Genomic DNA, 72,089 nt, shown 5'->3' on the forward strand with positions numbered 1-72,089 from the left:
GCTTGTTTTTGTTTTCAACATTGGCCATTTTGAACTTAGATTATGATGTTTAATAAGTGTCTACGTCTAAGTTTTTTTCCTAAAACAATGTTAATTAGTGAGACTGTAATTTCAGTGTATATAAGCTCCTGACCTGCAAGCTTTTATGCAGGTGTAGTATTAGCAGCTGTTTTTCGCTTTCTGAATAATATGCAGCAAACTTTCAGCTAAATGCGATTGGTTACATTACATGTCACAGTGTTCATTTTGCTGTATCGACGGTAGTACACAGAATACCCTTGAAAAGAACAATTGGCGTCTACTTAGCAGTAAGGATATAATATACTGTGTATTTTCGACAAGAAACTATAGTTACCAATACAACCTGTGTTGACAATCCTAATAGTATTTACTAAATTTCTTAGGAATCATTGATGTTCCAAAATTATAGGGGTAAGCTGGTCACTTTTGTTGTTGATGAGTTATTGAGTAATGAGTTTATTGGTTAACAACTTCTGTTATACTACAATAAGTTTACGATCACTTTTTTGGGGGATAAATTCTAATAAGGATCAATGAAAGTTGATGAATTAAACTACCTTGACTGTTTCAATAGGAAATTGGACTATGATTGATTTCTAGGCAATAATTGGATACATATGAAGAGTCAATTTATAGACATGGTAAGTGGAGTTTTCAGTTCAAAACACAATTAAAACAAAGCTATTTTAAAATGGTAGTGATTTATAGACAAAGCCCTTGAATTCAGATCACAGTTCAGTTACAGCAAAGTAGTAGTTTAATTGCAGAACATTAGCTTAGGCAACTTACAATGCTTAAAATTGAATAATTGAATTCAGAGTGTAATATTAAATAATTAAGTCGAGTTCATCATTATCTATCGCAGTTACTCTCGATATTAATTTTTGTTAAGATGTATGTTAACATATACAAAATGCTATTTGTGGCATTAAAGGTACATCTAACTGGTTCGTTTAAAGTAATACTTGAGGTATGATATTAGGTCAAACAAAGCTATATAGTTGGGTAGTCACTGTTATTGTTTTTGTAGTTAGCAGAGGCGATAGCATAGTATGGCCAACGCCAATTGGTGATGTTATTTGATATTAGTAAGCCCTTTAAAATTGTTACGTTAAGAGAGACTTGCTATAGGGAAGATGTTATTATCCATATGGAATTAGTGCTTTTAAGGTTGTATTGACTATTTCAGATGTTTGCCTACCGATGTCGTATCCATGTCTTTCTTCGAATGCATTGCTAGAAGACTGAGTTTCCATTTTTTAAAAGGGGATTGTGTTTAGCGCCATTTACATTCTATTTAAATACTGTGATAATTCAACTCTAACCTTCAGAAACGTTTCATGTGCGCTCAATTGTTTGGGACAGATCGTTTAAGGTGTCTTGATTATGTTGTGTTCATCTAAGGTTAATATCATTTAGAGCTAGGTCACTTGGGTTTGAATTATTACAGTTATCTACATTGTTCTGACTCGTATTTGGATTGAGATAAAATATAACGAGCATTTCCAGTAGGTGATTTATGTCGATCAACCGCAGCCAAGCTAGGTATTAAACCGCCATTTTATTGAATTATAAGCTAACAAATGTATCGAAATGTCAGTGTATTTACTAGCCAGTAACAATATCTCTACTGCCTACCTTCTGCATTGTATTTTGTCAAGTTAAAACAACAGCTCTAAACATTTGCTTATGGGAGAACTTTTATATTTGGGATCTCAGATATATAAGCCTCCATGTATTTTATGGATAGCAGGTCAAAGGGACTTAGTTGTTATTATTATTAGGGAAAATGCACGTGGTGCCCTTGCAGTTTCAATTTTTGCCCGAAATACTCAATTTTATGTTCCGGAAATCTTTAAGAGGCTATAATTCGTGTCTACGAGTTCATAAAATGATTTTTTTTTATTTTTTTTCAAATTGATTATCTTTTCGAGAATTACGATTTGAAAAAAAATAAAAAAAAATATCGTAGTTGGATCCCGTGGCTAGGAGTTTTTGTACGTCACAGTTATTTTTACCGAACGAACTTTGAGTGACCATATCTCTTGCTCACGAATTCGAAATTGACAATTTTTTTTTTCAAGTCGTAGTCCTCGAAAAGATAATCAATTTAGAAAAAAAAAAAGTCACTTTCTGAGCTTGAAAACACGAGCTATAGTCTCTTAAAGTTATCTAAATAAAAAAAAGGGTATTTCGGGCAAAACATCAAAGTAAAAGGGCACCACGTGCATTTTCCCTTATTATTATTATTGTTATTATCATTAATATTATGTTTCTTATTATTATTCATATTACTATTATTATGATTATTATTATTACTATTATTGTTGTTATTATTATTATTATTATTATTATTGCTTTTACTATAATTATTATTGTTATTTCTATTATTATTGTTATTATTCGTAACATTATTATAGAGTATAAATGTTAACAATAGTCTTTCTAAATACTATGGTAATCATAATATTTTTTTTTTTTTTTCAAAATTAGTCTAACATTCAACAAAGTCTAACGAATTACAACAAAGAAAATAACTCACGCTTTCGGACATCTAAGAAAGAACTATTAACCTAAATAAAAATACGCGACTAATATTAATCAGACCACAAAAACGAAATCAGAAAAACAAAATATGTATTAGGCAACACGGGACTAATAGAAGAACAATGAATCAGTAATCTAAATTATACAATATTCAATGGCCACGAAATAAGATTGAATAAATATTAAGGATTGAGATTAAGAGGGAATAGTAACAGACAACCAAACCAACATATATAATGAATCTGGCTGGAAGTTGGAAAGATAAGGTATGAACATTGAAGTACACAGAATTGGGTGAAAAAGTGATTGCCTAGATTTCAAGCCTAAGGGTATATATACCATTCAGATTAAACTCAATCAAAAGGCAAAAAAACAAAAAGAAAACAACTAGGGAAAAAAAAAGAGGAGGAAATGGGAGATCAATTTGTATACCCATACACGTGCATCCTTGCTAATGTGTCAGGGAAAATGGAGGGGGATCGATATGTACCAAGAAATTTAGAAGCATTACCAAAAATTCTCAACGGCCATGGGTATACTATAGAAGGATTAACCATTATCAATTGCACAAAGGCAGAACATTTCAGTGGTATAGTTCGGATTGAATTCGGAAGTGAAGATGACTCATGCAGACTAGCATTCAAATTGCAAGAGAAATTTGAATCAGTAGGACGTGGCAAACAAGATTTCTTTGCCGAATACAAACCAAGACACGGACCATATCTATGGGTGGCAACAAAAAGGGATGAATACTACTTTCCCTGCACACCAATGTGTAAGAAGGTCCCTTACATATTGCGACAACAAGGAAGGCAACTCGCTGATAAGGACCAAGTTTGCATCTACAATTGCATTAATCTGAAACTTTAAGATATTAATTTATACTATTATTGTCATCACTTTAAAGCAGTGCAATTCGTGGCCTTATATATATCGTTCATCAATTAGTGGTTGTTTAACTGTGGTTTAAATATGATAGCTAAAGTGCGAGTTAATGACCTGTTATATTTATATTTCACATTCCAGATTTACTTCGTATTAGATTAGATGCGCGTAGTAGTGCACGTGTATGGTAGTTCTACTTAAATATTTTGTCTTTTAAAAGGCACTTGTGCTGCCCCTTTACGCCTGAATGTTGGGACATACATCCATATTGCTGTTTTTGAAGCCCGCGTATACTTAACATATTATTCGTAACGCCCTTAACCCATCCTTAAATTATTTGGAACTGTTTCTCGTGATTGTTAGAGTTGTACGAAACTCACATACCCTTAGGTTAGGTTTATTGATTTTCAGGGAATAGTGTTGAATTGTTGTAAGTATATTTTCACAATTGGCGCATCATACTTGCTTGCTCTACATTGATTCTATTGCTCTACATTGATTCTATTGTACATTGTGAGTGTATAAAAATACACGGTCAAAACTATTTAAAAAGTATATGAGAATATACTAATTAAGTATCCTTCACTTTAATTAGCAATCTATGTATATAAAACACACACAAAAACAAAAAACAACAACAAAAAAAAAAAAGAAAAAGAAAAAGGCAACTAAGTAGGTGATTAGATTTAAAATGGAATTATATTAGTCATTTACAAAAGAAAAGTGATGCAATTTACAAAGTTTTAATTTATGCCAACATCCTAAACTTTCCATAGCTTCCAATTTGCAACTTTTTTATGGTTTTTTTAATATTCTGAAATTATTATCTTATAATTAGAAAATGATTAGAAGAAGTTTATTATTGCAACTAATTTGCTAAAACTGGTTTTACATTGTCTCGTGATTAACTCAAGCGCCAATTGAAATAGTTAGCAGTCATCTTCAATTTACTTACAGATGATTTTACACCACAGACTGGTTGATGTGCCAACCATAACCTTATACTCTCACCAACGTGCGATGAAATGTTGAAACGCCTACTTTCTTATGCAGTACTGTTTAGTCTCCGACTTTTAGATAGATATGTACTATGTATTTTTTGTGCGAGCCTTGAATACGTCATTATCAATCGCTACTCTGGTATGAATGCCGATATTAAGTATGTGTATGTGTAATTGTTATCTTGGAAAATTAAGTTTTGGATGTGACAAGAAATCGAACTATTTTAAAATTATTTTTTTCTACATTTATTGTTCAGTCAACATGATTATCCAACTTCACTAACACTTTAAGTTTATCCCAGTACTGTTAAATATCTGATTTCTTTGTTTTTTAAATTTTTTTATTAAAAAAATCAAAGCTACGAAAAAAAAGAAAAAACAGAAAAACAAAAACTTTTCCGGAGATAGCGTGTTATAACAAGGTTGGGTTTTGCATAGTGCTTAGACCATGCCCAAGCAAGGTCAATTGGTAGGTCATGACCTTGCTTGGTCATGTTAATTACATACTTAAGCAAGTATCATTGGTGACCTTTGGTGGTTAATTTGTGACATTTTGCATCAAAAGGTCAATTTGTGACCATTGTTGAGCAAATTGACAACCTTAGTGACCTTCTAGGTGAACAATTTTTATTGGTTTGACAATAAAAAATTAATAAATAAAAGTATATAATATGATATTGGAGTGTGATTCGGAATGTTGTGAAGTGGAAAATGATTGGGTTAATGACTTAGGTTGCGACCTTCTGCTTGTAAAGATGAAAATAGGTCAAGGTTAATAAGGTGGGATTAAGAGTAAAATCGGGACGTAACCTAATTAGCGCGATCATTACTTGGGGATGGTCTTAGAAAATTAGTTGATCGAAGCAACGAATTTACAAGAACTAATACTCTGTACATTCCTATCAGAAGTTTTGCAACTTGAGCTGTCCCACAAAAGCAAAGTTATCCGAAATCAGCTTGCTTGTGTCACCAAATCAACCAAACAAAGAAAAGTCTTACAACAACCCCACACAACGACATCAGACAATCATACACAAAGAGATACAATAGCCATTACCTATCAGACTATCACTAGACCACTTAACAGTGCACATGGAAAACACAAATCCCAGAATTGTGCAAAACAAATTGTGGACTGCAATAAGTAATTAAGATCACCATGAATTAAGGGTGGAAATTGTACAACAGACATGACGCCATGCTAACAAATCTTTGGCCACCAACAGCCAGTTACTACAATAAGCTTACATTCTAACTAACTCTTTCCATAAGAAATACAACTATATGTTTCAATTCATTCACAAATAGTCTCGCTAAAGACAGGCCGGACCAAGTGATGGGTAATGCCACTCACAAAATGAATAGGATGAACCAGGTGGGGGCACCTCCATGTGCTCCCCTCTCTCATCTATTTGGGTCATTTGTGAGAGAACATGGTATCTATCGCTCCAAAGCGACGGATACGTGCCGTCATAACTGAGGTCTTGTGATTCATTACTAAGAACACTTAGATTGTATATATAATTACATACATTAACACATATAGGATCCTTGTAATTACTATGAACTCTAAATTAAAAGATAAAATACAAAGCTCTTAATGCCACAATTCATTTAAAACACACACAAAAAAAAATAATAGGTTAATCATACAACAACCCAAAAAAAACATAAAAAAAGAACGATAAAAAGAAACACACAAAACGGTAAATGTCATTGCCCTAAATTGATTCGGTCTGCTCAATTGCAACGAGGCCGGCGTTAAACAAAGCAATTCGAGCACTTATTCCTTTATGAAGCGCTTGTTAGTGATCCATAATGATCAAAAGCTCGAGTTTCATATATTAAGGTCTAAAAAGGAAAACAGCAACCCCAAACCCCAAAAAAAAAAGCAACACAAAAAAAAAAACGAGGAAATAAAATTGTAAAACACGCACACATACGCGCCCAAAAGGGAAGTAAACAGATAGTAACTCAACATTAAGTAGATACTTTGTTACTACTAGCCATGCATTTTGCTTAAACCCAAACCTAACTGATCTAAAAGTATTTCTTAAACATGGATTGACCGAATAAAGTAATTGTTATAAACTGATTAACTTGAGAGTTGCACCCGTACTTGGTTAGATTTACTTAGAAACGACTAATGTGTTCTTGTGTTATCTCTATATATATAGAGAGCGGGTAAGAGAGAGGGACAAAGAGATGTGTGTATACTTGTTAAAGTACTAGAACCTTAGTGAAAAAAAAAAACACCAAGGGAAAATTATGAGTGAAACTAACCCAACAGAGAGTGCATTGGGTAATGCATCAGAATATACACCACCATCTCCCTCAGGCTTAACAAAGGTAATTTCTGTACGTGTTATTACATCTAAATTTCTAACGTTTGTACGTATTCATTAGTAGCAGCTGCATTCTATAGGTTAACCTCGAATGTTCTTTTTTTGCACTCCTCTAGACCTATATGGTTATGTTATGATGTTCAGTTTCCCTGCCTGTTTTTGTAATAATGTGCATCTTTACTACTGAGCGATAACATTATGCGTAAGGTTACTGTATGTGGCTTGCTATTCATAGTGCAGGCCAAATGAAATAAACTATATGAAATGACCAAGGCAAACAAGGAATAATGTGCTTTGATGTGGGGAACTTTGGACATTCAAATTTAGTTTGAGAGAAATTTGCAGTTTTGTTAGCATACATGAAATGATTTGTTATGTACGATAATTTTATAGGTATGTGTATGAGAGTTCAACTGATCAATCAAATTATTAATTTATAGTTTATGAGAATCAATTTAAGTGGCAAAGATAGACAACACGATTAAAGACGCCTAGAAATATATTCATTTTAAGTTTGAAATAATAGATTCTAACTGTTTAAATTTAAGTAGTATACTACTATACTTTTAAAATAGTTCTGGCTTTAATTTAGAAACATAGTAATTGCTGTGTTTGGTAGTGTGTCAAGTGCATTGAAACGTGCAAAACCCAGCTGATGGGTTGTGTTGTAAAATAACTCGCATATAGGAAAAATGTTTTAAAAATATATGCGTAAACCCTACATCTAAACTCTTCAATTTGGAGCTACTTGTTTAACTTGGACCCCATTACCAGTGACATGCTTGCAATAACCTTAGTTCCACTCATCACATGCTTTGGGTAAGTTACTTCAAGAAACAGCCTACATATTCCTTTTCCCAATAGATAGAACAGCTGCTATTTTAACAACATTGGCAACAACCCTTATTAAGAAAAGATATAATCAAATTACAGGGTTTAGGTACTGCATCTACACAAGTAGTAATACCTTTCCAACCCTTGATTGAACAAATAGCCGAATGTCTAAGCTTCTCAAGTCCCGAGTATCGGTATGTTAATGGGACCAGTAATAGTGTCTACCTTTCACTCCGCACAGAGAGTGCGCCAGTAGCTTTAATTTACACTGGTGCTCCAGCATTAACTCCTGAAGAATCCTGTGAGCATGCAGCAATGCAAGCTGTTCGTGATATCATGACCAAGTACAATGTTACGGTTAGGGATTTTACCCATGCCAAGAGAGAACTGATGCAAAGAATGGGTGGGCTGTATAGATTGAAAAAGCTAGAGTTAGAAGAACTTATAAAAGGCCATAGAAACCCCCCACTAAATGAAGAGCCCCTGGAGGCCAAATCAGGAACCCCCAAGATTGCAACTCTTGATTACGTTTCCCTATTGGAGCTTCTAACCAAAAAATTCCCAATCCACTGCACGACACTGCATACTCTCAGGCATGCGAAAGAAAGGTATACTGCATTTATAACTGTGTCCGTTCCAGGAATGGTAACTGGAAAGAAGGACTTTGTGAGTGAATGCTTCAACTTTCCTGAGGTCGCAAAATACGACGTAGCTAAGAAGGCAATTGAGTACATCGTGCCAATTTTAAACCTTGAGATTATAGATGCAAACTACGATACTCCTGACACCAATCGTATTGCCCTCGACTCAGCCCTAGAGCGAGAAACTTATCTTGCTACGAAAGCGCGGCTCACAGGCGTAGAAGAGGAATTTGAACCATCATGCTTGTTTCTTGAGGAAGGGGCCACAACTCCACGTTCTGCTGACTTTCAGATCCCTCATCCGAAAGGCCCTCCGCCTAAAAAACTGAAGTTGTGTCAGACTTGCACGCATAAGGCACATGTGCGCCCTGCACGAGCTAAGCCCCCTCGCTATTTTAGAGTTTCAAAAAATGTGGAGGCAATGTTTGACCGTTTCAAAAAGGCATAAGTACACGGTCTACTAGGAATCTCGCTAATAATAAAGACCAAAAATGTTTGGTTGAAGTTCCATTTTGGCACCAAGTGTTTAATGTGCAGGTTAACAATCGCACAAGCCTTGAAATTTCGAAATCCTGCTAAATAGGATTATTTTGTAACCTTTTGACACTAAGACAGTGTTTATGTATATATGTTGTACTTATGTTCCCATATGCTTGTACTGTATTTAGGATGAACGGTTATGTTCCCTACTACTTCTTATTTGTAAATTTATATTTGCATTTCTTATCCAAAAAATAATGCATTCGTCAACACTCTTTGATCAATCGACTGGAACATCCTTTCAGCATATATTTACAAACTGAAACTGGTTACCACCCATTTTATCGGAGCCCCTACTCCTACTTAAACAAAACGTCTATAAATAAACTTATGACTGCATAATACAAATAGGAGATACACCCACATTTAATTGTTGAATTAACACATATATATCGTATATAAAGTGACCAACTGAGTGAATGAAGATTGTAATCCTGAACTGCATATTTAGCACGAATTCTAATATATTACGTGTTGTGCTTTAAATAGGTGATATGTATATCTACATGAAAGGGAAGATACCCTCTTTCAAAGTAGTAAAGCCCTAAATACTTGAATGCCGTTGTTACAGTCCCGTTTTATCGAAGTCCGTGCTTTGAACTATCCCCCAATCTAAACCAGTTTACCAACAAACTCCCTCTGTTTTACGGTTTTGTTTGGAAATGTGATTCGAGTCAACCCCCCCTAACACTTTCATTCGCAAACTTACATTTTCTAACTTATGTCGTTACAGACTCAAATATGTAGGTCGTCACAGAGCCGTGGCACAAAGACAACCTGTGCCATGGCTATAACGCCTCCTGCACCAATTAGCCGTTCAAAACGGGCCAGAGCGACATTCGTAAATGGCGACCATTCAGGAACAAGGTACAATTTACAGCATACAATCTTTTATGGGTGGAACTTAATAAACAATATATTTTACTCTATGCAATGTCCAATGCAACAGTTTAGATGGAACGCCTCTACAATCGCAGCCAAAGAGGCAGAGGAGGACCCGAGCCCGCCGACAAACAGGTGAATAACGTTTCCATACTGCTGTTCATGTTACTGGTGTATCGTTATAAGATAGTGTTAAACTAACTCCTTTCAAGCTACTATTCGCACGAGACTTACTGCGCGCCCACGTTGCACACCCCTTGCCTACGGACAGTTGAAACTTCCACAAAGTCGAGTTTGCACTAAATGCAATGCCCTAAAGATTGCATATGAATCCCCATTATTCTTCTTTGTCTTTGATGGAACAATCCACTTGCCTACAAATGCATTCCCTCCCCGCCTTAGCACGGCTGTACACTTCGCCCGACGAGGATGCGGTTCATTTCCGGGCATACGCAAGAATGTATAACAACTTATTTGCCTTTAGCTCATTTGGTGGAGATTATATAGCATCCACTCAGAAAGGTATTTATGTCTTTCAACTTCATGGCCAGATATATCATAACGTACCTAAATTGCTTCCCGATAATTGTAAACCCAAATATTTGCAGCTATATTTCTATGATGGTCAACATGAAGCGTAAAATCGCATTGGATGCTTCCCAGAAGTCAGGGGGGATATCGTTAACACCCTTATACAAATTACAACTGACAATCCCTATGCACGTTTCTTTCGATCCCTAAGAGAACTACCCATTAATGAAAATACCCAAATAAGAATTCACAGAAATCCTGTCCTAGACCAACGAGTGTATAATGCACCCACGTCTGATGAGGTTGCTGTTATTTGGACAGATAACTCATCGTCTAGCGAATCTAGCACTCCACATATAATTGTGACTGCGAAGAATAACCAATCCCATAGAATAATGCATTACTATGGGTGCTACGATCCTTTGCAGTACCCATTAATTTTCCCATACGGAGAGTGTGGGTGGGTGCAAGGGCTTCAAAAGCTAAACTCAAATGCAGCCCAGAGAGGGGCCAATGTTCATAGCAGGATATCTTCTGAACTTAGCCAGACCGTCGAGTGCCTGTTAGAAGATGAATCGAACCGTATGTGACCTTACCAGTAAAACTTACTTACATGTTAATAGATTTACAAAAAGTAGTAATAAGAGTGGCATCTGCATTAGCTAATTGTTTATACATGTCAACGACAGGTGCCGTACAAATATATGGGCCAAAGTCGAAGTTCGTTTCATGCCGCCGGTATTATTGTTACAAATTGCGAATCCGTCCAGGAATATGTTACTTAGAACAGACGGTGTTTTCAAAGATGACGTGGTTGACATGTATGTTAAGATCGAAAATACAAGGCTTGATTATTTTCGGAACAATCAAGAAACGATAAGGGCTGAGTTATACCAAGGAATTCTTGATACTGTTGGGGCAGGCGAGCATCGCGCGGCGAACATTGGCAAGCGAGTTATTTTGCCACCGACTTTCTTGGGAGGACCCCGGGACATGAAAAAAAGATATCTGAACTCAATGGCTCTTATTCATAGGTTTGGAAAACCAGATCTGTTTGTCACCATGACGTGCAATGCTAACTGGCCTGAGATAAAAGATCAACTAGCTTCAGGAGAGGAGGCTCAGAATAGACCGGACTTGGTAGCTAGAGTCTTCCGTGCTAAGCTTCTAGCGCTGAAGAAACAAATTGTAGAAAAGCAAATCTTTGGCGAAGTGGCTGCGTACGTATATGTAGTTGAATTCCAAAAAAGGGGTCTCCCTCATGTGCACTTCCTTATCATTTTGAAAGATGGGTATAAGTTTAAATGCCCACCGATTTTGACAAATTTGTTTCTGCTGAAATACCGTCTATGGCAAACCCATCCCTTCGTAAGTCTGTGCTTAAGCACATGATGCACGGTCCTTGTGGCAATCTTAATCCTGCATGTTCGTGTATGAAACATCCCAACACACTAGGGCGCTGCAAATTTAATTACCCAAAGCCCTACACACCTGATACTATAATTAATGGTTCTGGGTATCTGGACTATAGGAGACGCAACACAGGCGACGTGGTTGTTATACGGAAGCACAATATGGACAACAGATGGGTTATCCCTTATAACCCATACTTATTGTCACTGTTCGACTGTCATCTGAATGTTGAAGTATGTTCAACAATGCACGCAGTGAAATATTTATATAAGTATATATACAAAGGCCATGACAGGGTATCCTTTAGTTTAGCTGAAGGTGAAGAACCTCAAGCAGTAGATGAAATTTCGCAATACCAAACAGGCCGGTGGGTATCTCCATGTGAAGCAGCTTGGCGAATATTTGGCTTTGATCTATTTGAGACACAACCACCGGTGATGCCCCTGCAGGTGCACCTTCCAAACATGCAGACAATACGTCTTAGGCCAACGGATAATTTAGGCTGATCTCATTCTTGATGAAAAAAAGAGCCGCACGCCTCTAACGAGTTTTTCAGACAAGTGCAACCGAAGGATGCCCCAAATTGTTGTATGGTGAATTCACAGAGCACTACCGTTGGGATACGGGGTCTAGAACTTGGGAAAAGAGGAAGAACAAAGTTATTGCAATTGGCAGACTGGTTTTTGTAGCACCAGCCGAAGGTGAGAGGTTTTTCCTAAGGCTGTTGTTACTACACATCCGAGGTCCCACCTCATTTGAGTATCTGAAAACGGTGGATGGATACGTGTGTGCAACATTCCAAGAGGCGGCCTTGCGACACAGGTTGGTTGAAGAAGAGGATGCTGCCGAATTATGTATGGCAGAAGCGTGTGCAATGCAGATGCCTATTGTACTTCGTCGCCTTTTCTCAACATTACTAATTTTCGCCCAGCCAAAGGACCCGTCCTTGTTATGGAGTACACACTACGAATCGTTGTCAGATGATTTTCGATTTCAATTTCCTGACGACCCACTGAAAATTAGTCAGCTAACAGCACGTGCAGTCGAGAGGTATTTAGAAGCTATGGGAAAGACAATGGCAGAGTTTGGGCTGGATCATCTAGATACCTGCACTGATGACGACGCTCGACGCAATAGAGATATAGTTGATGCCCTAGATGCAGCAATACCTGAAGACTGCAGATTGTGTAAATCTCTGTTAAATCTAGCTCAAAAAAGACGCATTTACAACAATTATGGGACACATACAGTCGTCGAAACCAGGGGCATTCTTTATAGACGGACCGGGGGGCACCGGTAAAACTTTCTTATACAAAGCATTGTACGCTGAGGTGCGCATGATGGGAGAAATTGTCTTGCCTACGGCGTCTTTAGGAATAGCTGCAGCTAACATACCCGGCGGGCGAACAACGCATTCGCAGTTCAAAATACCCTTGGAATGTGACATATCTCTGGCATGTGACGTCCCCAAACAAAGTAGCCTAGCTGCATTGATCTGTTTAGCAAGTTTGATAATTTGGGATGAGGCTTCAATGTCAAAACGCCAGAATATTGAGTCTCTAGACCATCTTCTTCGAGACTTGTGTGACCCAAACCAGCTTTTTGGAGGAAAGGTGGTTGTATTCGGAGGTGACTTTCGGCAACACTTCCTATTCTACCTCGAAAATCCCAGCATGAAGTCGTAGAAGCGAGTTTGTTCAGCTCACACCTCTGGCCAAGGCTTATTAAATTTAGCCTGACTGAAAACCTACGTGCTAAAGATGATCCGGAATTTGCAAAGTTTTTACTTGCACTTGGCAATGGCGAGTTACAAACGAAAGAATGTGAGAACATAGAACTTCCGGATGGTATTGTCAGAGTTCTGGACCAGTCAAGTCCAAATCCAATTGCTGATTTTGCGGCACTTGCATTTCCAGAATTAGCATTTGGGACCTTTGATCCTAACCTATTTACAGATCGAGCTATTTTAACACCCTTAAACGACGATGTTGATGCCATTAATGACGCTCTAATTGACCAGTTCCCAGGACAATCTGTAACATACACAAGTCACGATTCAATGTTAGATGACACCTGTGCAGCCTATCCTGCTGAGTTCATCAACAAATTGAATCCGGGGGGAATAAGTCCTCACAAACTTATACTTAAAGAAAATTGCCCTGTTATTCTGATTCGGAACCTCCAACCATCATTTGACTTATGCAATGGCACACGACTAATATGTAAGAAGTTTTTACCAAACACAATTGAATGTGTAATTATGACTGGGCAAAACAGGGGAGACACCGTGCTGATACCACGGATCAAACTCCGCCCAGCTCCTTCAGCTAACTATCCTTTTCAATTCCAGAGGAACTAGTTTCCATTGAAGCTCAGCTTTGCAATGACAGTCAACAAGTGTCAAGGTCAAACTTTAAGTCAGTTCTTTGTGTACCTACCTCGCCCGTGTTTCTCTCATGGACAGCTATATGTGGCACTATCCGAGCACGACGAAAGCAAAACACGTTACGATTAAATCGCAAAGACCGGCCCGAAACGATTCCCGCTACCTTCGTCAGAAACGTCGTATCATATGAAGCTCTAACCCTTGCAGGAATTGTACCACTTACTACCATTTAAAGGTAAACTACTGCTACTGACTTACTACCTGAACATTACATCTCTTGACGGATTATTGTTAGGAATTTAATCACAGCTAATATTAACGAATTTTACTTGTATTGTACAATAGGCTTTGAATAGACAAGTAGTGCTGATTCTGTACACCTGGAGCTACAAACTTCCTGAACATTATCTACGACTTACTATGCACAGCACTGCCATGTGAAAAAAGGCGCTACCTTAGCTTTGATTGGACCAGCGCTATTTGGTGATGACATCCCAGCTCAAGTGTTCAGTTGCCAGATATGCCAGCTGCTATAAACTATAGTCCAATGGACGATGAATTAGCTTTTAGAAATATGTATGCCTAACCAACAACTTAAAATCACGATTAGGCTGACCACTAAATAGAAGTTAGATTCCATAGAATGTTTATGTGAACAAAGAACTTCTCCTCTATGTAAACCAGATATTAGGCATAATATTAAGGGTGATATTTTATGAAGATGTAGATTTTAATGATTCAATTCCCAAAAAAAAATACTCCCTCCAATTTCGTTTATTATTCCCCTTTCCCTTTCCATCCATTTTTCTTATTATTCCCTCTCTCCTTTTTGGGACAACTTTGTATGGCGCAAAATCAGTTTAATGCGGGATAATGTGTATTGTATACTCCAAATTGATTCACTCATTTCTCATACCAAAAAAGAAAGGGGAACAATAAATGAAATTGGAGGGAGCATTTATAATCAAACCTCCTAAAAGGGTATTTTAATCCTAAACAGATGGTGCATCAAAAAAGTTAAACGTAATTGTGCATCTATATGTGTACAACTACTTACTAATCATACTCACAATATCTAATGTATTAATGCCATTATAACCTATATATTGCCATTCAAACATAGAATTACTAATATCCATCCTACCACAATAAGACATAGAACTGCAATATCTTCTAAAAAAAAATAATAATTCAATTAAAAAAAACTACACGCAAAAAAAAATGCGGAAACTGGACAAATCAATATACAGTAAAACAACTTTGTACATATTAAAACGAGGCAACACACACAAAAAATCCAAAAAAAAAGAAAAAAGATTTTAAAAAACTAACAAACCAACAACAAAATAGGTGTGTCTACAAAAAAAAAAAAAAAAAAAAAAAAAACAAAACCACGAAAAAAAAACAAAAGAGATATGCCTTGTTAATTGTTAATCATATACTAAAATTAATAAACTACTTAGTCTAAATACAATATTATCCGGAAATGACCGTTTACACTACAATCAACTATTCCTACTAATTGACAATTCCACCCAAATAACCCACCTTACCACAATAAATAATTGATTTAAAAAGTACAATAGCTCTACATACCACATATATACAACTAGCCTCACTAAAATTCTTCCCTTAATATACTCCAACACTCCATAGGTCATAGGCATAAAGCTAATGTCTGTAACACAGTCCAACAATTTGTCCCTCTGTCAGTAAAACAATATACTAAAAGTATAAACCACACCACTCCTCAATACTGATCTTGATAAAAACAAGTTAAGCAAAGCTTTCAAAACAAGACTCATTGGAAGAATTAACTGTGATCTTACGATCTTCCTTCGACAGGAAACAATTCTAATTACCAACTGTAAAGAGGTAATTTCTTTAAGACTGCTTTTGCTTGCAATTATGTGTATTAGAAAGTAACTGTTTCAACTTTCAGCTTCTGTAATAACATGCATGATTATAATGGCAACTTTACAATGATTAGATTTGTAATATGTTGTAGTTATGCTATAGAATGTCCTGCATCAATGGCGTTAATGCTATTTATATACAAACATTTAGCCTTTTTAAATTTTAGGGCTTCTAAATTCTAATGGTGTTAGAGGTCAAATCAGGTTACCCTTGTTGCTCTGTTTAATACCTTCCAGTGTACAATTGTCAATCTGCTTAACAAAGCTTTCTTTCAAACCAACAGCAGTGAGATACAAGTAAACGAGTTGTCAGACAATATAGTATAGGGCAAATCTAAATATAAGCCAGTCGCAGTTGAAATATAAACTTATCAGAAGTAAAAGACAATTCCGCTGTCAACACATTCATTACATTTACAGTGTACATACTATATTGTTCTGTGTTTTACGTGCTATTAGAATCTATGAAACTTCCAGATAAAATTGTGCCTTCATATAACTAGAACTTGAGCATTGTTGTTATATTTCAATTTGCAATCATATCCTTTAAATAACAGTGCTGTTCTTCAAAAATTCCCAGCAATTGTGCATCTAATTTACCTGAACACTTGCTTACATTCTCGCAATGTTGCTTTATATACAGTGCACCGTCTATCATGACTGAAGGCAGGGTATATTTAGATGAACTGAACAGCAATAGCATAAATTACAGGGTCAAGGTTAAGGTTTTGCAAAAAAGGGAAAGCCCAAAGATCTGCAAAGGATGTCCTCTATCAGACGGTGGTACTGCAAGATGATAAGGCAAATAACGTGTCTATTATATTGTGTATATCTTGCATACCAAGTTTATAGGAATGACACTGTGTGTTATTAATTACCAGTCATCAATTTGTTATTTGTGTACTTAAGTCGTCTATATAGCTTTGTTGGATTTTGTCTACACTGAGTTGGTTATGTAAAACTTTTAATCTCAGCTTACTTTACATTTAGTGAGTACTTTCATGCAGATGTCACTGCGTTTCAGATGCTGTATTTACAGAAACACAAATAATAGCCATCGCTCTTTTTCGTTTTGCCGGCGTCAACTATGAAAACTACTTGCCGTATTTCAAAAAACAGCCTTTTTTTAACAAAAAAAAACAAAAAAAAAAAAACAAATATCTTACTGAGTTTGAGATATCTCTGTACAGGGACATAAAATGCGGGGGATTCTATTTGGGGATCAAGTTGCAGCTCTTGAAGAAGCGATTATGTGCAACGGAGTATATGAAATTGCAAATGCCCCAATCAGGCCAATGCAGGACCAATATAGGCGAGATCCTGCTGAAGTTCCATACACAATGGATTTTGGGAAGCAGACACTAATCCGCCCGCTTGCAACTACACCTGAGGCCTTACTGCCAGAATACCAGAATGTTTCCCAAGTACCAAAAACAACAACACCTTACGACATCTTTGGTAAAAAACGAATGTGCAGAATGACTTCACTTACTTACATAATGTTTCTGTTTAGTAACCCTAACAAAAATGATGCTACCAGACGTTGCTGGAATCCTGTTGTATGTCGAACCAGTTGCGCGCAAAGTTCCCTCCAAGCAAGGCCGCAAAAGCACTGTTAGGGAGATGGTTATTACTGACCACAGGTAACGCTTGTTGCATTTTTTAAAACATACTGGACATACCGACCTCCCGACTAACTAACACTACCACTTATGGCCCAGTTCTGAACAACCAATTGTAGTCTCAGCTTGGAATGATCTTTCAGAAGACGAATGTGATAAGCTGACTTCCATAGTCGATAAATTACCTGTAATTGGCTTCACAGCTTTACGGGTTTCCAGCTATAAAGGTATAACCTATAACAGTGTCATAAGGCTTATCATGTTCCAATATATCTGCTGTATTAATCTAAGAATCATGCAGGCTTCTCATTAACATGCACCACGTCAACCATAATCAATACAGATCCTACAGGTCCTAAAATTACTGCCCAGATAGAATGGTATGATCTCTTCGGCTCTAAACCTAAAACATTATTTGCCAACTTCATTTTCAGTGCTTAGTTAAACACCACTGACTTACTAATCACAGTTATCTTCTGTAGGGGGGGCCGGAACAGAAACTCCCTGAAAGATTTACAGTCAAAAATTTACCAGCTCAGAGACCCGGACACACCTACACCTCTAATTACGTTGGGTAATCTCACTAAAAAAAAGGTATAAACAATGGCTTGCAAGTGGTCATCTTAAGAAAACAATATGTTATATGTCCACACTTAATATTAAGTTGCCCTTACGTCCACTGTCTTACATTCGATGTCTAATGTGTAATTCGCAACAGGCAAGCAAGACGCTTTAGGACGAGAAGTACAAATTGAACGTCACAGTGCCAAAACCAGACCTGCAGAAAATTAATGCGTACTTAGGCTGTTCAAACTGTGGTAAACGTACTGACTATGCATCTGGAGAATCTTTCAAATGTGAAACATGCACTAAAGATGGAGTTCTGTCAGAGCCAAGGTAGACTACACGCACATTTCCTGTAAATGACACACTCAAAGTGCCTAATGATCAAACTCTTCTATATTAGTAACTTATACAATTTAAACGCAGGATTACATTCAATTGTGAAGTCTCGACGAATCGGACGAGATAGAAATAACAAAGATTCACAACGATGCGATTGCAATGTTCCAGATGTCAGCTGCAGATATATTCCATATGAAACATACGGTACGTTATCGCATTTAAATAGCGTCTGCACTTATAACACTACAGAGCAGTATCCGACATTCATACCAGCTGACCTCTAAACGTGAATAGCAGACAAATGAACAACACCATTTAGGACCCAAACATTACAACTTTAGCTATGTCTTCTCAAACAAACCTGTAACAAACATTTTGAATATCAAAAAAATACCATGTGTCATTGTGGTAGAGCGACTAAATCAGATAAACAAGTAGGTTTGGTTCAGCCAGACATCAATTAACATCAAAACGTCATAAAACATAAATGCTGACTTAAAAAAACATTACAGATTCAATTCAAGAAAATGTCCTATTTGTAATCTCTAAGTTGAGCTATTGTCCTCTCTTTCAGAATGACAGTATAACCTTCACGAAAGCTTGTGAACCTTTAAAGAATGGGCCCTTGGTAATTGAAGTTTCACCAAAGATTGCGCTATCAAGAAACAATATTTTGCAATGGGCTCTTCGTAAAATTGTTGCAGTTCCATCGCAACACAGAGATGCGTCAGAACAATCAGAAGCTAACACGGACGATCAAAACAGAGATCACAGTTCAAATACTGTACCGATCATGGTCAGTTCAGATCAGCCAGCGTCAGTAGCCAGAAAATTACAATTTGAAGAAACAGGACAGCCCTCTACAAAACTAACCCTGGTTGATATTGCAGTGACTTCCGACTATCCTGCATTACGAAAGCTTCCTGCGTCAGTCGTTACAAGTCCTGAAAACATCCAGTTGCAGTCTGAAGCTCCTACTGAAACTGCCGATAATGAAATTACTCATCCACCTGTCTCTACTAATACGACTAAAGCGCTTTCCATGCCCACAACCCCATTGCTGAAACCACCCAAAGCTGAAAAAACTGCTTCATGCACTCCAGAAACCCCAGCACAGAGCACTCCAAAGCGCCACACTACCAAGCAGGGTTCTGGATCGCCTACCAAGAAAAGGAAAAACACCAGCAGCTCAGCTGCAACCCAGTAGTCCCAGATTCTAACACTTCTAAGCTGTACGTCTGCAGCATATATGTAAATAGTAACTAAGACTGCCTTCTCTACTTATAAAGCCTTGACAGTGCACCTCCTATCCATTTCTAGAAAACGGAATGGTTGTGTAGAGGCTATAGGGCGCCTCTAACATTTTGGGAACACTTTTGCATACATAGCATTGTGTTCCGACCAAAAGCATTCCGATTTTTGCTTTTGGGGTTAAATGTATTATTTTGGACCTATGCTTCCAAAAAATGTCCAAAAAAAAATAATTATTGTGTTTAAGTAACTAATTAACGATCCAGTCCAAGTTTCTTTTATGAATTAATCATGTTTATTGTTCCACTTAAATAATCATCTATGCCTAATAATTACAAGATGAAATTTCATAGATAAGCCCTATGAAAGTAATGGTTCCATTTAACGTGTAATTTACTCTCTAAACGTCTGCCAACAAAAACATTTGACATAACTTTCTAAATTGGTCTGCCCTTTCACTGGTATACATCCATACGCTTTACAAACAGACAGAAGAAAGTTAGCATTGTAGCCGGACAAGAAAAACAAAAAAAAAGTAAGAAAACAGTATCAATGGCACCAAAAAGAATTAAAACATTTGACACTGCACAAACCAGATGATTCGATTGACAGTTGCACCTACATCTAACCAGTCAGTTGGAGACAAACTATATATCTTACCTTCAAAACACAATCCCCTGAATTAAGCAAAAGAAATGTACAACTCAAAAGATAATATTCTCCACAATATCTAAAGAGTGTATGATTAGACCTTATAGAACATGCATACATACAACATAGATAATTCATTAAACAGTATTAATAAAAGATTAAACATATTACATAGAACGATATTACAGTGTTATACAACAACAAAAGAAAAAACAATAATATAGATTCTAATCTCGTTTACTAAACATAAAAGCTCAAATATTGTTCTCAGCTCACCACATACTACACACCCACACCCCCACCAAAAAAAATAACATAAAAGCACTATCATAAAATTCAAAGATCTAACCACATATTGTAGAGGCAGTCTTAGACATCTTGCTCCAGCTTATCCAAGGTACATACATTTTTTTCCCTGTTATTCTTCAAACCAAATCGATAAGGCTAGCAGTCAGTCACAAACAAACTTTTACGTAGTTTACTGCAGAAATACTGAATCTAAAATCCATCTAAACTTATCCACTTTTTTTACCAGACATAGCTGAATAGTAGCTATATTATATGTGCTATATATTGTATCTGTACATCAAAAGATTCATACCAGTATTACTGCTCCAATTCTGAAAAAAAGCAGATCATTATGAGACCTTTGAGGAAACACATTAGGGAACTCTCTGGCACAACTGGTCCGTACACTATTAAAGCACGGGTCATTGATATAACAAATGTGCGTTCAGCAACACCTGGAAGCCCCTTAGAGTACCAAGAAATCACCTTCCAAGATGACGAGGTACATTTCAGATAATTTAAAAAGATTTCCTGATTAACAAAACTATCCTTGATTGCTAAACTATAACAACATTATATATCAGACACCTGCTGTCTTGAGGTACCCAGACAAATGGCATTGTTTGCTAAAAGTCGCAAAATCAAATTAAGATATTGCCTGAATTATATTTTTTTGTTGTTGTTTTGGTGAACTTCATCCTCTTAAAACTTATACTGTTATGCCGTACGCTGAACAGAATTGTGTATAATTGTTGGTCCTTTACATTTTCCCTGTGCATGACCAATTGTCCCTAGATTTACCTAATCAGAAGCAAAGGTCCTAAAATCAAAGCTTTCATGTTACGCATACTCATATGTACTTTAACTTAACCACATCCAACTACAGTAATAGGAAACGTTCCTGTCCGTGCAGGGTACTATTATGAAGACCTACCTCTTCAATGAATCCTTAGAAGCATTTGAGGATATTATGCAAGAAGGCAACGAATACGACATTGCTAACGCTAGGGTCGAACCAATACGTACAGACACTTCAGGAAGTTCGGGAAATCAAATTTATGAAATTGATTTCAACATCGACACGATTATCCAACGTGTGCCCGAACTAGAAGTTCCTGATATGCCTAATTACGTGTTAATTGGAACTATCCCTAGGATAGTATCACTCGATGTTCGCTACGGTAAGTTACAGTGCCATTAAATATACAAACCAGTTTCAACTAATAATACACATACAATAATAAGTGAAAGAAAAAAAGATACACAAGATAAAAAATAATAAATACATACGCCCAATCCGCCATTTAACTATATCTACAATCCCAGATGTCTTAGGAGTTCTTATATATGTGGACCGACGTTGCAACAATATTAACTACAACTGTAGAACCTCAGATGCTTGTGAGGTTGTAATTGTTGATCACAGGTAAACTTTTAATTGTTGACACCAAACTATGTATACAAAAGCCTATACAAAGTCAAAACTTTACAAACGTCTCTTCCTGCATGTAGTCATCAGCAGGTGATGATGATAACAGCTTGGACAGACTTAGCCATACAAGAATGTGCAGCATTACACTCTGTTGCAGCAACCTTTCCAGTAGTTGGCTTTACAGCTCTGATGCCCTCATACCAGAAAGGTTCAATCTGAAACTTGACACGTAAGTATATAGCAACAAAGAATATTGAAACTTACTTACAACAAATTATGATCTCATATATTGCAGGCTTCTCACTCATAACAACGCATGCATCGTTCATTATCTTAAATCCACAAGTAGAAAAAGCCGACTCACTTAAGACTTGGTAAGCGCGCATTGAATGATTTGGATGACTATATGATATATTTTCTTGCTATATATATACATCTATTTACATTAATACAGGGCTAAGGAAAACGAAAACATGCTTAATGCAAAGAGACAACAGATCTTCGAGTGCCGCCATCCAACGCTCACACGCAAGATAACAACATTTGAAAATCTTCTCCAAAAGAATGTAAGTTCCATAAAAATGTTACCTACATATTACACCGAAACACACTATTAAATGCAACAACCATACTTTATGACATCAACACTCATCACCAACCCAATGAGTGTGCACAAGATATCAATACCGTTGTCAAAGGTATTTATTTTACGAATCATTAGCATTTCTCTCACAAACGCGAATATATAGAAAGTATTGATTAAGAATTGGTACAAATTACAGGCTTACAACACTTTACAAGAGGAATCCTACTGGTTGCACGTTAAGCTGAACAATTTTAGCAAATACGATGTACACCTGTACCTTGGTTGTAGCTTTTGCGGCACAAGCGGCGGTCAATCTAAGGGCTCTGTATATACATGTGCTTCATGTTTAACAGCAAATGTCATCTCAATTCCACGGTAATAATTCAACAATGTAGATTACCCCCCCCCTACACACACAAACAACCAAGTAACAACACTACAAACAAAACTATTATGGCTTATTGACTATACTCTGGTTTGCATATACAGAATGAGAACGACATTTGAAGCAGCAGAAGCGTCTGGAAAATACACTCTAACAGCATCCACTACCAATTCAGAAAAGCTTGTACAAATGGAGGCATCGAACTTGTATGACATGACTGTGCAGGTAACAACATTACTATACATAGTACCTTGTATGTTTGCTGTCTACCAAGACCAACTACAAGCCCATAATAAGTTGATTATATTATAAGAAACCTCATACCTCACTTTTAAAAAAAATTGAACGGCTTACAATTTATGCACGCGTTTTGTGATCTGCAGGAACGGGGAAACTACCTTGAGTACATCGAAGACAAAATTCTGAAAACCCATCTGTATGTACAGGTCATCCCCACAACAGCTCTTTCTAGAACACAGAAACTAGAGTGGGTGCTACAACAAGTTTGTCTAAACTAAAAAAGCAAGACGTTTCAAAGCTGCCTTGGCAAATTTTGGCGCACTTTTGGAACCGTTTCTTTTAGGATTAACAACGGGCGTCTAATATTAAGGTTGCACTTTATAAACTGTAAAGACTTAAAACTAATTAGCTTTTGGCAATTACAGTTTTTTACAAATCAATAGCTCCTAGAGGCGCAGTGTCTAATATGTATAAATAACTAATCTTTCTAAAAATAGTAAGATGTTTCCTTCTTAGAAGCTAACTACACTAACGATATACCTTAAAAAACGAAAGAACGTTCACACGAATTGGGGCTCCGCGCCCGGTAGGGCGCGGCGCAACAACTAGTAATAATAAAAGTTAGTAGGAAGTTGATGTGACAGAGTTTTTAAGACGTTGAAGAGTCTTACCAATAATCATTCCCAAATGTGCGCATTTCAAGAGTTCGATGAATCGAATACCATAAAATCCAAGTCGCTACTCCCTGGTCCGCTCGTCGACCAAAATTATAGCTCAAATTGAATACAAGCTTAAGTAAACTTCTCGAATTTAAAATTGACTTAATGAAACAAAATTGCTAACTTGAAATGAAATCCCAAATTTGAAAACGTCAACCCAAAGAGAAGCAAGTGCTTGGAAAATCCAATAATTTTTTGACAGCTGGAAAGAAAGAGTTTTACATTGCGGCGGTATGGCTAACTAAACCATACCAATAAACAACAACATAAAACACTAAAGAACTAACAGAAACATAACCTAAAACAACAAGGTAAATGCATTGGCTCGCAGCATCGTGATGCTGGCAAACGATGGATGTCTGATCACGGATATCAATCTCAACATCCCTAGCAAACTTTTTTGGGCAAGCATCGCTGCCCCAGGGAAAGTACTCATCTCTTCTTGTCATGATAGATGAAGCTTCGGAGAAATACCTGCAACAAGACCCAGGAACGAGTCTCGGAGATTCATCTCCTAGGCTGTGATAAACTTTCTCGGGAAACCAACGAGCCCCCATAAAAACAACTCCACCTTTACGCGTCTTGATCGAACAAGCTTCAGAAAAATACCTGCAACAAGACCCCCTAAAGCGTCTTGGAGATTCATCTCCTAGGCTGTAGTAAACGTCATCTGGGTTCCAGCGAGCCCCGTGACCCAGCGAGAAAGAACAAAGTGCACTTACGCCACAAGGACGTAGAAAGAAAAGGCGGATAACAGACCATGAAAATCTGTCTCCAGAGGAGAGTAAACTCCTACACTTTGGAACATAACCCCCGCTGCCGAGACACTCGTACCCAAGGAAAGCGAGTAAATAGGTGAGAACTAAAGGAGGAAACCACTTAACCTTCCCCTTCACCAAATCCATCTCCGGAAATCTCAGAGAAAATGGCTCAACACAAAACCAATGCACTCTACCAATCATCCTACTTGACCCGTGGATAAGAGGACAGGACACCCCAAACCACCAGTAATTTATTATATGAAAAAACAGAATGAGAACAAACAGAAAAAGAGCTAATCCAGGTTTAAGCATGCGCGAGAAAAACGATCCCACCGCATCCGACCCGACCCAACAACACAACCAAACACCCAACCTCACCAAACCCCACACAATCTCCATCAAAACTCCCCAAACAAGACCTCATACACAAAAGAGACGGAAACGACAGACCCAAACAAGGCCGATGAAGCGGAAACGGATGACACCAAAAACACCAACAGCAACCCCGACACCAATCAAGACTCCCCAGAACCATTGGCCTACATGAAACTAGATCAACCATGAGAAACACAACGACACCAACCGACATACCGGGGAAAGGAACAACGAGTGGCGGAAAGGGACACCAACAAATCCCAAACCATACCACCACGACACGAAACCCAAACAAGATGAGCTATGCTCATCGACACCAACCGACATAAAACAAGGATGATTGATTTCTACCAGGGGTGGGGGGAAGGGGCGAGGGGACGGGGAACACCCCTGGGTTGCATGTATAGCATTCAATGACAGGACAGAGACCGAAGGAGCGGGAAGAGCAGAAGAAACAAACCAGGAAACCACCCGAAGACACCATCGGCCGACCACCAGAGGCTATCGTTCACCGTCAAGAAGAACCAAAAACGAGGTCGAACGGAGGGAGCGAAAACGGAAAAGAGATGCGATGATTCGCCGGAGATAGGCCTTGGGACGACCCCATCTCCGGCGAAGGGATAAGGGAGGCGGGGAAGGTTATGCGTGATCAGAGGAGGCGGCGGAGCAAAATAGGGTTTGTTTTTTGGTTGTTTTGGGAAAGTAAGAGAGAGGAAGTTAGAGAGAGAGAGTTGGTTAGGAAGACAATTATGAAAATCCAATAATTAGATCAAGAAAGAGTACAATTTGAAATATGCATTCGTTTGGTTTTCTTCGCATAAATAAATTACATAATAAAATAATAGTACAATAAATTACACACACATTTATCTATTTCCAAATAAAGGTGATACAAGTAATTTAACAGAGGAACATGAACATGTCTAGGCAGCACAACTCAACAATTCTTCAATGTGAGCAATGTGTTGACATGATGGTAAGCAGCGATATCTTTCCCGTTTAACGGAACCGGCACAATAAGTTCCTCCCTCATATTGTAATAAAACAAGTTTGCTGAGGAGGGACTACTAAGAAACCAAAGCTTTTCATCATTTGTATAAACAATAGGTGTCACTGATGGTAAACCTGTGGATTGCAAGTAATTTTTAATTTGATTAAGGATGGCGCGAGCGTCAATGTCTACGATTTTGGTCCATTTACTAGATTTGAGGTCAGTTAACTCGTACAACCTCCACAAATTACCCCCTTTATAGGTTATGACCACACCAAGGCCTGTTTGTAAACATATAATCCAATAATAATTAAGAATACCCCTTTTGGTTGTAGGGGCCAGAATAAAGCGTTGGAATAATTCGGTGTCGACATCGAGGGCAACACCATAAGCATAAGGATAACTAATACCACTCCAATAAACAAATCCTCCAACACTTCTAGGACTATGGAATGGTATCTGTACAGGGTTCAATGCACACCATAGGGAAAACTTGTCTATGCCAGCTGGTACCTCAAGTTTTCGCCAATTTTGGTCAACGCCCACAGTATAAACCCAAACCTGTGGCGGTGTCTGACTCTGCTTAAGATGTTTAATGTAAGGATGAGTCGCAATCACAACTTTGTAACGGTTGATTGAAGAAGAATACGAGAAAGCGATGCCAGTCCAACTAAATTCATAGTTTTCGGTAGAGAGGTTGGCAAACTTCGGAAAAGAAGGTAGGCTTACTATGGATTTAGTGACGAGATTGGCTACATGAAATTGGTCTCTGTTAACTTCATGTTGGAGCAAGACTAAACCATGATATGAGCCTCTAATACGACAGTCAAAGGGCGGCTTTGCTAATTCAGTCACTCGAAATTCAGGATTGGCATCGCCGCTAGTTGGTGGTTTGATATAAAAGGCTACATTATTTTGGTGGCAAGGAAAATCAACCAGGAGACCATGAGTATGATGAGCTGACGAAATTTGAAGGTGATTGGTGATAAAACAAGGGGAAGTGATGGTTTGACGCCAAAACCGACTAATAAATCTCATGTTTTCGTGAAGGAGTTTAGCAGGAATGAGAAGCAAGATGGTAAAGACCAAGTCATCAGGAAGTCCACAAGACGGAGCACAAGGAACAAGTCGATTTGGACATTTATTTTGTATGTCATGTTCCTTTTCGCCAATAGAATCCTGAAAAATACACATTTCATGACATTACACTTCCTCAATTTAGTCCATTTCACTACAATTGGGAACGCTATTTTAATTAAATGCGGTGAAATGATTGTAACAGAGTAAATGTAAATTAATTCAAACAGCCCATATACACACGGACACACATTCTATATGCCCATCAACTACTACCCCTGTCCCAGTCAATAGTGTTTACGTTTGACTTATTTTCCAATTTGCTTTATTTTCCAATCACAAAATAAAGTAATAGTAAACTATGAACTGGAACAAATGGAGTATCTATTAATAAAATCCAAAAAGCAATCGTTTCGAAGATGATCAATCACAAATCGAAAATCCAAAAAGCATCAACCAACGAAATAATGGATAAGAGGAGAGAGGGATTATACAACCCTGGAAACATACATTTCGCAACATCATAATTCTTTCACTTAGTCCATTTTCACTACATTTGATTAAAATAACGTTAAATGAACGGAACAGAGGAAATGTAAATTAACTCTAACAATCCTATCAATCGATCTATCAATAAAATACAAGTACTCCTCCGTCCTGGTCAATGTCATCTAATAATTGACCCCCTCTTCTTTTTTTTTGGCCTTTGTGCCAAAACCAAAGGTAAATAATTAACCGGGACGGATGAAGATCCCAAAAGCAATCAGTTCGAGTCACAAAGCGAAATAATGGATTAGAGTAAAGAGAGATTATACCTGAGTAGAAGAGCACAAGTAGCAATTGCGTTTCGATCGAGTGTTGTACTTGTGATTGTCAATTTTGGGCGTCACCATTTTCTTCGTAGTTCGTAAACTGTATCCCTTTCTCGATTTTCCCTTTGGACCTTTTTATTGTCCTGAAAACCCTAATTTATTTTAAAGAAGGGCTTTGAGTATGCTTTGGGGTGAAAATTAATGCTATCTCAAATTATTTGTTTACATTTGATTAGTGTACTTCTAAAAAAAGGTAAACAATTGAACGGAACAAAGAGGATAGTTTAACATTGAATTAATTTGGTGTCCAGTACCATCCGAGCGAGCTGCATATATGTATTCTCCTTGTCCCCGTCATTTGCTTGCGTATCCCATATTGAGGTTTCTCATTTTTTGGTTTGCCTTTCTAAATTTGGAATGCTTGATGAATAAATTGTTCATCCACTTCTAATAAATTTACTTAATATCAAATAATTATAATCACAAATGGTCCTCTCTTCTTGGTGCCAAAATAACGATAAATAAATGACATAACAAATGAAGTATGTAGTCAACTTTGTCACTAAAGCTGATGGGGCATATTCTGCACCGCTGACCAAGTCAACATATTGAGCAAGGTCAAAGATATCCACAACAAGTCAACGGCTTAGACAGCCTAGCCGATGCAGCCCATCGGTCTGTCAACCCGGGTCTCGGCTGGGCAACTTGCCAGCCGGGGCACATACCCGCGTACTCATATCCAAGACCCCTCGGCGGTGAGTCAACAGGGCCCGCCGGCCTGCCATAGGTCCCTCGGCCGAGGGGTAGATCAGTCTTTCCACCTGCTAGCCACTTGGCCACTTGGCCACTACGTGACAAAAGGTGAAAGCCTATAAATACTCCTCAACCTTCATTGAGGAAAGGATCCAGAACTTAACCTAAAAGACACTATTCATCTGGTATAATCTTCCTTATCTCTCTACAATATACATTCAGCCAAGTAACAACTTATCCCTTAAGTTTACTGACTTGAGCGTCGGAGTGAGTACGCTTGGCACAAAGCCAAGCCCTCAGTTCGTTCATTGTTGCAGGAGAGGCCGAGAGGAACAATTAAGGAAAGAAGTATTCAACCAAAGACGACATTCTACAAGCTACGAGTGGTAACGAATATCTGCTTTGGAATTACACCCGGAACAATTGGCGCCGTCTGTGGGAAAATCGCTACTAGAAGCTAGTCACATTCATTCCCAAACAAAAAAAAAACAAAAACCCACCCAAAAAGCTAAGATGTCGAAACAACAAGACGCAGTCGTGACCGACGAAACCGCATTCTACCAAGATGATACCTTCAACAATTCTGGAGTCGTGCAGCCCTCCACCGGCGGAGTAATCCAGCCGGAGTTCGGGATGCCAATAATACCAGACACGCCGCTGCCAGCCAACCAGGTCACCATCATGGGACATGTGGTTGACGTAGCAAAACTGAAAATGCTCCTGGACCTAATTAGTAATATGCCTGCTCACACTGTCACGCCGACAAGAGCGGCGGAAACCGTCCAGGAGACCAGGGCCCAAAATGTGACTCCGAGAAATTTGAACGGAGCACTAGGAGAAGCCGACCCAGTCAAGTCGCCGGGGGAGCCCAAAGTGGGCGTGGTAGACCTAAGTCCTTCCCGTACTCATGGGAGGACAGCGTCCCCGCAGCACGAACGAGGCTTACCCCAAAGGAGCCAGAGGAGTCCGACTCAGCAGAGTTGGAGAAGAAGTCCGAGTCGAAGAAGGAGTCCTTCCCGCTACGAGGGGAGGAGCCGGATTAGGAACGCGAGGAGCCGATCGCCACGTGTCGTTCGACACGTGGTCAGACAGCCCCTCAACGCCTACGTCCTAGAAGTCCAGGTGCCAACTAAGCTCAAGTTGCCACCCATATCATACAAAGGGGAAAGTGATCCAGCCGACCACGCTGAGGCTTTCGAGTCTTACATGTCGGTATGGGAGCAGCCCGATGAGGTCTGGTGCCGAGTTTTCCCAACGACTTTGCATGGGATGACTCAAAGTTGGTACAAGGGGCTTCCCGACGGCTCGGTATACTATTACGCCGACCTTAGGGACGCCTTTCTAGCCCAGTACTCTTGCAACAAGAGAAGGGCCGTGGAGACATCGGACCTCCTAACTATCAAACAGGAGGGGGGCGAGTCTCTACGAAGCTATGTGAAGAGGTTCGATGGAAAGGTCCAGCAGATTCGAGAAATTAATCCCGAACTGGCGGCCTTCGCGCTGATGAAGGGCCTCCCAAGGCGAGACTTAAAAAATGAGCTCATCAAGTGCGGAGGCCTGGGCTTGGATGCCGCCAGGAAGATGGCCGACCAGGCCATCAAGGTAGAGGACTATCACAAGACCTGGGTAGGCCCCAGCGAGGCCGAGCACTCGAAAAAGAAGAGCGCCGGGAGGACAACCCGGATGAAAGACGCCGTGACAACAACGGGTCACGGTCCGATGAAAGACGCCGTGAGAATAATAGGTCACGGTCGGACAAATCTGCCAGAAACAGGACTCGACGGGCGCCGGGTGGAGTTCAGAACGTACCACCGGAGGCGGTATAATGATAAAACCCCCCTCGTCGTATCGGCCGCCGAGGTCTTCGCCTGAGCAAAAACGAGGGCCAGAAGTGGGAGAGACCCCCAAGCCAAAAAGTGACGGTGACACGAGTCGATCTTGTGAGTACCACGGCCACACCGCCATTTAACCAACGATCGCCGGCATCCGAAGAATGCCATTGAAGAGCTGATCCGGAAGGGGAGCCTCGGCAAGTACGTTGCCAAAGGCCAAAAGATTGACGCCGACGATTCGGGTAAGAAATCCGTCTTCGAACGGATAGGAGTGATCCATGTTGTCATCGGGGGCAACGAGAACGGAGGGCCCGCTCATGGGCACAAACGGCACCTGAACGAGCTATATCGGGCCATCAACTTTGTGCCCAACACAAATGATCCCCGCTTCCAACATCCCCGATATAACCATTGGAAGGAAGGACTACGAAGGAGTCATCGCTCCTCACAAATGACCCACTTGTAGTCAATTTGGACATATCCAACCACCTGGTCAAGAGGTGCCCGATTGACACAGGCGCGTACACGAACATCATGTTCGGGAGTGCTTCCTCGGCCTCGGCACGAAAGTCAAGGACTTGAGCCCCCGCACCAACCCACTATACGACTTCTGCGGGGCCGGCCTGGTACCACTGGGATCAATCAGACTCCCGGTGACGTTCGGCGAAAAGAATGCGGCTAAGAATGTCCTAGCTGAGTTCGTGGTCATCGACGGCTCGTCCGCCTACAACGTTCTCATAGGCCGAGTCACCCTGAGCGAGGCCGACGCAGTGATGTCCATCCGGGCCCTAACACTGATGTATGTCTCGGACCGGGGGGAAGCGCATAAGCTCGTCTCCAAAGACGAGAATGACGAGGTGGTCAACATCCAGATAGCTGCCAGAGGATGCAACATGCAATCCCTCAAAGTGGCAAATAAATCAGAGAAAGGGAAAAGTCTATCCTTACAACAGGAGGGCGACCTCATGGATGTAGCTAGCGGCTGACCGGGAAGGTGTGCCTTTGATAAACCGTTAGGACACTGGTAATCTCGGGAAAACTCTATGTAGCGGCGGAGGTGTCCAAAACAGCTGTGGGCACCCCGACGTATGTTTTTATCTAAATGAAAAATCGTCCAAGTCTTCCATCAAAATGTTCATTTTCCCCATAGCCACTAGGAGGCAGCAGACGCCGGCTCGCACTGTCATACCGACAAGAGCGGCGATCTCTATCGATGTGCGACGTCGGCTCACACCGTCATACCGACAAGAGCGGCGCCTCCATCAAGAAGTAGGCGCCGTCGCAGTCACCCCAAGTAGTAGACGCCACGACCGTCACCCCAAGAGGTTCGACGCCGTCGCAGTCACTCCAAGTGGTAGACGCCACGGCACTCCATCAAGAAGTAGGCGCCGTCGCAGTCACCCCAAGTAGTAGACGCCACGGCGAGCACCCCAAGAGGTTTGACGCCGTCCCGATCACTCCAAGTGGTAGACGCCACGGCAGTCTCCATCAAGAAGTAGGCGCCGTCGCAGTCACCCCAAGTAGTAGACGCCACGGCAGTCACCCCAAGAGGTTTGACGCCGTCGCAGTCACTCCAAGTGGTAGACGCCACGGCAGTCCCCATCAAGAAGTAGGCGCCGTCGCAGTTACCCCAAGTAGTAGACGCCACGACAGTCACCCCAAGAGGTTTGACGCCGTCGCAGTCACTCCAAGTGTTAGACGCCACGGCAGTCTCCATCAAGAGGTTTGACGCCGTCACAGTCACTCCAAATGGTAGACGCCACGGCAGTCAATAACAAGGAGCACTCGCCGGCTGACACCGTCACACCGGCAAGAATGGCAATCACCCTCAGGAAACAAACACCTCGACGGTCACGACCAGCGCAGTTGATACTTGCAAAGCGATCAAAACGCCTTAGAAGCGTTACACAGTTGAGGAACGCACTCTAGACTGCCTCAGCCAAGCCAAGGCGGAAACAAAGGAGACGCCCAATTAATAACATGAGAAAAAACACAGACAAGGACGAGAAAAGACCTCGGCCGAGACAGAGACAAAGTGAAAACGTTAAGTACAGATTGAGACGCTCAACTATTAGCACAAGAAAAAGGAATGAGATAAAGACCTCGGCCAAGCCGGAGGCAGAAGAAACGAGCTCTTATTAAATACGTTCAACAAATTACAAGAAATACAAATGACGGCCGTCCCCATAAGGGTCAGCCAAAAGACAACCTACCAAAGCTGTACAAAATACAAAGACAGAAAGGCAAAAGGGTATAGATATCATCTCCCTATGTCCATTCTTTCGCTCGCCATCGCGCGGTAGTAGCATCTCCTTCGATGGGCAACCCAGCGGTTTTCCTGGCAGCCTCAGCTTCAGCGGCCTCAGCCTTTGCCTCGGCAGCCTCAGCTTCCCTCATTCTCTTGGCCTCCTCATTGGCCGTCTTTGCCTTCTTAGCAAGGGCTGCTGCCTCCTCGGCCGCCTCTTTCTCTATCTTCACCCTCACCGCCTCCTTGGCTCTCTCCTCCACGGCATTCTCCTTAGCTTCGAGCTTGTCGTCAAACAGCTCGTTAAATCTACCCCACGGGAAGGAACCTTCAAGAGGGAAGAGTTCCCCAATCACTTCCCTGGCAGCGTCTTCGGCCAGATCCCGGAATTCGGCGCACATGTTAGGGAGCATATCGGTTTGGAGCATCTCAATATCGTCCTCCTTTTGGCTGATGATGGCCTCCTTGCTCCGAATCACCTTCCCCTGGATCTGAAACCGTTCCCTGAATTCATTCCTCTGCTGGAGATAAAGGTCGGCGTGCCTCTGAACAAGGTCACACTTCGCCAGCAGCTTTTCAACTTCGGCCGCAGCAGCCTCGGCCTTGGCTCTCTCGAAGGACCTCCTTTTCGCGTCCTCCCCGAGCTTTCTCTCGCCCAAGAGCGCTTTCTCGGCATCTCCCCTAAGCCTCTGCTCATTGAGAAGATCCAGCTTCGCCTTCGCGGCCACCTTCTTAGTGGCATTAAGCTCAAAAGCGGATTGAGCCACGGCCTTCTCCTGCTCCATGATACGAGCACCGGTCGCTCGTTCCACCTCGCCGATCTCTTGATCAACCTCGCGCTTTCCGCTACAAGGCGGGAGGGGAAGCCTTCGGGATGAAGAGCCGGTGGCGACGTTTCGATCACCACTGCGGTCGGGAAAGGGAAACCTTCGGGATGAAGAGTCAATGGCGACGTTATGATCACCGACTGCGCGGGTTCTCCTCCACTTGTTGCTCAACAAGAGCGGCGGTCGGCGGCCGATCTAAAAAAAAAAAAAAAAAAAAAGAGAGCATCGTATCAACATACATAGGCATGCCGAAGAGCCTGTCATCGCAGCGGCGCGATGAACCGCTAAACTGAGCCACCGGATAGATCAATACCGTGCTTGGCCTTCTTGGCCGAAGGGCGCATTTCCTCGTCGGCCAGCGAAGCAACGGCGCAGAGAAAGGCCGTCTGCTTTCTTTTACGGACAAGGGGCGACCCCTCCTCCTCATCGGAGTCGTCCCCATTGGAGATATAAACGATCTCCACCGTCTCCTTCTGAACAGGGGGGATGGAAGGCGGAGCCAATGTCGACGCCATCACCGCCGAAGGCTTTGTTTTTCGCGTATGGCGCGGCATGTTACTAACAACCTTCGCCAGGCCTCCACCACATTCAAGCTTTTCACCGCTTTGGTCCATAAGATCATTCGGCGACGTCCTGCGGTCATGGGTCAGAGCCTTGGGATGCAAGTTAGCAACGGTTTTGTCTTTGTGCAGCCCCATTCTCCGGAGGATATCCTCAGACAAATCCGGTCCAAAGTAGTCTGCGAAGGAAATAAAGCAAGAATTAAGTAGAAATAAATCGAAGTTCGAAAAACAGGAACATTGACAGCGGTGATGGGCCTCATACCGACCCCACTCACCCTGTGCTAAGGCCGGTATGAGGCCGACATGGCAGAGCGGCTCATCCTGAAGAATGATCTGCGTTGGGGGAATCCATCTTTTCGGCACCCCACTCTTGTCCGCCTCAAAAAGCCTCATCGCCAGCTTCTCATCCTCTTTAAGAAGGACCTTGCTGGCATCCATCTTGAGCTTTTTCCGGGTGACCCATCTGTCATGTTCCGCCTTAGTCTCACACCGCAAGTTAACTTGGTGCTGAAAGCAGCGGGGCAGCGGATAGTCATCCGGCACCTTAACGTACACCCACCGATCTCTCCAGTCTTTGCAAGAAGTAAGTTTGTCAACAGAGACATAACCCTTCTCCATATGCACACTGTACCAACCGACGCGGCCAGAGATTGACGGCTGGAGATAATGAAGCCGGCGGAATAAATTCACCGTCGGGGCCTCCCCCTTGAAGAGACAAAGCCACACAAAGCCGACTATCGTCCTCATGGCCAACGGATGCAGTTGGGCCACAACGACGTTCATAGCTTTGATGATGGCCATGACGTACTCATTCAGCGGAAACCGGAGCCCGTACTCCAAGTGTCGCATGTATACGCCGGTATGGCCCGGTGGAGGGCAACAGACGGCCTGACCCTCCTCAGGGATAACAATCTTGTATCCCCTGCCAAAGAAGAAATGGCCCTCGAAAAATGTCTCACCGGAACAACTGGCCAACTTATGGGTCCAAGCTCGGTCAACGCGTACCTTACAGACGTCACCATGATCCATAACGTACTGCCTCCCCTCTTTGGGACGAGCCTTTTCAGCATCATCATCACCAAAATCGTCTGCGTCATCACCGACATCATCGTCATCCTCCCATTCCTCCAAAACGCGAGGATCAACTTCAGGAGAAGGAGACCTAGGGCCCCCAGGCCTTATCAGGAGGGCGTCCAACTTCTCCTCCTCATCAAGACGCGACGGGGAACCCCCCCGCGCCGGTTTGCTAGGCCCGGCATCAGCAGAAGACATGTTTACAATGAAAACTTACAAAGTTAAGAAATTGGAAAGTTTGTTCGTTTACCTTGAAGAAAAACACCCGCCGGAGTAACAACTCTGAAAATTAGAAGACAATGAAACCCTTGAAAGTTTAGAGAGGAAAATTTTGGAGAATGAAATTGGTGGCCAATTTCACGGGATAACTGCCCTATTTATAGGGAAAAGCCCATGAAGAAGGACCAATCAGAGAACAGCCCATGAAGCGTCAACCAATCAACGTGCGTGACACGTGTGTCGGACATGCAACCACGGGATGTCAATCGTTGCAACAGTTGAACGTCAATCAATGCAACAGTGACCAAGCGTCTTCCACACGCCCATTCATATCTCTCCGCCCATTCACCTTCCTCAACAAATTCCCAAGCATCTGTTCTCCGCCGGCCACATGATCAACCAAGCTAAGTAGCGCCGGCCGGGGGCAATCGAAAACAACCGGCACACTCAACCCTGGTCTCGGCCAGCGTCACTTTCTTTTCCACATCGGATGCCCTTTACACATCCATGTGGAGGGGGGATATGGTACGGCCTAAGAAAGACCAGGCCGAGGTAAAAGAAGCCGCCGCAGAAGAAGCCGATGCAGAAAATTTTTTACAAATTACTTGCGCAGAATATACGCTCAAACGTACATCGGAGCCCATACCATGGCATAGACTACGCTGGGGGCAAATTGATGGGGCATATTCTGCACCGCTGACCAAGTCAACATATTGAGCAAGGTCAAAGATATCCACAACAAGTCAACGGCTTAGACAGCCTAGCCGATGCAGCCCATCGGTCTGTCAACCTGGGTCTCGGCTGGGCAACTTGCCAGCCGGGGCACATACCCGCGTACTCATATCCAAGACCCCTCGGCGGTGAGTCAACAGGGCCCGTCGGCCTGCCATAGGTCCCTCGGCCGAGGGGTAGATCAGTCTTTCCACCTGCTAGCCACTTGGCCACTTGGCCACTACGTGACAAAAGGTGAAAGCCTATAAATACTCCTCAACCTTCATTGAGGAAAGGATCCAGAACTTAACCTAAAAGACACTATTCATCTGGTATAATCTTCCTTATCTCTCTACAATATACATTCAGCCAAGTAACAACTTATCCCTTAAGTTTACTGACTTGAGCGTCGGAGTGAGTACGCTTGGCACAAAGCCAAGCCCTCAGTTCGTTCATTGTTGCAGGAGAGGCCGAGAGGAACAATTAAGGAAAGAAGGATTCAACCAAAGACGACATTCTACAAGCTACGAGTGGTAACGAATATCTGCTCTGGAATTACACCCGGAACAAAAGCCATTGCAAGCCTACCTCCATGTCCCGCACTTTATTTTGGAGATCTTTTCTAGCGATTTCTTTTGCTCTAACTATTAGTAAGTAAATATGTAAATATTTGATTAGCTGTCGTATATCATGTAGATATCGTATCATATCTTTTGTATCTTGTAAACTCTCTATATATATCCTATAATATGCACATACCCTTTTAGGGGATTACATTCAATCTAACATGGTATCAAGTCTAGGTCAAAATTAAACCCTAGCCGATCCTTTTTCTTTTTCCTGTGTCCGGCCGCTCATCCCCCGCCGCCGCCACCTCTCTCAAAATGTCTGGTACCGCCTCCACCACGCCGACACCACCACCACCCAAACCTAGCCTTCACCCTGTGTTTACCGTCTCCAACATTCAAAACAAGGTCCGCACCCTCGATGGAACTAAGGTCACCTACGCATCTATGGGTTCGTCTCTTTACCCTTCATGCTCGTGGCTACAAGGTCCTCTCGCACATCGACGGCACACCTCCACCGTCAGAAGCTGCCGAGGACTATGACGAATGGGTCGAGGTCGACGCTCACGTTCTTCAATGGATTTACGGAACGATGAGTGACGATCTCCTCCCACGCGTGTTAGAGGATGAATCGACCGCGTATGAGGCATGGAAACGGGTTGAGAATATTTTTCTCAACTACAAAGGGGCTCGTGCAGCAGCCCTCGAGCAGGAATTCTCGACTCTCAAGCTTGCTAATATGCCGTCTCTTGAAGCATATTGTCAAAGACTTCGTGATATTGCTAGACAATTGAAGGACGTCGGAGCTACCGTCACTGAACAAAGGTTAGTTTTACAATTGGTTCGTGGTCTCCCTGTTCGTTTAATAGTGCCTATTTGATTCTGTCCTTTCACAATTTCTAACTCCTCAAGTTCAATCAATCTCTCTATCTCAGCTAAATAGGCTGTTTGTAATTGATCATGCCTCTTAGCAGACGAAATGATGATATTAACAATAAATGTTAGCTTAGAGAAAAACTGATAAACAGAGATCACATCCCGGGATGCTGCTATTAATGCTAGTTGTAGTCTGTGAGCAAAGCAATGTACATAATAAGCATATGGACATTCGTTCAAAAACAAAGCTTGTAGACCTGACCATTCTCCACGCATATTACTAGCTCCATCACATCCTTGGCCTCGAATATTTTCAATGTTCAACTTATGTGCAAGGAGACATTTTTCAATAGCACCCTTTAGATATAATGCATTCGTTTCTTTGACATGAATCAAGTAAAAAAGATGCTCCTGGATATAACCACTTTTGTCAACAAATCTCAATACCACTGTCATTTGTTCCCTTTTTGAGACGTCTTTTGTTTCATCAACAATTATACAATACTTCTGATCACCAATCTCAGTACGTATAACATTTCGAATTCTACCTCTATATATTGACAATATCTCTTGTTGGATTTGATGGGAAGTGTATGATGCATTTCCTGGAGCATTTTCTAGGACAACTTTTTCAACATCTTTACTAAAAGAGGCTATAACTCGAATAAATTCAAGAAAATTACCTCTATTAAGTGAGCCAACACTTTCATCATGCCCTCGGAATGCACAATGCTGAAAAGTCAACCATATAACTGCAACTATTGAGACTTTTAGCTTCAATCGATTCCTTTCAATAATTTCAGGTGTTATATTATCAATCAGAGTGTCAATATGTTGTTCCATTCTTAAGAGATCATTACACTTTTTTACTGCATCTTTGTGAGCTGAGTTATGATCTCGCCCAATATGACTTAAAAAGGCACAATCTTTCCCATTTACTTTCTTCCATGAGCGAAATCCCTCAATTGTGAAAGCATTTTCCCTTTGACGACTACTTGGTTTGGCATACAAAAACATGGAAGACAATATGCAGCATCAGTAGTCGGTGAATACTCTAACCAATCAGGAAACTGCTTGAACCAAGATGAACAAAAGTTTCTACCCTTTCTGTCAGAAGGATATCTTGCTGTATGCCATGTGTATGGACCTTTTTGAAGAAAAGTTTTACGGATTTCATTTTGTTTTTTTGATGTTTGATAATCCCAAATTGGCTTTCTTTTCCATGGGTCACGCTCTAAATATAACTGATCTGATACTTCAATGCGGGGAACTTTAAAAGGGGGCTCTTCATTAATTGGATTTTCAGTAGCCAAGTTAGATTCACGATCATTAGATTCTTCTATATTTGGATTTTCGATTTCCGTCGCATCCGTAGAATTTACACATGGATTACTAGTGTTAGCTTCTTCTTGGCTTCTTTTCTTGAAAAAATCACTAATTTTCGTATTTTTACTCATCTACCCAAAAAATACAGTATAAATATAAAGTATAACAAATTAAGCATGGAATTCAATATTTCAATACACCCAAACACTAGTTTATACATTATAATTGATCAAATTTTCAACTTTATGTCTTATGTCTCTATTTGTCTAACAATCTAACATATTGCACAATACAAATAGATAACTTAAAACTCAAATTAAAGATTATAAATCAAATCAAATAAATTTGAACTTGAGAACATACCTTAAAACGATTGATCGAATCGATAAAAAATCCAATTGTATGTTATTGCTGTAAACTTTGATACTGGCAAAGATTATGTTATTGATTAGAGTTAGGGTTTAAATACAAAGGTTAGGTCCTACTAAAGAGGTAACAGAATAACTAAAAGATTATGTACTACCTAAGTATAAGGAAAGAATAAAGCAAGAGATAATACAAATATATTGACAAATATACTAAGATAATTAAATATCTTCAATATGCTCCCGCAAGTCGGACTGTTCCGTGGAGAGACCGATCTTGGAGTATAAGGAAAGAATAAAGCAAGAGATAATACAAATATATTGACAAATATACTAAGATAATTAAATATCTTCAATATGCTCCCGCAAGTCGGACTGTTCCGTGGAGAGACCGATCTTGGACAGAATAGGCACTAGGCGCGAACGGGAGAGTGGTTTAGTAAGTGCATCTGCAAGTTGATCATCGGCACTAATGTGTTGTACCCGTAGTAGCCCTTTATTAACTTGTTGTCGTACAAAATGAAAGGCAATGACTACATGCTTCATTCGGGAATGAAAGACGGGATTTGTAGAGTATTGCGTCGCACCAAGATTGTCACAATAGATCACAGGGGGTGATAGGACGCGAAAATCAAGTTCAGCAAGAAGGGACCGAATCCACATAAGTTCAGAAGTAGCAGTGGCAACGACTCTAAACTCAGCTTTCGTAGTAGACAGAGCGAGAGTGTGTTGCTTCCGTGATGACCAGGATATGGGATTACGTCCTAAGTATATGATAAAACCCGTTGTAGAAACATAATCATCAGTGTCACGGGCCCAATTTGCATCGCAAAACGAATGCAGCGATAAAGGAGTATTGCGATATAGCTGAATCCCAACGTGAACAGACCCTTTCAGGTAGCGTAACAGACGTTTCAATGCATGCCAATGTGTATCACAAGGTGAATGGAGAAACTGTGCTAGCTTATTGACACTATAGGCAATATCGAGTCGGGTGAGGGAAAGATATAGAAGACTACCAACGAGAGCACGGTACTCAGACGGGTTGGGTAAGGGCTGGCCGGATGCGAGGGTGAGGGGTGGATAGGGGCTCATGGGTGTAGTGGTTGGTTTACAATCAAGCATGTTGGAGCGGGTGAGTAAGTCATGAATATATTTGGTTTGGGTGAGTCGGAGACCATGGGTGTTAGGGGTGACTTCTATGCCAAGGAAGTAGGATGGAAAGCCAAGATCCTTTAGGGAGAAACGAGTCGCAAAGGAAGTGAAAAAAATAGTGAGGGAAGGGGTGGAGGGACCAACGACAATGATGTCGTCTACATAGACAAGTAAATATATAATTGTAGAGTTTTTGTTGTATAGAAAAAGGGATGGGTCGGAAAGGGATTGAGTGAAGCCATAAGAAAGAAGATAGGAAGTGAGTTCATTGTACCAAGCTCGAGGAGCTTGCTTAAGACCATAGATTGCTTTAGATAATTTGCAGATGTGAGATGGAAATTTCGAGTTTGTAAAGCCAGGGGGTTGGGACATGTAGACGGTTTCAGTTAACGTACCTTGGAGGAAAGCATTGTTGACGTCGAGTTGCTTGAGGGACCAGCCACGGGATAGTGCTAATGACAATAGGAGATGGACGGTCACCGGCTTAACAACAGGACTAAATGTTTCAGAATAATCAACCCCGGGTCGTTGGTGAAAGCCTTTAGCTACAAGACGGGCTTTGTATTTATTTATAGAGTTGTCGGGATTATATTTAATACGAAAGACCCATTTGCAACCTATGACATTTAAGGAGGGATTTGGTGGAACTAGAGTCCAAGTTTCATTTTTGATTAAGGCAGTGTATTCATCGTCCATAGCAGTGCGCCATTTAGGGTGAGAGAGAGCAGTTTTAAGTGTAACATGAGGGAGAGTGGGAGACGAAACAGAGGCTATTTGAGCTGTTTTCGTAGGTTTAAAGTATTTAGGATTCGGGCAGCGGATATTATTTTGAAGTCGGGTAGTGACTCGTGGAGGAGGGGGAGGAGGGGGAGGAGGAGGAGGAGGAGAGGGAGTGGGAGTCCGTGTGGGCGAAATGGGACTGGTGACAGTCACGGGTGTAGAGGTAGCAGCGGAAGTAGGAGAATTGGGTGGAGAAGGTATAGGAGAGACAACCGTGGTGTCGGTTGCAGGAGGGATGGTCTCGGATGGAGGGGAAACCGGGTCAGGGACAACGGGTTGGGCGAAAATGGGTAAGGTCATAGGGCACCAAGCATCAGGAGTGGGATTGGAGGGCAGGAGCGAGTTATTGGTAAGGGCCAAGTATGGGAATTTGTGTTCAATAAATTGAACATGTCGAGAAGTATAGAGGCGTTGGGTGGTGGGATTAAGACAGTGATAAGCACTTTGGGTAGAGGAGTATCCAACAAAAATACACGGGGCAGACTTTGGGTCAAGTTTGTGTTTGGCATAGGGTCGTAACCAAGGGTAACAAAGACACCCAAAACTACGAAGTTTGCTATAATTGGGAGACACTCCAAAAAGTTTCGAGTAAGGAGAAATATTTTGGAGTACGGGAGTAGGCATTCGGTTTATGAGATATACGGCTGTAACAAATGCAAAGGACCAATAGGATGGGGGAAGGGAGGCATGAGTGAGTAGGGAGAGGCCAGTTTCGACAATGTGACGATGATGTCGTTCAACAATGCCATTGTGTTCAGGGGTATGGGGGGGAGAGGTTAGATGGGTAATGCCGTCTAAGGTAATAGCGGGAGTTAATGTTAAATATTCTCCACCATTGTCGGAGAAAAGTTGTTTGATGGGACGATTAAAATGTTTTTCAACTAGAGCACGAAATCGGGTAAAAACTAGAGTGGTATCAGATTTTTGTTTAAGGGGATAAATCCAAGTATAACGAGTGAAATGATCAACAAACACGACATAATACTTGTAATTATCAATAGAATAAAGAGGAGAGGTCCAAACATCCGAAAAAACCAAATCAAGTGGATTATGAGAAAGTAAGGAAGATTCAGCAAAAACTAGTTTATGACTCTTATTGACCGAGCAAGAATTACAATGAGAGTCTTTATTAGTCCGAAAATCAAAACCACACAACTTAGAAATAGAACTTAAAATGGGAGGGGATGGATGACCGAGTTTGTGATGCCACGAAGCATAGGAAGACCCGTGAACAAGGAGAGCCGAACCGGGAACCGATGGACGCCACTCATAGAGACCGGAGTTAAGATGACCCCGAATTAGCACTTTGCCCGTGAGCCGGTCCTGCAAAACACACGAGTCGGAAGAGAAATTAGCAATAGCATTATTGTCGGTACAAAATTTCGAAATAGAAATAAGGTTTTTAGAGATTAAAGGAGCATGTAAAACATCTAGAAGTTGAATAATTTTAGGAGAAGAAGGGATGGTAAATGAACCAATATTTGTGATAGAGAGAGGCGACCCGTCACCAATTAGGAGCTCGTCATTTCCATCATACGGGGCATGAAGGGCTAAGTTTTGAAGGTCATGGGTAATATGATGGGTTGCACCACTGTCAAGTACCCAGTTTTCCGGTACAGTTGGTGTAAGGGCAGCAGTATGGGCGCGGGGTTGGTGCGGTTTAGGCGAGGCAGTAGGGTGGGGTCTGGGTGGGACGGAGATAGAGCCATGTTTGGCTTCAAAATCAGGACAAATTTGGAGGTAATGTCCAGTGGTATGGCACCACTGACATTTTCCTTTGAAGGAGGTGTTTTGAGGAGGTGGATTTGAGGGAGTAGGGAGTATTCCAGCAGAGGTACGGGTGGACTGATTGGGACGTGAGTAATGGGGTTTGGTGTAAGCAGCAAGGGCAGTGGCCGGGAGGGAGGCAGGGGCACGGGCAGGGGTGTGCTTGAGGGAGAGGTCAAACTGTAAGAGTCTCTCATGAAAAGCATCAAAAGAGATTAGGGTATCCCGATGTTTTATATTATCAATAAGCGATTGATAGGTTTCAACATCCAGACCGTTCAACACTTTGGCAATAATATCTTCGTCATCCATTGGCTTTCCCATGTGAGCCAATTCATCGACGCAAGTACGAATAGCCTGCATATATTCGGTGGCAGAGGAGCCACCTTTGGAGATAGAGTTAAGACGATCTTTCAACTGAAGAATATGTCCCCGAGACGAACTAGCATAGGTCGATTTGAGACGGGTCCATATTTCATGAGAAGTCTTCGCATTGAGGAGAAGAGGCGTGATACTTGAGTGAATCGTACCACGTAACGCGCCACTGAGCAACCTGTCTTGGCGACACCACGTTGCATAGGATGGATTAGGCTTAGAGACTTTTGCGGCATCCGTAATAGTGGCAGGAGGACAAGGGTGGGTATTATCCAGAAATTTGGCGAGATCGTAACCAAAGAGGAGATCCTCAATTTGGCGTGACCAAGCCCTATAGGTGGATGGAGTGAGTTGTGTTACGTTGGATAGGCTAATAGCTACAAACGGTACAGCCGGCTCGCCAGCGTTGGGAAGGATCGAGGCATGAGCAGCCATAGCGAGTAGTTGAAAAAAAAAGATGAAGGATTTGTGATTGAGTTTTGAGAGGAGAAGCCAGGAACGTTTAATGCTCTTATACCATGTAAACTTTGATACTGGCAAAGATTATGTTATTGATTAGAGTTAGGGTTTAAATACAAAGGTTAGGTCCTACTAAAGAGGTAACAGAATAACTAAAAGATTATGTACTACCTAAGTATAAGGAAAGAATAAAGCAAGAGATAATACAAATATATTGACAAATATACTAAGATAATTAAATATCTTCAATAATTGCTACGTAACTATTATTCTACTAACCTGCAATTAACAAAAAAAAAAAAAAACAAAGCAATTATGTAAATAACTTTAAGAATTAAGATGTAGAAGTAAGCTATTGACTTTAAGAATTAAGACATAATCATTACTTATTGATTTATTAGCTTGAATGCTTGATGGCTGATACGTTTGACGTTAATCGGCAATTGGGGTAGGGTAGTTGGAGTTTGTGTTTATGTGACTTCTTCCTTTTATAATTTTATATTTTTGTAGTGTATAATTAGTTTAGGTAATAGGTTTAGAGTAATAATTAGTATTTAGGAAATTTTCCGTATTTGTTATATAAGTTATAAGATTATTTGGAAAGAATAATTTAATAGATAAATTTTTTTATAGTATTTTTTTTTTTTCAATTTTTTTCGTTTCAATACTCGGCCTACTATAAAAAAAAAATGTTTTCGTCGGGGGAACATGTTTCTAAAATTTCCCCCTAGCTCCATCACCTTCAATTGCCGTTTCAAGTTTGACTTTTTCATTCGCAAGAGTTAGGAATCAAACTCATGTTCACTTGTTTAAGAGATGAGAGCCCTTACCACTCACACCAACTGACTTTGGTAGATTTTAATTTTTTTGAAATAAAGCATGCTTATACTCCGTATTTGTTTTTAAAGTATAATTGTACTACACAATTAATTAATAAAATGATTAGCATATAAATATGGAAAATTGATGTCTCTCCAAAAAAGTATTTTTAAAATAAGGAAGTTATTGATAATTTAATTGTATCTACCTCATTTCATGTATCTATCAAGAATTTTACGAATGAAGTTTATCTCATTTTTGTAACAGAGTCTAGGTTGGGTAGCCTATCAATTGTAGTAATTAAACTATCATTTTCATTTTAAACAGCTGCATTTCTATCATTCTCGTAATTTTATGAATGAACTAAGTTATTGATTAAAAATGCTGCTAATTGTGGTTTGTATTTTAGAATGTACTCGTAGGAAATTTAATTTCACTGTTAATGCTGCTAATGAGTAGTTCGGAAGTAGAAGCCATGGTGAAAGTACTGGTAGATATTCGCGTGATGACTCTCGGTTTGTTCGACGTAGCGGTGTCGACAGCAAGAAATACGAGATGCTATTGATTTAAGTGTAAAATCATCAGGGAGAATGGTGTTGCAATTACAATCCCTGAAAATTATTTACTCCTTTTATTTGCCATGATCCTTTGTCAATGAGCGAGGTAAGTTGAAGCCATCGACTTTCAAACCACCTCGAAAGTGTGAGGACACGAATGTACAATAGAGTCCATAAAAGTCAGCAATTTTATTGGCTTCATGAAAACAATGTTTAAGAGATATAGTCGCCTTTATGCCAATCATTGACATACTTTTTGTTTTTTTTTGAGCAGAGAAAATTAGAAATAGATAGAGTACAATTTGAACAGGTTCGATGAATCCAATCCCATAAAATCCAAGTCGGAGCTAGCAATGTGTCTAGGCAGCACAACTCAACAATTCTTCAATGTTAGCAATGTGTTGACATGATGGTAAGCAGCGACATCTTTCCCGTTTAACGGAACCGGCACAATATGTTCCTCCCTCATATTGTAATAAAACAAGTTTACTGAGGAGCTAAGAAACCAAAGCTTTTCATCATTTGTATAAACAATAGGTGTCAATGATGGTAAACATGTGGATTGTAAGTATTTTTTAATTTGATTAAGGATGGCGCGAACGTCAATGTCTACGATTTTGGTCCATTTACTAGATTTGAGGTCAGTTAATCGGTACAACCTCCACAAATTACCCCCTTTATAGGTTTTGACCACACCAAGGCCTGTTTGTAAACATATACTCCAATAATGATTAAGATCATCCCCTTTGGTTGTAGGGCCCAGAATAAAGCGTTGGAATATTTCGGTGTCGACATCGAGGGCAACACCATAAGGATAACTAATACCACTCCAATAAACAAATCCTCCAACACTTCTAGGACTATGGAATGGTATCTGTACAGGGTTCAATGCACACCATAGGGAAAACTTGTCTATGCCAGCTGGTACCTCAAGTTTTCGCCAATTTTGGTCAACGCCCACAGTATAAACCCAAACCTGTGGCGGTGTCTGACTCTGCCTAAGATGTTTAATGTAAGGATGAGTCGCAATCACAACTTTGTAACGGTTGATTGAAGAAGCATACGAGAAAGCAATGCCAATCCAATTTGAGATGTTGGCAAGCAGAGGAAAACAAGAAGGCAGGCTTACTATGGATTTGGTGACAAGATTGGCTACATAAAATCGGTCTCTCTTAACTTGATGACGGAGTAAGACTAAACCATGATATGAGCCTCTAATCCGACAGTCAAAGGGCGGCTTTGCTAATTCAGTCACTTGATATTCAGGGTTGGCATCGCCGCTAGTCGGAGGCTTGATATAAAGGGCTACATTATTTTGGTGGCAAGGAAAATCAACCAGGAGACCATGAGTATGATGAGCTGACGAAATTTGAAGGTGATTGGTGATAAAACAAGGAGAAGTGATGGTTTGACGCCACACCCGACCAACAAAACTCATGTTTTCATGAAGGAGTTTAGCAGGAATGAGAAGCAAGATGTTAAAGACCAAGTCATCAGGAAGTCCAGAAGAGTGAGCACAAGCAACAAGTCTTTTATTCCTAGCGCTTTTGCGACAAACAAGTCGTCTAGAACACGTATTTTGTATGTCACGTTCCTTTTCGCCAATACATCCCTGGAAAACACACATTTCACGACACCACTTTCTCGATTTAGTCCATTTCAATACACATGTGAATGCTATCTTAATTAAATGCAGTGAAAGGATCGTAAATTAATTCGAACAACCCATATACACAGACACACATTCTATATGCCCATCATCAATCTACTACCTCCGTCCCAGTTAATAATTTACGTTTGCTTTATTTTCCAATTACAAAATAAAGTAAACATAAACTATGAACTGGAACAGAGGAGTATCTATTAATAAAATCCAAGTATATAAAATCCAAAAAGCAATGGTTCGTACGTCATAATTATTCCATTCAGTCAATTTTACTATGTGAATGCTATTTCTAATAAATGCAATAAAATTAAACGGAACAGAGGTAATGTAAATTAACTCAAACAATCTATATTCCTATAAATCGATCTATTAATAAAATCCAAGTATATAAGCATCAACCGGCGAAATAATGGATTAGAGTAAAGAGAGAATATACCTGAGTAGAAGAGCACAAGTTGCAATTCCGCTTCGATCGAGTGTTGTACTTGTGATTGTGATTGTGATTTTCGGGCGTCGCCATTCTTCTTCGTATATTGTATTTGCATCCTTTTCTCGTTTTTAACTTTGGACTTTTTATTGTCCTAAAACCCTAATTTAATTTGAAAAAGGGCGGGTACTTGTTTTGAGTCTGTTTTGGGGTGTGAAATTTAATCAAGTTTCAAATTATTTGTTTACATTTTTTTTTTGAAGAAACTCATCCCCTACTACTTCCCCCTACTACTAATTAGAGAATAAAATTTCTCAAAAGTTTTCCCTTCAAACTCCACTTACTTCCTGTATATAAGAAAAGAAATAAATTTTTTCCATCAAACTATAATTTTTTTTCTTAACAGCATTATTTTCTCATTAAATTCTAAACTATAATTATAATGTTTAATCAAAATAAAATAAAAGGGTACAAAATTATACTTCATCCGTCCCGGTCATTTGTTGTCCTTTGATTTTGGCACAAAGACCAAGAAAAGGGGAGGGGGCCAATGACTAAATGACAAGTGGAATAAATTAAGCGTGAATGATCAAATTACTCATCAAATTCAATCTTAAAATAGAAAGGACAACAAATGACTGAGACACCCCAAAATAGAAAAGAACAACAAATGACCGAGACGGAGGGAGTAAAATACAAAATCGTTAATTCAAAAATGACTTGATGCATACTTACAGTGTATAAAACAATATTATTAGCTACATGAAAATTTTTTATTAAGATAATTTAAGAAAAGTTATAAAATAAAATTATTAACTTTGTGATAAAAAAATTTAATGACATACTTGATTTTTTTTTATTATTTTTGTAGTTTAATTTTTTTTCTAACATCAAAATACACTTAAGTTGAAATATGAAAATTTGAAGGTACAAATTTGGAATGAATAAGTAATAAACAAAAAAAAGTAAAAACTCTATAAATACTGCGCAATTGCACGGGATCTATACTAATAAGGGTAATAATTCATTTAACGTAAATCAGCGAAAATCGCAGCAGCAGCCGGAGGCGGCAACACATTCGTCCATACACGTCTACCTAGCACTCTCCATGACAATATTTCGATAGCTTCGTTCCTTTGCTTCGCGCAACCCTTCAAGCACCGCCACCGCTTCCGCAATCCTCAGCTCCCATAGCTCTCGCCTCCGGTGGGACACTCCCCATAAGCACACCCATGTCTCATCTCGACACACAATCCCCAAACCCACTCCCATGTCCTCCTTCGATGCCGCGTCAACATTAATCTTCATACTACCAGCCATAGGTGAAACCCAGCCCTCCCCCTCACCTTGCCTATTCACCAATCTCCCCATCCCCGAGTCACCCCTCTTCCCCTTATTCTCCTTCATGCTCTCAAGCTCCTGCTCAACCTCCAAAACCCGCCGCACAACAGTCCTCGCATCAATCCCCTTTCCTTCGAACACTCTCTTATTCCTTCCTTCCCATATGGCCCAACACCCAACCATAAAACGAACATAATGAAAACTTTTAATTAAAGCTAAGTTATAATCCGTGATATTCACGGATCTGTTATAATTTATAAATATATAAAATGATTCAAATCATATTTAATTAAAAAGTTATAATTTTTAGTATTAAAGAGTATACTTAAAATCTATGAAATGATTCAGAGATTAAAATTATACTATTGTCACTTATCGTTATCCCATTAAAATTAATAAAGATGTCAATTTTTAGTTACAAATCCGAAAATTAAAAAAAGTGCTAAAATGGAGATTTTTTTGGCGAAATGGGATGATAAATTAAATAGAAACTACGAAGTTAAAAGAGTACATTAGGGGGGCTGGTTAGGGGATAAAGTTACAATGGCGGAATCAATTTTACAAAAATAGTTAAGAAAGCTCGGTACAGTATTCCAACAAAAGTTTCCCATGTTTGATGATTGATCATGAAGCGAGAAACGAGCGAGAGAATTAGCAACCAAGTTGGTTAATCTTCCTTCGAATAGGATCTTCAAGTATGGAAAGGCTTTTAATTGTTCTCTGCACTCCATGACAATGTTAGCAAGCGGACACAAATGGGTGATAGTGGAACAAATAAGGTTAACGGAAACTTGACAATCGGAGTTGATAACAAAAATATCGTTGGACTTAACCGCGTACTCAATTCCGTCTCTAATGGAGTGAAGTTCGTTACACAAAGGGTTTAAGGCATGACTACGACGCGCCCATCCTATGACCCACCTACCATTGCAATCCCTAACAACACAACCAATCCCACAATAAAAGGAGGTATGGCAGAAAGAAGCATCCACATTAATCTTGTGACAATGGGCAGAGGGTGGGAGCCAGAGGCCTAACGTGAGGCTAGAATAAGGATCAGGGGAAGGTGGAAGGAGAGGAGGGGCAGATTTGGGTTGGGCAGCAACCCAGGCGTAAGCTTGATACTGAACACGATCAAGCCACATGTTGTGGGGTAAGGTCGGTCGGTCACCAAAGAGGTGCTTATTGCGCCTGATCCAAAGGTTCCACAAGACGAGAGAGAAAAGGGTAGGCCCGAAGACGTGAGGGGATCTGAGGTTAGTACTAAGCCAATCCTGGAGATTGTGAACGTAGAAATCAGGGAGGGTAGACAGAGAATTCCATATTAACCGCGAGAAAGAGCAATCACGAAGGATATGGAGGGAAGTCTCAGCCTCACTAGGGCACATGTCACACCTAGGAGAATGGATAATGGATCGGCAGAAAAGAGTATAACGATGGGGGAGCTTATCCCACCAAGTTATCCATAAAAAGACTTTAATCCTGGGTTAAGATGGTATCTTCCAAATCCAACTTAAGTCGATAAGGGGGAAAATGGGGTGGAGGGTAGGGGAGATGTTAGCAAGAATGCTACCATAGGCAAGGTGAAGGGAGAAAGAGTTGTTAGAAGTGAAGGAGGAGGTTGTTAAGTCGGTTCTAGGCAAGGAGGGAAGAGGTGTGGAAAGGATAGCTGTAGCTATCTCGGGCGGAAGAGGGTAATCGACATAGCTAACATCCCAAATCCCGCTAGAAATAATATTGCTTAAGGGAGTCATAAGAGCCGATTCAGATAACGGACCTTGAACAAGTGATCTAAGGGGCCCAAGAGAGCACCAAGAATCGAACCAATGGTTAATATTGGTGCCATTTCCAACTGCCCAAGTTAACGATTTGGCAAAAATTGGCCACCCTTTCCCAATGTTTTTCCAAATGTGATAGCCTTTAGCAAAGGGAAAGGAATTAGGTCTCCCAGCCACGTACTTGCTACGGAGAGCAAAGCTCGCAAGGTTAGATTGGAGAAAGCAAGTTCTCCAACATAATAGAGCCGCATAGGCAAGGTTAAGGCTAGAAGAACAACGAATTGACTTGCAAAATTAACTTGCCAAGGGACTATGGAGTTCATGGAACATTCAATGTGGGTGATCTCAATCCATTCTATGAAGATTCCGAGGAGGAGGAGGATCCAGGCTTGAGGTCAAGCCCTGTTCAACCGGGGGGGGTTGTTGCAGCAAGAGCTGTTAACCAAGTTAACCATCTTTTAGAGAATGATCAGGCACAAGCAAAGCTCATCCTTGTCTTACCAGAAATGTCACACACAGACCAAACCAGCAACAACACTCAGACAACCTCAACTATTAGTCCAGGATCATCAGGCCACAAATGCAGCAATCAGGCTAACCACCAGCTGCCACCTTGGCCAGCTGAATCCTTGTTCAACTAATCACAGGTTAATCCTAAGGAGCGAGGTCAAATTCCTAAAGCATTGCATAAAAATTCAAATTGAAAAGCTACTTGCAGGAAGGTAAATCAGATAAAGCAAAGTTACCATTTTTGGCCAAACAAGGGAAAAACTCTCTACAAAGAAGCTCTTGGCCTATTTCAGCATTCATTAGATAGAACTTTGATGTGACCATAATTGGCGCATATTTAGCCCCCGAATTAGCCTTGTTCCCATGCTTTTTAGTGCCTATTTGGGTCATTTCTTATCTTTAGTTCTTTGTTTTGCATATTCTTTGAGATTTTGATCCCTTGGTAGGAAAGGAGTAAGAATCTTGCATTTTCATGGCAAAACGAGTCTAAATTGATCGAATTCAATGACCAAGCATCAAGGAGAGACAAGATTAGAAGGCCTTTGTACATATTATAGTAGAAGAGCAAAGTTGAGAAAGGATCCTTGAGTCCCCAAGGAAATCCCCAAGGAATTTGTGAAGAAAAGGGAAGAAAAGAAGAATATTTGTTGCTGACTGACAATCCGAGCGGATTGTCACCAATCCGTCCGTCCCAAAGAAGACAATCCGAGCGGCTTTGCCTTAATCCGCTCGGATTCCCCCTCCACAATCCGTCCGGATTCCCCAATCCGCTCGGATTCCAACGCCAATCCGCCCGTCCCGACCTTATTCCGCCCGGATTCCAAAGACAAAGACGGATTGTCTTCTCCAAGCTACGAAGAAAGAAGCCCTTCTCTCGGAAAATACCGGCTCCTCCTTGCTCAACTTAAAAAGTGTAATTACTAGTTTAGCCCTTAGTTAACCCTAATGCAATCTCCCTAATTTCCACTATAAATACCCATTAGTCTAATTAGAGGAGCATGATCTTCTTATCAATAATTAGTATAGTTAATATCAATCAAATCTCTCTTTAATATTGTAATCAAGTATTAATCAAGTTTTAATCCAAGTTTTTAGTTCTTTAATCTCTCTTTTGTTCATCCTTTATTTTGGGTAATTGAAGATTATTTGGGTTATTGTTGGGAGATTGACAACCTTTCAATCAAGCATTCAAGTACTTCTTTTATCTTTGCTTTATTATTGGAATCATTAGTAGGTATAATCTCTTAATCCCTTTTTAATTATTGTTAATTACTTTCATTTATTCATCATGTTTCATATTATTGGTATGATTGACAACCTTGCTAGCATGATCAACATGATAACGAGTGAGTAGTCTCTTAACTAGGGTTAATGGGTAATTAGGGGAAACCAACATGGGGAATGATTCATGCTTAAATTAATATGCTTTCATGTTTTATTTGCTTGCTTGTTTTGATCTCAACTCATGCACATGTTATATTTGATGAAATGCTAAGCCTATGAATCCTTGCATTTACTATCATCTCCTATCTTTTCAATGAAACTTGTAAGACATAACCCAACTCGAGTCTCATTAGACCATGCATGTTGTTGAGTAGGAAAGATTAAGTCGACTTGTAGGTGTTGTACAATCTAATCGATTCGGCTCCGGGACCCAAACTTTCCTAGGATTGTAAGATATAACCCAACTCAATCCATCACAACAATAATTGCTTGCTTATAATTTGAGAACATGTTTGTATGATCATATCCCATGATTCCCCTATGATCCCATGACACCCTAGTGCCTTTAATCAATTGTTAACACCCCTTTAATTCATCTTACTTGTTTATTTTCATTGCTATTTTAGTTTAGTGACCTTCTACATCAACCCAATTTGTGACACTCCTTAGACACCACTAGTTGCAATAGAAATCTCATTTCAATACCCGTCCCTTGGGATCCGACCTTTACTTGCCTCTTTACTAATTGTAGAGTTGTTTGTGAAACTATAAATTGTGTTTTGATTCGACCGTGACCCAACGACCACATCTTAATTTGTGAACACTTAGCGGGATCGCATCAAAAATGGCGCCGTTGCCGGGGACGGTGTTTGTTTGATTTAGATTTCTTTTTATTGTTATTAGTTGTGTCTTTCTTCGCCTTGAGGAAGCAAAACTCCTCAAGGTTTGTTCTAATTGTTTTCGAGTTGTTTGATATTTTGCATGTTTAGAAGGTTACAAGGTGATTTGTTACCTTTTGACCGTGAAATCGAAAGAACCTTGACGAACAATAGGAGACTTGTTAGGAGGAATTTAAGAGGTATTAGTGAAGTTGTCCAACCCACTAGTGAGTTTGTCAATCCTTTCGCAATAGAAGGAGAAGAAAACCCATTACACAATACCCCACAAAATCTACCTACAATGCCAAAATTCTCGTCACACTCCGTACCCACCGAGGAGAATCTACCAAATGGTACTCCTACACCGCAACATCTAACCGGAAATTTTATTGCCAAGTCCGCCTTCATCCAATTAGTTGAGAGGAGCCAATTTGGGGGGATGCCTAGTGAGGACCCTCATTCTCATATGGAAACCTTTTGCGACTATTGTGATGCTATCTCTCAAACGGGCGTGACTCAAGACCAAATTAGATGGGTTTTATTTCCTTTTTCCTTAATCGGCACCGCGAAGCAATGGTTGAAGGGTCTTGATAAGGCAACCCTTGGAATAGATTCTTGGAAGAAGTTGGCTCTAGCTTTCTACAAAAAATTCTACCCACCAAAAAAGACTAACATGCTAAGAGCTCAAATTACGGATTTTAAGCAAAGGGATGAAGAGTCTTTGTATGAAGCTTGGGAGCGGTTCAAGGGAATTTGTCGCTCATGTCCTCACCATGGACTTAGCGAATGGTTTTTGGTACAACAATTTTGGAATGGTTTATATGAAGATTCTAGGAACATTCTCAATATGGGATCAAATGGAATGTTCACTGAAGTTGATGACAATCAAACATGGAACAAGATTGAGGAAATGGCGGTCCATAACTCACAATATAGTAGACCTCGCAAGGCTACTAGAGGAGGAAAGCATGAAGTGGACTCCGTTACTCAATTAGGTGCTCAACTTAGTGCTCACATTGACACAATCAACTTGAAGTTTGAACAAGCTATGGCTAGACTTGAGGAAAACTCAAAATCATCAAAGCATCATGTTAATGCCATGACGGCATCCTCATCAATCCCAAGTGGGATATGTGAGAATTGTGGAACTTTGGGACATGACCAAGGTGAATGTAGGGGAACAAATGAACAAGTGAATGCTTTCCAAGCATACAAGAGTGGTACCCCTTATTCCAACTTTTACAATGAAAACACCAAATTCCATCCAAATCTCTCATACAAAAGCCAAAATGTTCAAAACCCTCAAACAACATACACTCCACCACCCATGAGAAACCAAAATCAAAGACCCTTTTACAATCAAAACCAAGGTTACCAAAATCAAAATCCATACAATCACCAAAATGACCAAGGTTTTGATGTCCAAAAAGCGGTCCTCCAAATGCAAAAGAATCAACAAGAATTTTTCACTCAAATGCAAAAAGATAGCCAAGCAAAGGAAACCACCATCAACAACATTCTAGCTCACACCAAGATGTTGGAAACACAATTGACTCAACTAGCATCTTCAAGCTCACAAAGACAAAAGGGGCAATTACCACCTCAAAGTAATCCCCTAGACATGAAACGGTTAGTGCCATTCACTTGAGAAGTGGTACAAGGTATGAAGCACCGAAGAAGCAAGTTGAGGATGAAGTTGTGGAAGCTAGTGAAAAGGAAGAAATTGTGCAAAACTCCAAAGATGGAGAATCATTAAAAGAAGAAAGTTCAAAGAAAAATGAAGACAAGGCCAAGGAGAAGGAGCCCATTGTGATTAGACTCCCTTTTCCAAGTCGTCAAGCCAAGCCCAAATTTGATGATCAACTTGGAAAATTCATGCAAATTGTGAAGAATTTGGAAGTCTCAATTCCTTTCACGGAATTAATCAATCACGTGCCGGCCTATGCGAAATACATGAAAGATATCCTCACAAAGAAGAAGTCGATCCGGAAGCTTGAGACTATCGCCTTCACTAAGGTGAGTAGTGCAATACTTAAAGGGAGTTCACCTCCAAAGTTAAAGGATCCGGGAAGCTTCTCAATACCGTGTACCATTGGCGACACAACGATCAACAAAGCCTTATGTGATCTAGGGGCTAGTGTGAGTATCATGCCGTACTCGGTGAGTAAAAGGTTGGGGATGGGAGAGCTTAAATGCACCAATATCACACTCCAAATGGCCGATAGATCGACGAAGACACCGTTAGGGATATGGGAAGATGTCCCCGTGCGAATTGGGAAGTTTTTCATCCCGGTGGACTTTGTCATTGTTGATATGGAGGAAGATTCCAACATTCCAATCATCCTAGGAAGACCTTTCCTACACACCGCGGGTGCGGTGATTGATGTGAAACATGGTGAGCTCACTCTAGAAGTGGGAGATGAAAGCATAACTTTTAATCTTGACAAGACTATGAGAGCTCCTCGTTTTCATGAACCATGTTTCATGATTGATCATTATAGCCGAAAGGATGAAAGGAAGAAATCGGAACTCCAATGGAAGAAGAAAATTGAAGATGCTCCATTCAAAGAGCAAGTGAATTGTGACAAGGAGAGCTTGCAAAGCTCATCAAAATCAACCAAGGAAGAAGAGGATGGCCTCATTGGCCAAGAGAAGAAATTGGGAGAGTTGTCTCCATCTAAGCAAGAGATTTTCAATGATCAACTTAATGAAGTTTGTGGTCTTTGGGACGACGAATTTGAAGGGATTTTTAATCCCTACATTGGTAATGCCATCGATCAAGACCAACAACAAGGACCACGATCTATTGAGAACCTCTACCATGATAATGAACAAGCCTTCGATTACTTTTTCAAGGTGTTGAGCAACATCAACAACACCTTGGACATGCCCCCTTGACATCTCATCAAGAATGAGAGTTTGGTGGAGTCCTCCCTAAACCACCACTTGTAAATATTTCTAACTCCCTAACTTACATTTCAATTCTTGTATTGCATTTTTGTCATCTTTGGATTTTTATTTACTTTGATCAAAATAATTGTCATGTTTGAGAGAAGTGAGGGAGGGACTAACAATTTCAATTGATGTGTAGTACTTTTAGCTTAGTGTGGGGATGGCAATTGCCTAGGCTATCCATGCCTTAGTAGTGCCCCCACAATGACGAACACAAGACTTGAAGAAAGAATGGAAGAATGGTATGGGAAATGCATTGTGCACGGATGGAACTGAATCCGTGTACACAGGGGAAGAATCCGAGCGGATTCCTGAGAATCCGCCCGTCTTGAAGAATCCGAGCGTATTGCAGAAAAGACGCCCGTCCTGAACTGAGCTGAATTTTGAAAATTTCTTGACTGTGACAGAATCCGGGCGTCCTGTGAAGAATCCGCCCGTCTTGAAGAATCCGCCCGTCTTGTAAGAAAGACGTCCGTCTTTGCAGCTGAGGAAAACAAGCAAAATTTTCTGGACTGAAATCCGTCCGTCTTTAAGCAAATCCGCCCGTCCCGTGTTCAGCAAATCCGAGCATCTTCTATTGAATCCGCCCGTCTTTAGGCGAGTTTTGCAAATTCCAGAAAGAGCAGAATCCGCACGGATTGCCCCTGCAGATTCGAAAATTTCGGTCTCTTTAAAACCCCTCCCACCTTCATTCATTCATTCATTCATTCATAAACACTACCCACAACATCAAAACTCGCATCCTCTCCATCACAAAAACAAAAACCCTCAACAACATTCACCAAATACAAATCAAACCATCCTTCCAACAACAAATCAATCACTCCTTCTTCAACAAAAATCAAAACCAAGCAAAAAATCTTCAACCTTTGAGTCGATTTTTGATTTCATAAAGGCAAAGTCTTTCACCTTCAAATCGATTTGGGCATACTACAAATTGAAGATTTTTCATTCTTTTCTTGGTTAGTTCATCAATGGCAATGACTAAGGGAGCAACAAAGGCAACAAAGGCACCAAAGGCTAAGGCACTCTCACAAAGGCAAAAGGCTCTTCAAACAAAGAAAGCATTGGCTATGGTGGTAGCAACACCAAACTTGGAAGTGCAACAACAACAACAACCTTCTATGGGAGCAACAACACCTTCTACTCCGGTAATTGATCAACTTTTGCATTATCCGGAGGTAACTTTTATTTCCGATACCCATAGAAATACCTTTGTCAAGTTTGCTATGAAGTCATTACAATCCACCAAATTCATATGTGAAGATACCTTAGAAAAATTGGGTGTTCTTGAGCAAACTAGAGCCTTTTTCAATGCCATGGGGTTGAAGAAATTGTTTGAAACAAGGGAATTGACATACCCCTCCCTTACCTTGGAATTTTTAAGTTCTTTGAAAGTCACCAAAGTTGAGAATAGGGAGAATATCGAGTTTCGTCTAGCTAATGTTAGTAGACGCATTACCTTTAGGGAATTGGGTGAAATTTTGGGTCTTAGTGATGAACCGAGTTATTTTAAGAGTTATGGAAAGTATGACCCCGAACCTCTTTGGGAGGCAATCTCCGGGAAGAAATTTGAGGATTTTCATGCGAGTCGTGCTCTTTTGGTCCACCATCCGGGCATAAGAGTATGGCACAAGGTCGTGGGTAACACCATAATTGCTAGGAAAGATACCAACCATTTCACAAGACTTGATTTTATTCTCCTTGAATCGGCTTTGAATATCGGAAGAGTACACACCAAGCCTTACAATTCTTTGAGGCTCTTGGTAGATAGATGGCTCAACATTGATTGTGGGAAGAAGGGCACGACCGTTATTGTCAATGGCGGCCTAGTCACTATCCTAGCCAAGCACTTTGATCCTAACTTCAATAAGGATAACAAGTACAAAGCAAAGGAGGGTGGCCATCTTGTTGATATGCATACTATGATTCACAAGTTCAAGTGGGTTGCCCATAACCCCCTTGACACTAAGTATGGATGGCTCACTAGTGAAGCTAGATCGTTCACCTTGCCTTCGAAGATTTGTCGTCTAAGCGTCCACCGGACCAATTATCTACTTCCCCTTTCCAAAGAGGCCGAGTATATCATTCAACAACAAAAGGGTGATCTTGAAATGCCCTCCTCTTCCATTGTCATACCACCTTACCCCTTTAAGTATGAAGAGTTCAAGCCGGAAGGAGTTGAAGTTGGGAAAGACTATGTGACTCTTCTCATGCAAGCAATGCACAAGCAAGCCTATGAACATCGGAAAAATGCCTACTTGGCTCAATATCCACCCCTCCTACACTTAGCTAGGCAAGGACTACTTGATCCATCTTGTCCTTTGCCTAGTTGGGCGGATAGAGAAGTCTTATTTCCGGGTGCATCTAGGGTCGTTTTGGGTGACAATGAGGTTGTTGGAAATGATGAAGAAGTTGATGATAATATTGAGGAAGAAGCAAGTGAAGAAGAAAAGGATGGTGAAGATGATGATGAGGAAGATGAGGAAGAAAGTGAAGAAGCAAGTGAAGAAGAAAAGGATGGTGAAGATGATGATGAGGAAGATGAGGAAGAAAGTGAAGAAGCAAATGACAAGGAAAGAGGCAATGTGACCACTTCTCATGAGGGAAGTGATGGTGATAGCATGATGGAATATTAGCAAGCCTTGGAGACTCCTACCCTCTCATGGTTTGTCTATTTCTCTCTTTGTATTTTATTTAATTTTGATCATTGTTGGAGTAGTCCTAGCCCCATTAGAGGACTCACACCTCGGTACCATTGAGGTGTTCTCATTTTATTGTTCCCATTTTCAAAATCCAAAATGACAAATTAGTTTCATGCATAGCATAGTGTGTGCATGAACTACACCCATCCTTGGACATTAGCAATAGTGTCTCACTCGATTTGGGGAAGTTAATGCATACACAACGGGAGGTAATCTAAATTATCCTCTCCGTCATAACAAAACCCATGCATCATGTAGCATAGCTTAGTGTAGATTGCATTTAGTATAAAAATCATGCATCATCTTTGCATAATTTCCATCATTTTGGCCATTGAGGACAATGCCCATATTAGTGTGGGGATGGGAATTCTAACATTTAACTTTTATTCAAAAATCCAAAAAATTGAAAAATCAAAAAAATCATAAAAATTTGAAAATTGAAAACCCAAAAACATGTTTATTTCCTTTTGTAGTCTTGTATATATTGTCTTGTATATATTGTGTTTGTTCTATCCTTGTTCACATTGATTGACTACGCCACATCCGAGACATGAGGATATTGAAGACCGCATGGTATGATCTTTCCAATCTCCTTTTTCCTCTTTATGTTAATGACTATGTGGCTTTATTTTGATTGATGCGGTATAACAATGTGAATTTAGGACTTGCATTTAGTTTATATGTCATATTAGTTGATAGAATCACTTGCATTAGGATGTTTATATTAGTTGCATCATGGCATGTAGTTGCATGTTAGAAATGTTTTGAAAAATGCCTATTTAGGAACTTTGACAAGAGCAACTAAGCCATTATAAATACTTGTTCAACTTAAGACTTTGCCTACTAGAATGGTTGTAAAACACCCTAGATAGTGTCATACTAGTGTCTTTTGACCCATGACCCAAGGCCTAGTCAAGGGTTTGCATGTGAGTCACCTATCCAACCCCGTGATGCGATGTGGACTTGGTTAACTTGTCTAGGTGACCTTGTTTGACCTTGTGGTAAGGCAACCCAAAAATATTTTCTATCAATAAGCTTGAAGTGCTCATTTCAAAGAAATTTTGTCATGTGGAAGTAATGTAATGCCAAGGAAACCTCAAATGTTATGAATTGTTGAAAGTTGAGAAAGTTAAGTTGTTTTGATGGAGGCGTACCACTTCGATGTGCTTTGGTGCGGGATCCATTGAATTGGGCCCCCATACGGTTGTGAATTCGGCCGCCCAGAGACAGAGTGACTATCACCCCGAAAAGCTATTGTCTAGAGGTTAACCGGTTGCCTAATAAGCGATTGGCGAAAGCAAAGGACACTAGCCCGGAAGGGACAAACCCCATCTTAAATTTTTGAAATGTGAAAGTGAAATGAGGACAATTTTGAATACTAGTCATATCCACCCGTTGTGAATAAAGATTTGAGCATTTCATTCCCAAAAAGCCTTTTGTCAAGCCACTTGGTCGAGTTTGGGACGATCCATGACCTTTACTTTTGTAGAGAATTCAAGACTTGTCATGTCATATGCTACTAGTATCATAGGGATCATCACTACACCACCATCCGATCGCTCTTGACGAAAGCATTTGGAAATTGAGGACGAAAGTAGTCTAGTTTAACACCATTTGGAGGTGATTTAGTGCCATCCTCTTAGACTTAGTAATTTGTTGAACTAGTATTTGTGAAGGATTACATGCTCTTAAATTTGTTCCTCTTTAGTGCCTCCGCCACTTGATGAGGGAGTGGCTATTCTTTTTGTAGATGCATCCTTTATGTGATTTTATGTGCTTAATGTTTGGATGTGTCGCCATTTTGGCAAGACCCACCTTGCCTTGCAAGAAGGCATCCTACCTCATGGTTGTCTTGTTGTGAGTTGAAGGGGCGGAGTGAGACCCGCTAATTGTCTCATATCGGCTATATTATTTGGATAGGTTAGTATTGGTCCTAGTCTTTGTCACCTCTTTACTCGGGACGAGCAAAGGTTCGGTTTGGGGATATTTGATGTGACCATAATTGGCGCATATTTAGCCCCCGAATTAGCCTTGTTCCCATGCTTTTTAGTGCCTATTTGGGTCATTTCTTATCTTTAGTTCTTTGTTTTGCATATTCTTTGAGATTTTGATCCCTTGGTAGGAAAGGAGTAAGAATCTTGCATTTTCATGGTAAAACGAGTCTAAATTGATCGAATTCAATGACCAAGCATCAAGGAGAGACAAGATTAGAAGGCCTTTGTACATATTATAGTAGAAGAGAAAAGTTGAGAAAGGATCCTTGAGTCCCCAAGGAAATCCCCAAGGAATTTGTAAAGAAAAGGGAAGAAAAGAAGAAGATTTGTTGCTGACTGACAATCCGAGCGGATTGTCACCAATCCGTCCGTCCCGCAGCAGCACAATCCGAGCGGCTTTGCCTTAATCCGCTCGGATTCCCCTCCACAATCCGTCCGGATTCCCCGAATCCGCTCGGATTCCAACGCTGAATCCGCCCGTCCCGACCTTATTCCGCCGGATTCCAAAGACAAAGACGGATTGTCTTCTCCAAGCTACGAAGAAAGAAGCCCTTCTCTCGGAAAATACCGGCTCCTCCTTGCTCAACTTAAAAAGTGTAATTACTAGTTTAGCCCTTAGTTAACCCTAATGCATCCTCCCTAATTTCCACTATAAATACCCCATTAGTCTAATTAGAGGAGCATGTTCTTCTTATCAATAATTAGTATAGTTAATATCAATCAAATCTCTCTTTAATATTGTAATCAAGTATTAATCAAGTTTTAATCCAAGTTTTTAGTTCTTTAATCTCTCTTTTGTTCATCCTTTATTTTGGGTAATTGAAGATTATTTGGGTTATTGTTGGGAGATTGACAACCTTTCAATCAAGCATTCAAGTACTTCTTTTATCTTTGCTTTATTATTGGAATCATTAGTAGGTATAATCTCTTAATCCCTTTTTAATTATTGTTAATTACTTTCATTTATTCATCATGTTTCATATTGTTGGTATGATTGACAACCTTGCTAGCATGATCAACATGATAACGAGTGAGTAGTCTTTTAACTAGGGTTAATGGGTAATTAGGGGAAACCAACATGGGGAATGATTCATGCTTAAATTAATATGCTTTCATGTTTTATTTGCTTGCTTGTTTTGATCTCAACTCATGCACATGTTATATTTGATGAAATGCTAAGCCTATGAATCCTTGCATTTACTATCATCTCCTATCTTTTCAATGAAACTTGTAAGACATAACCCAACTCGAGTCTCATTAGACCATGCATGTTGTTGAGTAGGAAAGATTAAGTCGACTTGTAGGTGTTGTACAATCTAATCGATTCGGCTCCGGGACCCAAACTTTCCTAGGATTGTAAGATATAACCCAACTCAATCCATCACAACAATAATTGCTTGCTTATAATTTGAGAACATGTTTGTATGATCATATCCCATGATTCCCCTATGATCCCATGACACCCTAGTGCCTTTAATCAATTGTTAACACCCCTTTAATTCATCTTACTTGTTTATTTTCATTGCTATTTTAGTTTAGTGACCTTCTACATCAACCTAATTTGTGACACCCCTTAGACACCACTAGTTGCAATAGAAATCTCATTTCAATACCCGTCCCTTGGGATCCGACCTTTACTTGCCTCTTTACTAATTGTAGAGTTGTTTGTGAAGCTATAAATTGTGTTTTGATTCGACCGTGACCCAACGACCACATCTTAATTTGTGAACACTTAGCGGGATCGCATCAAACTTCGAGCCACAAAAGATGCCTGAACCAAGGCCATTTGACCTTTAACAACCAGCCAAAGAAATACAACAGCCAAGGACAACATGTCACTATCAACCTGCAGCTCTTTTGTTCTTGTTCAGTTTGCCTTAATTTCTTTTGTATCCGTTGTAAAATAATTCCACTACTCGTGTTTGCCTCCTAAGTTTAATCCTGGCCTTAGATGGAGTTATATAGGGTTTTACATGTACTGAGACTTCACAGAAAGGCCTATATAAGGATCATTCCTCTGTCTGTTTTAGGCAGACTTTGATTAATGAAAACCTTGAGATTTCTCTCAGAATATTGCAAATCTTCTAACTTTGCCGAGTCTTAGTTATAAGTCAGACTTGATAATACCTTGTGCTTTCTTGGGTATTGATTAAGGATCTGTGGTGTTACTTAGAACAGGTATGTGCTTGCTTGAGCTGTTTTAAGTGCATTGTCTGGTTGAGTTGAATTGATTATGTGCTTGCTTGAACAATTCAGTCTTAACTACCCTAAATTATTAAGTTAACCTTCTGTGCTTGCTTGAGATTCAATTTGATAATTATATCCTGAGTTTCTAGGTCATAAAAAGAGTCCATCAATCCAATTGAGCAAACTGTATGAGAATTAGCCTGTTTCAGTTTGGTTTTCAATTTTTTAAAAATACTTAGAGTGTGTGTGTAAAATTCTGAGATTTGGCACAGTTTCAGTTTATCATTTTAACTGAATTGTCACCGAGTTTCATAATTTTTCAAGTCTATTTACTATTTTTACAAAATTCATCAAGTTAATTGCATTCCCTGAGAAGTGCTCTTTGTCTGTTTCAGGGTTTGTTCACAAAGTGTCTGTCCCCATAGCTTACACTGCACCAAGTTGTATAATATTCCGAATATCAAATTATTGTCCATTTGCAGATTTCGATGATCCAACTATATATTGGGGCACTTTTCCCAAAAAAAAACAAAAAAAAAAATAATGTGCCCGGTAACAACTAGTTTATCAAAAAGTGTGATACGTAAGATCAAAAGTCCGATAACAACTAGTTTATCAATAAGTTGGGTACGTACTATGTAGGATCGGAATTCGGAATTAGTTTAGGATATGTGAATCCAATATTTTAACAGAGGCATCTTCAATAAATGGGCTAGTACAGGTGCCTTGAAATTTTACATACTTACTCTCTGTTCTTTTGTTACGCTATCAAGAAGCTTTTGAAGTAGCTAGGCACAATGATGCAATATATATCAACTAGAACACCATGTGAAGTCACATTTAAGACGATCTAAAATGTAAAACGGAGTCTACACATATCTAACACCGATTAACACTAGGTACGGTACTAGTGGATGTTTATAGGTAACTTTAAATCTGTTTTCCAATTACAACTATCTTAAATATGAATCCCCCTTATACTAAAAGAATAAGAGATTACTAAAATTTTCCCGCGTAAATGATTTATTCTATAATTATATTTCACAATATTATATCTACAATGGGCCATACTTTCCAATAATAAATATCTCTATTCTGTAATATATAATATATAATATATAATATATTTTTCAATTTGCATAAATATATTAATAAGATATTATGATTTTGTCATAAATGAAATTGTACTAATTATACGTATGATGTGATAAAATATTTTACTGTTATTATTTTTAAGACTAAACACGATAGATGGCTACGTACAATTATTTAGCAAACATTTTCATCCCTCTTATACTATAAAAGAATATGAGATTAATAAAATTTTCTTGCTTAAATGAAGTATTCTATAATTAGATTATATCATATTTACACATGTTATTACAAACAATAGATACTGCAGTTAAAAAGGGCATAATATTTTTTCAATTTGCATAGACATATTAATTAGATATTCTGATTTTGTTACATAAATAAAATTGTATTGAACTAATTATAGTATTATACGTATGATGTGATAGAAATATTTTACTTTACTGTTATTATTTTTATATGATGGTCACGAGCACTTTTAGCAAACACTTTCTAAATAATTCTATTATTCTATCTTTTGATAATAACTTACAATGATTTAATTATTAAATTTTCTAATATAACTATCTAAAAAACTATACTAGTTTATTACAACTAGTTAGTGCTATGACCAACCTGTACTGCTGGGTTAATTGATATCCTAATGTGGCAATGAAAGATTAAAAATATGCTTGTAGAGTTGTATGGCGCATTAAAGAGACGTAGAGTGAGAAAGTGTACATTAATGGAAAGGTAGAGTTTTGAAGAATATTACAAATAACAAAGCAATGCCTCATATTAGAATAATTTCAAAGATAACCCAATAAAACATTTTTATACTTTCTCCTCCCAACCACCATGGTTTCATCCTTTTTCTTGCTTTTTTTTTTGCCTTTATTTTCACATCAACAGGAGTTGCAAGCGATAATAGCTCAAAAAAACAGAACCATATAGTGTGCATGACCTCAGTTGATACACCAGGTAGCAAACAAGTACTGAACCAGTTAGTACAACAGAGAAATGACGGTGGAAACGTGCGAGTTTACCGCTACGGTTCCACGGGTTTGCAGCGCCTATGTCAGAGGCAGAGGCATCAGAATTGGCCATGCATCCTGGCATAGTTTCTGTTTTCCCTGACCCTTCATTCCAACTCCAAACAACTAGATCATGTGATTTCCTTGACCGTCAGACTTTATCTTACCCACCTACCACCACCAATACCATTTTTCCAACCGAGGAGCCCGATACCATCATAGGCATCTTTGATACTGGTAAGTTCAATTTTATTTTACATTCATGATTCACCAACACCGTATATAGTTTCAAACTAGATTATGAATGTCAATTTTTTTCAGGTATATAGCCAGAATCGAAGAGCTTCAACGATAAGAATATGGGTCCCGTTCCCTCGAGTTGGAAAGGAGAGTGTATGGAGGGACCTGACTTTAAATCGTCATGTTGTAACAGGTAAAATTAGAAAATTGTGCATCCCTGAGTTTGAATCCATTGTAATTCTTTCCCAAATTCTTAACTGGTTAACAACCGTTTGAATATGTTAGCATAATATTAGGAATCATATCCTAATATTATGAGATTGTATTCATATTTTATTTTCCTAGTTTAGAGGATATAGTTATAGCTAATTCCTAATTTGTGGGATATGCTTGTTGTATAAATAGGGCTTTGCACATTATGAAATGGCACACAATATTCTTCACAAATCATCTTCTCTGCCTCAAACGTTACTTTGCTATATGGTATCGTGAGCAAGGTTCTCATCTTATTCTGATATTTTTCATTTTTTTTCTTTCTTTCTACCAAATTTGGTGATCCTTCACAATGGTTGATGACAAGTCCATCAATGGTGGAGGGAATAATACCATCAATCTGATTTATGTCTTGTCAAACCAGGATGGTACCGGGGCACGGATTACTCATGTTGTTCTTAAAGGGACGAAAAACTATGCTGAATGGTCTAAGGGTTTTCGGGTTGCGTTGGGAGCCAAGAGAAAACTCGGGTTCATCGACGGAACTCTCAAGCAAAAGCCGGCTGATCCAAAGGAGTGGGATGATTGGACTGCTATCAATTACACGATAATTGCGTGGATTTTTAATACCATTGAAACAGACTTACGATCGTCCATTTCCTATCATGAAACTGCTTTTGATTTCTGGGAGGATATTGTTGGAGCTTGTGTCCTCCACAAATTAGTGTGATAACATTTGTAAATCTCTTACAGGTTCACAAGGGTATACTTCGTATATTTAATCAGTTAAAGAATGGTTGAAGACATACTCTTGATTGGGAATGACATTCTTTTCCTATCTTCGGTTAAAGAATGGTTGAAGAACCATTTCCAGATGAAAGATCTGGGTGAGGCACAACGCATTTTTGGAATCCGTATCTACCGAGATAGATCACGACGGACGTTATCACTTAGTCAGGAGTCTTATTTGGATAAGGTTCTTGAGAGGTTCAGCATGACTAACTCCAAGAAGGGGAACCTTCCTATGACGACTGGGATGCAGTTGAGCAAGTCTCTGTCACCGACGACGCCTGAAGGGATTGAGCGCATGAGTCGTGTTCCTTATGCATCTGCAATAGGATCGATCATGTATGCCATGATATGCACACGTTCAGACGTGGCATATGCATTGAGTATGACGAGTCGGTACCAAAAGACTCAAGGTGAAACACACTGGATAGCTGTCAAAAACATCCTCAAGTACCTACGGAGGACTAAGGATTGGGTATTGACTTATGGAGGCGATACTAAGCTATGCGCAACCGGTTACGCAGATGCTAGCTTCCAAACGGATCGAGATAATTCAAAATCTCAGTCCGGGTTCGTCTGCACTCTTAATGGTGCTGCGGTCAGCTGGAAGAGTTCCAAACAGAGTGTTGTAGCAGATTCTACTACTGAATCCGAGTACTATGCCACTTCGGAGGCAGCAAAGGAAGCGATATGGATGCGTCAATTCTTACAAGGGCTTTCGGTAGTTCCTAGTTCGAATGACCCGATCACGTGACAATAGAGGTGCCATCTTCCAGGCTAAGGAGCCAAAGTCTAGCAACAAATCTAGACATGTACTTCAGAAAGCTCACCTGATCCGTGATTACGTGGAGAAAGAAGAGATAGTGATTGACAAGATTGCGACGGATGATAACATCGCGGAACTTCTCACCAAACCGTTGAATTATGATAAGCATGTAGGGTATGTTAATTCCATGGGAATTAAACATGTTCCTGAGTTGTAGTACTTGATTATGGATTTGATACATTATCTTTTTCATATACTATTTATAACTTCATCGTTTTATATATATAATATTTTGTTTTTCATGTGGATTGTACTGACAACTTTGAACGCCACAAAGTGAACTGAATTACATTATATTTGTTTTGGTCCGTAATCGCCAATGTGAGCTGATAACTCCGGCTATTATATTGTGCAGTCGATTGATGGTGGGTTCAACGAGCCATAAGTCAAACGGTTGACTGATTGATCACAGATACGAGATTATGACGATACCTCGTAGGACAACTTTTTGTGACAACGTAATGGAGTCCTAAATGTTTAAAAACATTCGGTGCCAGGTCGTGGATAGGACATCCATTATGTTTCTAGAGTCGATTCTTTTGACTATCGACTGTCTCTTGAGATTAAGGCAGTTTTTGGGTGACTTTGGTTTCTATCTCACGGTCTGCCGTAACTGGAGGCTAAGTAGATTTTTTCTGGGTCATTTCATACTGTGCTTACATCTGCAGGATTCGAGTTGAGGAAAATATCCAACCCTTATCAGGTATAGTTATTTCTCAGGGCCACTCGAGGAGTTGTAACTGAAATGCATGGCCATGCTCGAATGTTGATTCGTTTATTAGTTAAGTTACTCTCTAGTCGGGGAAACCACTCTTGATATTGATCGCTTGTAAAATACGACCTTTGTGAATTCGGATTTGCAAATTGTTTTACATTGAGTGGGAGAAATTTTATAGGATATGAGAATCGGTTATCACACATACACTTGTGAGGACAAGTGGGAGTTTGTTGGAGCTTGTGTCCTCCACAAATTAGTGTGATAACATTTGTAAATCTCTTACAGGTTCACAAGGGTATACTTCGTATATTTAATCAGTTGATTAACGTTTACCTAATAACGGTTGGCTTGCTAGAAAGTTTGACGTTATTATCATACAGATGGCGGTGATCAACTGGTCCCTAAAGGTCACACCTATAGGATGTGTTTGAGAAATGTGGTTATAGAAATATAATCACATTGATGCCCAATATGACTAAATAGTTAGTCAATGTGTTGATGAGATAATTATTTAATGAAAATTAAATAATATTAGTTGAGACGAATTAATTAATCAATGTCAATTCGTAAATTAAATATAATAAGTTATATTTAATTAAATATATGTAATGTTAACTTGGACGAATTAATCTGTTAATTCGTAATTAAATATAATCAGTTATATTTAATATCAACAAGATGAATGTGTCATAGTGGTAATAGTGAGGGTACACATACCAAGAGGTCATGGGTTCAATCCTCACTAGATGACAATTCAACACATTTTATATTTTTGGAATATACTCCTTATTTCGGTTAGATGGCCGAAATTAGGAAAGGATTATTCTTTCCTAATTGACTCCAAATTTCGGTCAGTATAAGAAAGAAAGGGAGAGAATTATTCTACCCTAATTCTTTTTCTTGACCTAGCCTTCTCTCTCATCAGAAAAAACACAAAAACAACTAAATTTTACAGAAAATTTTAGATCGATTCTAGCACAATCAATATGGCATATCTCATATCGTCTTGGGTGCAACTGATAGACGAATATCAATTTTGATATTGTTCTTAGGCCAATTTTGCTAGGACCGAAGGTTAATTCTTAATCCTTTATACTTTGTTTATGTATTTTGTTTATGACTATTGATCATCACTGTTAAATTCGTTATAATCCTTCAATATAAAGGGAAGTATACAGATTATTTCCCACAGATATACGTTTGTGTTTCTCGGTTGCAAATGATATCAAAATTTATCAACTTTAGTCGAATATTGCCGAATGTAAGAAAAAGCCGGGTGAGTTTGTTATGAATTATTTTGGTCGAATTAAGATGTTATGGGAAGACATCAACGATTATGATGTTCTCCAAACGTGTGCTTGTTGTTCAAGTTGCGATGTGCAAGGAATAATTCGTAAACGCAGGGCTACTGAACAAGTGCGTGGATTTCTGATGGGTCTTGATCCGGTGTATGCAACTGTTCATTCCAGCATACTCGGTGTATCACCATTACCCGATATACATGTTGTCTATTCACGCATTTTTCAGGAAGAAGAAGTCAGAACTGTTGTTTAGTCTCGTGAAGATGCTGGTACCCAAATGGCGTGCGCCGTGTCTGGTAAGAACCAGCCTGCTAAGACGGAGTCTACTCGTCCTCGTTTTAAATGTATCAACTGCAACAAAGATGGCCACACGGTGAGTCGCTGTTGGGAAAAGATTGAATTCCCTGTTGGGCACCCTCGTCATGTTCCCAAAACAGGGGATACCTCGTCTGCTTCAACTTCCAATGCTAAAGTAAATGCGGCTTTCGGCGAGATTCCCGTTGTTGCTAATATGGCTACGCTAAGTGGTAAGCTTCCTTTCACATGGATAATCGATACGGGTGCATCCGCACATATTTGTTATAATGAGGAGTTGTTTGAGTCGTGTGTTCCTATTGCTCCTATCAACATTGGGTTACCCACAGGTGCTAGTTTGATGGCCACTAAAGCTGGAACTATTAGAATCAACGACAATTTATCACTGTCTAATGTTCTTTTGGTCCCAACTTTCAAATGCAATCTCTTGTCTGTTTCGCAGCTTCTATCTACACAAAATTTATGTGTGAAATTTACTAATGCCCAATGTTTGATACAAGACCATGCCTTGCCGATGATTGGAGTAGGTGATCCTTTGGATGGGCTTTTCTACTTGACGATGATGGAACCTATTCGTGTTAATGCTGTAACCAGGGAAGAGAATGCAGCGTTGTGGCATCAAAAAATGGGACATCCTTCATCTCGGGTTATGAAGCACATTCCTTCTATTTCTAGTTTTTCGTGTGATTTTTCGAATTGTGATATTTGCTTCCGCGCTAAACAGACTCGTACTCCTTTTCCGTTGAGTGATAATAAAGCTGAATGTTTGTTTGAATTAATTCATTGTGACGTTTGGGGCCCGTACAATTCTAATCGTGCTTGTGATTCCCGATATTTCTTGTCTATTGTTGATGATTTTTCGAGAAGTGTTTGGGTTTATTTATTGAAAACTAAGGACGAAGTTCCAAAATTCATGCGTGATTTCTTTGCCTTAGTTGCTCGTCAATTTAATAGTGTTGTGAAAATTGTTCGGAGTGATAACGGTACGGAATTCCGAGGGCTTATTCCTTCTTTTCGAGAGAATGGTATGATTTTTCAAACTTCTATGGTTAAGACACCCCAACAAAATGCTCGAGTTGAAAGAAAACATAGGCATATTTTGAATGTCAAAACAGGCGGGGACAGATAGACCTGATGCTGCTGCAGATGGAGGTACGGCTGATAGGCCTGATGATGGAGGAAGAACGGCTGATGAGAACATGCCATCCTCGTCTGATATGTCTGCTGATACACAGCCGAGGACTGCAGCAAGGGATATGGGGTCTGATACTTCTACTAATACTAGTACTGAAATATTTGATGGTACTAATCAGGGAGAAGTACCAGCTACTAACGATGAGGAGATGGGTCGCGGGAAAAGACAGAAATTTGAGAATTCTCGAAATAAAGATTTTATTCGGTGGAAGAAGGTCAATGAACACATTAACACGACTTTGGTTCCGTCAATCCCTTCACCCACGCCATCGTCCGTCACAGGTACTCCGTATCCCATTTCTCATTATATTAATTGTAAGAATTTTTCGAATGCCCATCAACATTTTCTTCCAGTTATTATTGATGATATTGAGCCCAATTCTTTTAAAGAATTCGTTGTTAATCCAAAATGGAAGCAAGCCATGGAGGAATAAATCGCTGCTTTAGAGGCAAACAGTACTTGGTCCGTAGTAGATTTACCACCAAATAAGACCGCTAATGGATGTATATGGGTATATAAAATTAAGCGGCAATCCGATGGGACAATTGAGCGATACAAAGCACGACTAGTTGTTTTTGGTAATCATCAACAAGAAGGGATTGATTTTGCCGAGACTTTTGCTCCTACTGTAAAAATGGTAATGGTCCGAACCTTTCTTGCTGTGGCTGCAATTAATAATTGGGAACTACACCAAATGGATGTTCAAAATGCTTTTCTTCATGGGGATTTGGAAGAAGAAGTGTATATGCGACTTCCGCTTGGATTCAGGCATGGGCAGCGTGATAAGGTGTGTCGTCTTCATAAATCTTTATATGGTTTACGTCAATCTCCACGTTGTTGGTATGCGAAATTAGCCACTGCATTATGTGACTATGGGTTTACTCATAGTCCTTGTGATCATTCTTTATTTGTTTATCGTAAGGATGGTATTGTTATTCATCTTCTAGTGTATGTTGATGATTTAGGGATTGCTGGTAATAATACTGTCGTTATTCACAGTCGGTGCTTTCGTATGAAGGACTTGGGGAAATTGAAATATTTCTTAGGTCTTGAGGTGGCACGAAATTCCAGCGGAATTTTTCTCTGTCAACGCAAATACACGCTTGATTTATTGACGAAAACCGGACTTCTCGGATCAAAACCGGCCCAGGTTTCAATGGAGGAGAAGCACGAACTGGCTTTAAATAAAGAGCCATTATTTTCCGATCCTACAAAGCATCGTCGTTTGGTCGGTAAGTTAGTTTATCTCACTCTTACTCGTCCCAAGATTACCTATTCGGTTCATATTCTTTCTCAATTTATACAAGCTCCGTCTCAAGCACATTGGGATGCTGTTGTACGAGTTGTACGTTATCTCAAAGAAAATCCAGCACAGGGTATTCTTTTACGTGCTGACGCATCTATGGTACTCGAGGCCT

General features: G+C 40.0%; 5 protein-coding genes and 1 non-coding gene across 6 annotated transcripts; 3 read left to right on the forward strand and 3 right to left on the reverse strand.

The window, feature by feature from the left end:
• Window positions 1-9,659: 9,659 nt before the first annotated feature.
• On the forward strand, window positions 9,660-12,940 carry LOC141595678 (uncharacterized). The gene is made up of 5 exons (XM_074415642.1): window positions 9,660-9,681; window positions 10,549-10,789; window positions 10,917-11,447; window positions 11,759-12,089; window positions 12,197-12,940. Exons 1-5 carry the CDS (start codon window positions 9,660-9,662, stop codon window positions 12,938-12,940), a joined length of 1,869 nt encoding a protein of 622 aa, XP_074271743.1.
• An 8,072-nt stretch (window positions 12,941-21,012) lies between these two features.
• LOC141595679 (replication protein A 70 kDa DNA-binding subunit B-like) lies at window positions 21,013-23,581 on the forward strand. Its single transcript, XM_074415643.1, has 9 exons — window positions 21,013-21,162; window positions 21,574-21,841; window positions 21,987-22,086; window positions 22,173-22,300; window positions 22,388-22,466; window positions 22,547-22,658; window positions 22,875-23,053; window positions 23,168-23,288; window positions 23,447-23,581. The coding sequence occupies exons 1-9, from the start codon at window positions 21,013-21,015 to the stop codon at window positions 23,579-23,581; spliced, it is 1,272 nt and encodes a 423-aa protein (XP_074271744.1).
• Window positions 23,582-26,095: 2,514 nt separating this feature from the next.
• Window positions 26,096-27,343, reverse strand: LOC141595680 (uncharacterized). Its single transcript, XM_074415644.1, has one exon. It carries the CDS (start codon window positions 27,341-27,343, stop codon window positions 26,096-26,098), a length of 1,248 nt encoding a protein of 415 aa, XP_074271745.1.
• A 5,548-nt stretch (window positions 27,344-32,891) lies between these two features.
• On the reverse strand, window positions 32,892-38,547 carry LOC141595681 (uncharacterized). Its single transcript, XM_074415645.1, has 2 exons — window positions 37,665-38,547; window positions 32,892-33,196 (listed from the first exon to the last, which is right to left on the reverse strand). The coding sequence occupies exons 1-2, from the start codon at window positions 38,545-38,547 to the stop codon at window positions 32,892-32,894; spliced, it is 1,188 nt and encodes a 395-aa protein (XP_074271746.1).
• A 15,257-nt stretch (window positions 38,548-53,804) lies between these two features.
• Window positions 53,805-53,911, reverse strand: LOC141597657 (small nucleolar RNA R71). Its single transcript, XR_012522880.1, has one exon. It is a non-coding gene; the product is annotated as a small nucleolar RNA R71 (small nucleolar RNA).
• Window positions 53,912-65,879: 11,968 nt separating this feature from the next.
• On the forward strand, window positions 65,880-69,414 carry LOC141595682 (uncharacterized). The gene is made up of 2 exons (XM_074415647.1): window positions 65,880-66,224; window positions 69,106-69,414. The coding sequence occupies exons 1-2, from the start codon at window positions 65,880-65,882 to the stop codon at window positions 69,412-69,414; spliced, it is 654 nt and encodes a 217-aa protein (XP_074271748.1).
• The last annotated feature ends 2,675 nt before the right edge of the window (window positions 69,415-72,089 follow it).

The sequence above is a fragment of the Silene latifolia genome, chromosome 8 (genome assembly GCF_048544455.1).
Source record: "Silene latifolia isolate original U9 population chromosome 8, ASM4854445v1, whole genome shotgun sequence".
NCBI classification, from domain to species: Eukaryota; Viridiplantae; Streptophyta; class Magnoliopsida; order Caryophyllales; family Caryophyllaceae; genus Silene; species Silene latifolia.

Coding starts and splice junctions, on each gene's coding strand:
- LOC141595678 (XM_074415642.1), top strand. CDS start 9,660: ATGGCGACCATTCAGGAACAAG. Junction 10,790..10,916: donor AGCCAGACCGTCGAGTGCCT/GTTAGAAGATGA, acceptor TGTCAACGACAG/GTGCCGTACAAATATATGGG. Junction 11,448..11,758: donor ATCTTTGGCGAAGTGGCTGC/GTACGTATATGT, acceptor TCTGGACTATAG/GAGACGCAACACAGGCGACG.
- LOC141595679 (XM_074415643.1), top strand. CDS start 21,013: ATGAGACCTTTGAGGAAACACATTAGGGAACTCTCTGGCACAACTGGT. Junction 22,467..22,546: donor GCCGACTCACTTAAGACTTG/GTAAGCGCGCAT, acceptor ACATTAATACAG/GGCTAAGGAAAACGAAAACA. Junction 23,054..23,167: donor AATGTCATCTCAATTCCACG/GTAATAATTCAA, acceptor TTGCATATACAG/AATGAGAACGACATTTGAAG.
- LOC141595680 (XM_074415644.1), bottom strand. CDS start 27,343: ATGTGTATTTTTCAGGATTCTATTGGCGAAAAGGAACATGACATACAA.
- LOC141595681 (XM_074415645.1), bottom strand. CDS start 38,547: ATGGAACAACATATTGACACTCTGATTGATAATATAACACCTGAAATT. Junction 33,197..37,664: donor AGGGAGACCACGAACCAATT/GTAAAACTAACC, acceptor TCCCTCTTGAAG/GTTCCTTCCCGTGGGGTAGA.
- LOC141595682 (XM_074415647.1), top strand. CDS start 65,880: ATGGTTGATGACAAGTCCATCAATGGTGGAGGGAATAATACCATCAAT. Junction 66,225..69,105: donor TTGATTTCTGGGAGGATATT/GTTGGAGCTTGT, acceptor TATCAACTTTAG/TCGAATATTGCCGAATGTAA.